This window comes from Rhineura floridana, chromosome 9, assembly GCF_030035675.1.
Source record: "Rhineura floridana isolate rRhiFlo1 chromosome 9, rRhiFlo1.hap2, whole genome shotgun sequence".
NCBI classification, from domain to species: domain Eukaryota; kingdom Metazoa; phylum Chordata; class Lepidosauria; order Squamata; family Rhineuridae; genus Rhineura; species Rhineura floridana.
In genome coordinates, this window is record NC_084488.1 from 46,237,452 (window position 1) to 46,309,540 (window position 72,089).

Below are 72,089 nucleotides of genomic sequence, written 5' to 3' on the forward strand. Positions count from 1 at the left end.
TGCATCTAAAAGCATTTTATTTATTTATTGCACTTGCATACCGCCCCATAGCCGAAGCTCTCTGGGCGGTTTACAGCAATCAAAAGCAATGGGCTTACGTATGCCTAGTTCTGCACAGGATCAGGCTGATTGCAGGTTGTATTTTATATGTTGTGACTCGCCCTAGGATGAAGTGAAGGGTGGGTAATAAATGTAATCATCATCCAAGGTAAATCTGGCAACCCTGTTCCATTTCAAATGAATATTTTTTCTTAGCACAGGTTCTAATATGGAGAAATACAAGAAGATGAAGTGAAAGCCATGCAAGAAGCATTGCTGTTAAAGTCACCTACAGATCTGTCACAGACAATAAAGCATGTCTGTTAAGTACATGTAAACTGTTTCCCTTCTGCTCTGACAACAGATTCATTCAGAACAATCCTGACGAACAAACAACGGCTCGTCATTACTAGAAACATTTTATTGAATATATTAATCTTTCATAACTGATTACAAAGCACTAACATCTATTCATCTTAAATGCATTGGAATAAAAATGTTTATGGAAGCATAACTTAAGAATGTGAAAAAAAGTGTTGAAGGACAAATGACGTGTGCAAACCCCAAGTAAAACCATCTACTTTGTTGACAGTTTTTAGCCCATGGTGGGAGACTACTAAATCAGGATAATTCCTAAAGACAGTATTTTATTCATTTTTGCAGTCAGAAACCAAGACAACAAAAGGTATGACTGCACACTGTTCAGATACATCAACCCTGCCATATGTGAGTTTCTAATGTTAGATAAAACAAATCACAGAAGCGGTTAGAAGGAGAGACAATAGAAGGCATGATCAAGGCCCTCCTAAAATATCTCCCAGAGAAGAGCAGTATAGTACACACAGTTTGAGAAGATTAACGTCAGACGGTGTACTGGAGATGAATAGCTCAGCATCCTGGGATAATCTTCATTCCTGGACCATTTTCTGCCCACTGAAAGAAGTCACACTGTTCGTTCTTCCCAAGGTGGCACACAAAGAAATTCTTTCCATTATTAGGGCCAATCTTCAACACCGTCCTCATAATGCTGTGCTTCCCATGATTGCAGAAGGGAAAATGCAGGTCTGCCCACTGTAGAGAAAAATCATTTTTTCCCTTTTAACACCAGATGTTGTAGCCAGATTCCTCTTTTAGACTGGTAGCAAGAAACTTGCCTTTAATTCTGCCAGGTAGGTGGCAACCACTTATAATCAAGCTGAATGGCTTTCTTTAAAACACACCATGCTTCACTGCCTGAACTTCATTGGTTTGATTTTGTGGGAGGACAGTTTCTAAGAGTCTTTTCTGACTCTGAAAGCAACATAGGTTTAATTTATCCAAGTAAAGTTCCAATAGCTCATGGTTCCAAAGCAATCTGAAGGTCAACATGACTTTACTGCATTCGTTACCATCCTGCATAGCAGAGACCATTGTCAAGGTCGAGTTGAGAGAGAAGAAAATCCATACGGAAACAATCAATTATATAGGGAGCTCTGCCCAGGCTTGGTAAGATGCAAGGGCCATTTAAGCCCCTTTCAGAGGTTTCCATGTGTACATTGCTCCCAGTTTCTCCATCCTCTGCTGGTCCTGACCCAGATCTCAGTGCATTAGCTGGAAGGGTTGAAAAGGATGCCAGTGTGCATACAGCAGTATGTGCACAGAAGTGCCAGATACTCTGGAATTCCAGGCACATAGGGGTCTTCAGATTACATAAAGCACCTACCACTAATTTGCATAGCGGTCCCTTTTCAGACCCTTCCACAAGGTGCAGTGACATCAAGGGCAAGTCCAGCAGAGGCAGTCTTGCTCAATCTGCCATACGTTTACTCTACATATGGAAGGAACTCCCCTCCCCCCCCCGCAATCTATCTCCATCCAGGCAATCAAAAGGCACAGTCATCACAGTTCAAGAACACCTTCCAATGAGACAAAAGGACTCCAGGAGGATGTGGAGCAGAGCCAGTGAGGGGTGTGGCCTGCAAAGAGTCCTAAAGACCTCACAGGGAGGCCTGCATCACTGCCATAGATACTTGGTTGAAGAGCTAAAGTGGAAGGAGAACCCTCTCCAAAACTCCCCATCCTTCAGCTTTTCAAATAAGCGCAAAGGTATCAATGGCTACTTGACCAAAGAGTGGTCTCTACTCCCAATTCCCTACCAGTTCTGCTCTTTAGAGAAATTCCTTCTTGTTCCCTCCCCATGAGGAGGGGCCTGGCACAACTAGTCATGCAGTACCCTAACCAGACAGGGATCTCTTTCTTGGCTGACAGGAGCATCACCCTGCTTCTGCTTTAAGAACAAGTGGGGAAGGGGGTGTCAATAAGCCTATTATTATAGTGAATAAATGAAAACTTATTTGTGTAAACCCTGAATTCAGAGTCCATGACTCAATCTACTTCATGTAGGAAGCCATTCTACAGTAGCCAGAGCAGTCCCACTTATTCATTCTAAACTGTACTAAGATCTGATTTAGACAAAGCTATCGTCAGCCACATTCCAGCATGCTACCACCAAAAGAATGAGTGAAACCTATGAGCAATCACATAAAGATTTGATGAGAAACAGAGTTGTGCCCTTCAAGGGTGTTTGGCAAGGCTCTACAATCTCACATACTTCAAAATAGTCACACCGGGCGTCTCTAGGTAAAGGACAAACATAAAACTGCCTGCCCTTGTTTTCTCCGTCCTTCCTCACAACGCGAAGAACACAGAAGCGGTTGTGTTTACTGCAGCGAGGACTGCCAGCATTTAATGTGCAGGAGCCATCTATCATATTAACTGGAGAGGCTCTATAATGACAGGTTACAAAATAAAAAAACTGCATAAAGTTAAAAGGGATTAGTTACAGCAGCAACACTCCTCCTTTCCCTCCCCCAAACCACATCCAAACTCTTGCCTTTCATACAACTGTCAATAATGCATTGCTGTATGCACATTGTGATCAAAACACAGAAGCCAGCTTTTTTACCTGCCCTATTTGTTTTCTCTTTAAATAAAATGGAAAGATTCAGCTCTGAACATCTAGGCTATTAAAATTAAATGCAAGTAGCAAATTTAAAGTCCCCAAATTGCTTTGCCCCTTATTTTACTTTTTTTTTAAAGTAAACAATGCCATTCCAGCAACACTGGCATACGTTTTGTACTTTCATGTAGTTTAAAAGACATTCTGAATTGGCAGCAGCATGATGCACTAGAAGTCCAATTCCCCTCAATTATAGTCTTCCCCCTCTGGAAAGCTATTATGAATGTCTTAGACCAGGCCATGGGGATCTCTACCTGCCTGTTCACTTCAGAGACAATTTCCCATGCTCTCTGATCAAAGCTACTTTAATGACCCCAATCATATTCCACTGAGGAAGTCTGTCTCGCAGAGTAGAAAAGTTCATGAAGGTGACGGGGAAACTTTAGTCTCTTCTGATATTAATGTCACCAGAAGAGTTGGAGGACATCTCTGTTTACAAGGCAGAAGGGCATCTTCCTTGACGGTTAACGTTTAAACAAGGTTAGTTTGTTTTTAGTTACTTTGATTTAGCAAGACCAACCTGTTTTTGAGAGTATTCTACAAGGCCAAATCCGTCTCATCATAGTGCTCCCGTATATATATTTTAGTGCTGTCTTGGAACTCCGTCATCTTCCTCCAACCCCTTCACAATCTTCGCCACCACCCTTGGGCAGATCCTCCTTTTGGTTACATAGAGGCTTAATTGGCTCCTTACTTAAATAGATTACACATGCTCCATGCCTTCCTACAGTTTGGTTTCTAGTCTACCAACCAGGGGAGCAGGCAGCATAAGAGAAGTTGGCATGAATACAGGCTTGACTATGCCATAGAGAGGCCCACGGGCCCTTTTGTGCCTGCTGTCAAGTTCTGAAAAGCACCAGTGCCATGCTTCAGTTCTAAGGCACCCAGCAGGTACTCTCTTTTTCCTACTTTCCCATATGACCGTCTTCTGAAGAACACATAAAGAAGTGTATATTTACAGTGAATCCCCCCCCACACACACACAGAGAGAGCTCTTTTATGTTTCTCCATTCTTAGGGCATGGTAACTCACGTTGTGGTGCTGACTTTGGCATTCTCCTATCTCTCTGTCTCTGTGCTATAGCGAGATGCCATCGAGGACTGATTCATCTGCACATTTTCAAATGTAATTTATGCCCCCTGGCAACTATCACCCTTCTGCCATTTATGTAGGCCAAACAGAGCACAAGAAAATAGACGGATGCAATTCAGACATTAGCAATGGTTAACACCCCGAAATCCAGTTACAATCTTCCCAGATATTTTTTGTAGATGACTGGAAGATTCCTGTATTTAAACAAGAAAAGTTCCAAAAAGAAGATTCCCATGTGTAGCTACTGAGTTGGAATGCCATGAGAAGTTTTTGACCCAGTAAAAATTGTGATTCACTGGATTCTGGGAGTACCTAGCTTCCTACAAAAAGCAGTGCATGCTGGTCTATTAAGAGAAATGCCCCACCAACTTTAATCTGCCCTCGGCTAGCCCCCACCTGCCTGCCTTCTGACTTACAACCAGTCCAGGCGATGGCTCTGCCTGTCAGCTTCTTCTTCCTTAGTCTCAGTGTTGCTGTTGGATCCTCAGCAAGGAGGAAGATTAGAGCAATTTGAATTAGGGTAGAGACACACTTACTGTTGTGCTGGTTCCAGTGCGTTTCCACTGCTTTGAAAACAAGGGCACACAACGCCATTCAAACTCTGCATCTTTTCCTCTAAAACCTGGTTTCATCAGTTTGAATGCGGGGTGTATTTTTTAAATCAGCTTCAGGCAGATTTCGCAACTGATTGATAGATCAACCCATTTCCCTTCTAGGTGTGGCCAGGGGAAACACTTTGCTGCAGACTCAGGCAGAGACAGTGACTGGCCCAACACTTTGCTGTGGGTGGTCCTGAAAAACCTGAAATTGTGGAGAAGGGAGGTGAGGCCAGCAGAGGGCAGAGTTGCTTCAAAACGCAGCCAGAGAAACCATTCTTGCTGCTTTTGAAGTGACTAGTGCAGCCTTTCCCAACCAGTGTGCCTCCAGATGTTGTTGGACCACAACTCCCATCAGCCTCAGCCAGCATTGCCAATGGTCAGGAAAGATGGGAGTTGTGGTCCAACATCTGGAGGCACACTGTTTGGGAAAGGCTGGACTAGTGTGTTCACACAACCTTAGTTGGCTCTACTTGTTAGTGATTTTGACTCCATCTGTCATTGGCTCTGATTCCACCTACTATTTGATCGCCTTGCTTTCTGCCCTATCAGTCCCAAGGGGCACCAACCACAACTGACAAGAAGGATTGCTTATTCAGTGTTGTTTCTATTGCTGACCTTGCTGTGTCTATTCATCATAACTGGCTGCCAGTCAACAGCAGGTCACATTCATGCTGCTGCTAATAATAATGATAATGATAATAATTTGTTATTATCATCGTTATTATCATTATCATCATCATTATTATTACTAGATGTATTAGTCGCTTGTTACCCAAAGGTCTCCTGCACCTGCTGTCTAGACCTTGTATTTATTTGTGCACAATCACGTTGCTATCTCTTGTGCCGAGTTGCTTTTTAGCTTTACTACCCCACCCCACCCCCTTCTATTCCTCCTTCCTTCTCTTTGAAGTTAGGGAATACCTACTACTTAATGCACTTGGCACATTGGGCCCTTGGCCCACAAAGACTTGTGGAAGAATGAACTGGGCAGTTTTTTAACAATTGCTGCAAGGATCTTGGTGGCTTTGGCTGCAACAGACTAGCATAGCTACCACTCCAAAATTCTGTACTAGAGATCCAACTCCACACTGATTGCATCTGGGCAAGAGGCAGTTCAGTGCATCAAGAATTTAGACAAGCCAAAGGCATATTTCCAGACTGAGCAGCCGCTACTGGAACTCATTCCATGTCTTTAAGTAATATGATTGTAAGACGCTCCAGGCATGTAAAACCTGGAAAAACGATTAAGGATGTGATAATGACCTTCAAATCTCCAAAGGGCTGTCATGCAGAAGAAAGAGCAAATTTTGTTGCTCCATACAGTATTCGAACCAATTGGTGGTAATTGCAGGGAAGCAGATTTTTAGGAGAAAGTGCCTAAAGGCAAGAGCATGTTTGACAATGGAATAGACAGTCTCAGGAGGTGGTCAGCAATCCTTCACTGGAGGTATTTAAGTGGAGGCTGGATGGACATCTGTTGCATCCTGAACTAAACCTTCTCCCTGCACTCAGTGCAGGATCTGGACTACATGACTCTCAAATTCTCTTCCGGGGTGCAGTCATCCAGGGTCTCAGGGGTCTTAGACCCCTTACTTCTTTGACAGCAGGATCTCAGCAGGGTCCCTATGTCTTCAGTATCCTACGAGCCAATCAGCATGAAAGGGTGAAACAGTGTTAGCCTCTGAAAAGTCTTCTAACATGCTTCCTTGTCCTTTCCTGCTGATTGGAGCCAATCAGAGTGAAAGGAGGTGAGTCAGCCACTGAGAAGACTCTTCTCAGTAGCTAACACTCTTTCCTTTATGTTTATTGGCTCCTAGGGATGTCTGTTGTTGTGGGAGAAGGCATTAACGAGGATCTCACTCTCAATTCCACAACCAAAAAGGGGGGGAGGGGCTGTGGTTGTGACTAACATGAAGGCACCCTGCACTTCCAAATTCGCCACTACACAATTGTTCCCTTCCAACTCATTGATTCCAACTCATGCCACGTGGGTGGTGGTGGTTGTCCTCTGGTTCACAGCAGGCATCAACCTGTGGTAAATGTTGGGGGTCCTATGGAAAGAGTCATCTTTTGAGGGAGGACTTGTCTTTATCTGCTACTAAACCTTTGGTGGGGGAAAGGAGTATTCTAATTCATGTCTGCGGAAGTAGGAAAGGACAAGACTGGAGTTTGTAGCCCCCACCCCACCCCAGGATACAAACTGGTGTGGAAGGTACTTTTCATGTAATTAGGGAGACAGAGAGAAGATGGAAATAGCATCCTGGCCAGCTTTAGCCCACATTGCTTCCAGGTTCATCATATGTTCTCCTTATATCCTGTTCTACTGGAATGTTGCTTCCTTGCTGAGTGTTTTTGCCCCCCAGGGGAATAATAGTCACTGCTGGGCAAAGAATTCAGGGTTCTCTAAGCATGAGACATTCAGTATTATTAACGCATCCTTCTGGGAGAATAGGATGTCAAGCATCTGCATTCAGTTCTATCACTGTCTTCAAGATTGGCAGTGCATGTTCTTGATTATATCATCCATGCTGCAAGTTGACACAACAAAGATGAACAGAAATATATTTTGGAGGGACTCTCTGTGGGACTCTCTTCATTTAGAGACTCGGAAGTCAGAGTCTTCTCTGGAAGCACTAAAGATCTCTTTTGTTTGAACTAGCTCTTAACAGCTGGGGTTAAGCAGGCATGGGGTGAGCTAAATGTATTCTACCTTCTTTAATTGGATTTTTTATTCCGCTGGTTTTAATGGTTTTTCTAATTTTTTTGTGCAACCTGGTCCACATCCAAAGAGTGTGGAGGGATAGAAATGCAAAAATCAAAACACACAATATCCTAATCTAAGAAAACACTGAATGCCCTTTACCCTATTATCATGGGTTGGCACAGCCTCTCAGTTCTCTTACAAAGGGTGCCATTCAAATCCCCTTTCTGCCGGAGGTGGGGAGTTAGCAGAGGTATCCCTTCACCTATGGAGTAATGCCAGCAGAGCTTCCCATTCCATCTGCCAAATATTTGGGTGGACAGAAGTGTTGCCAGCAGGAAGTCCCAAAGTGAAGCATTCTGGGAGGGGGAAAGGGCTGAGCCAGCCCTACTGCCATCATGTGACAGCATCAGGTCCAATTTGGACCCAGCTGCTGTGCCAGCTCCAGGCTGCTGTATCAATTCACCTCCTTCCTCGTGCACATGCGAAGCAGGGCTGTGGATGCAGCCATGGCTCCACCTTTCCATTAAGCCTTACCGGGCAGCAACCAGCATTTGGATTATGCCCTAAATTATCTGTCCCAAATAATGCTAAGCAAATACATACAAATGTGACATTATTCAGGCATGTGCAGGTCTGGGTTCTAACATCTGAGACCGGCAACTACAGAGTTGAAATATTTTTCAAGCCCTACTAAGTTGTAAGGGTTTATATATAAATACATACTGTACATGCCATTCCACCTCCTTTCCGCCTTTTCTTGTACCACCTTGCAGTTAGTCACTAGAGCTTGGCAAATACAGTCTCTTCTGATCTAATAAATTGCCTGAGCCACAAGCCACTCTGTAGCACATAAGGGACAGAACAGCAAGTAAAATGGTTTTATGGGCCACTACATGTTATACTTACTGGATAAAGTGTATTTCATATTGAACCACTTCAAAGCAAACACACATTAAACCAAAAACGTGCTTTCCTATAAGCACAGTCTTGCCCATCAATTTCTAGCTTTCAAGTCCATGTTCAATGAAATATACTTTAGGGGAACCTTGTTTAGATCTGGAATTAACAAACCTGCTTGTTAAATTCTCAATGATGGTCCCGACAGACTAAGATGAGTAATCAATCTTCTGTTTCTTCTGCACTGGCTTTAAAGAATTATATTGATGGGGGAAGGATACTGGTATATTTACTGCATAGTGGTTGGTACTATTATATTCATTACTTGAAGAATCACACAGAGGGATTCCATCTGGAGTTAGACTTCCACTTCCATTATGTTTTGGCAGAGCTAATTTACTAGCAAAATCCGTCAGCACTAACGTCGTAGTCCCAAACACAGTTTTCCTGTTGATCTTAATTTCTGTCCTCTGTTGATCTTAATTTCTGTCCTTGGCTTTCCAAAGTTATTACATGGGTACTTGACTAAGCTGCTGTTAAAGGTGGTTGAAGCATCATTCTTCTGTATTTCTTGAACTGAAAAGAGGTGGCAAGAAAGGGAAGACATTGCGGTTAGGATGTTCTTTGAACCACCTCCTTATTTCTTCCCCCAAAGTTTCCCCTGTGCTTTTGCACTATACCTAAACTGCTCAACACATTACTATAATCACAGTTGTTAGTGCTTCCAAACCAGCTGTAGTTGTGAACATAGGAAGCTACCTTATACCAAGTTAGACCACTGGTCCATCTCACTCAGTACTGTCTACCCGGACTGGCAGCAGCTTTCCAAGGTTGCAGACAGGAGGACATTACCTAGAGATGCCAGATATTGAATCTTGGACCTTCTAGGTGCAGAGCTGATACTCTATCACTGAGCTACAGCTCTTCCCTTAAAAAATACTGACCCATAACACATAACAGAACTACTAGCTCTGGATGTCGATGCACATTCCTGTTTCCATCCATGGGGCTCAATTCAGTTCAGTGGAACCTAGATTAGCATTGCACTGTGACAGTGATATTGATACAAATGCACAGCAGCAACATGTGTAGAAGGAGTGGGGAGTGCAGGATAACTTTTGGAGGGGTATGTCTCCCACAGACAAAAGTTTATTCTTACATCCATTAAACTAATTAAGTGGAGGGAAAGCTAGAGCAAGGATAAGGACAAAAGTATATTAATTATAAGCATTGAGGAAATCATTTTACTTACAACATCTTAAAAAAACTCTGAATTTTGTTTTTTTATGTTGATTTTTTGAGATGAAGTTACTTTATTTAAACATATTTCAAAGAAGTCTTCAGATGCCAGCATTGGATTTTGATAACAGCTCAAAAGCTTCACAACTGGAATGAAAGATGCAGAGGGAAAAAAGAGAGCAATATTGTGATTTTGTTCTAAGGCCTTAAGCTATGCTGCCTTTGTTGTATAGGGTCTGCTTCAGCTTCTAGGTAACCAGCTGGGTGCATAAATTCCAGGGGAGAAGTTAATTGGCAAATCTGACTTTCTGAACAGACTAAATCTTTAGGTTCCTGGGGCTGACATTTTAGTGGAAGACAATCAGCCAAGAGCAACTTTGGCAGACAACAGAAATCCTTCCCGATTGCAGATAACAGTTGCTTGCTAACCTCCCTTGCCCAGCACTCTACTGGCTCCAGAAGGCCCAGGGCAGCACGTCTTTCCTCAACCTGCCCTTATAGTCAATCATGGTTCAGATTATGAAAGGCTTCTGGTACCTTTGACTGGAAGGTTTTACCACCTATAGCTTTTAGCTACCCTGACAGCCAGACTCACTCCCAGCAGAATTCACTAGTCTCTGTCAACCTTAAAGGTAAAGGTACCTTTTCAGGGACTGGAACAGGCTGCCCAAGTGCAAACAAATAATCTCAAAATGGGAACAGTGAAAAGATTTACAGCAGGGTCAGTGAACTTTTTTTCAGCCTAAGGGCTACCTTTTGGGCCACCTTCTGAGGGCCACATGCCAGTGCTGGCCAAGCCAGAGGCAAAAGTGGGCAGAGCAATTACTGAAAATTTTCTTTCAGGAGTCTCTGGAAAAGTGAACTTTTTAAACAGGCCTTTTAATATGAATCTTGTTTTCCAACCAATGCAGTACTTACGGATGCTTTTATTATTGTTTTTAATGATGTTTTCATTGGTTTTTAATTCCATCATGTTTTGTGTTTCGTAATGCCGTCTTGATATACTTTTATGAAAAGTGTGGCTTATAAATATTTCAATAAATAAAATAAATAAATCTTAGCTCTGTACAGTAAGCTAGATTCTATACGCACTCACATATCCCTCTCTGCCTTCCATCTAGGGAAGAGGCATTATCAGAGTTCAAGGATACATTTCAGCCAGACAAAAACACTCAAAGAGGATGTGAAGCACGGCCAGTGAGGGGCGTGGCCTAAGAAGAGTCCCAAGGGTCAGAGAGCCACATTTGCCATACACACACCCTGAGTCGGCAGTTCCCCTATCCTGGTTTGCAGTTAGTAGGGATAGCCTAAGAGGGAGCCAGGTGAGACTGGATGCAGAGGAAAGATTATCTTAACATGCCCTTGAGGAGCATCTTAAAAGTGCCTTGTCAATTGGAGAGGGGAGCCTGATGAAATCAGAGAACAGCACAGCAGAAACCCCCAAAATAAGAGAAAGGAAAGAGACAGCAAGAAGGACAGTGTTATGGAAGAGAAGGGAGGAAACACAAGAAGGGCAGGGCAGGGCTGCAGAGATTGGAAGCTCAACAACACTGCAGCTGAAGACAGCTCTTTTGTGGAATAAATGAAAGACACCATTGCCAAGTGAGTGACTGGGGTTTGTTTCAACCAGCTAAGAGCTTTCAAAAATACCCATGTGAAGCCTCAACACGTAGTTCTAAAATCACAATTTTTATTACAAGTTTAAGTCTCAGGGATGTGTACACACACACACACACACACACTCCATTGTCTTTGACAACAGGGGTAGAGGACAGCATTTGTCTCTTCCAGCTATAAAATATTCTTTCTTTCTTTCTTTCTTACAAATACATTCCCTTTCAATTTATGGAACGTTTGGTCTGACAATTCAGGGAAGATGCTGAAATCTGCAAAAAATATAAAAGGTTTAACTGAATAATTCATGCACCATAGGATAGGATAACAGCTGTGAAAGTATATATTTGAGTTACAAAAGGAACATGCTATTATTGCCAACAGTTGTTCCTTAAGATGGCAAGTTTCTGAGTTTATAAAATAGATTCTAAGAACACGGGCATCTGCTGAAGGCTGCTTCATAACCTTTCCCTATCTCGATTTGCTTGGGAGAGAATTTCCTTGGAATTTTCCTTCCTAGTCTTTGGAAAGAAGACCCGGTCACATCCATTCCTCTACCCCATATAGCTATCTCTTGAAAACTGCTATGACCCCTATGGATCTTCTCATTCTTTAATTGTTGATCTGGACCGGACAGCATTTATTGGCCTGAAAGTTGCATTCACCCTCCAAGGACCACATCATGCCAGTGTGGATGTAGCCATGCCACATGCTTTCACACATGTTCCCTTGTGCACATACAGGGCACACAGGCAGACAGCCCACACTCCACAGCTGATCCATGCAGATCACCTGAAGGTGGGGACTATCAGTCTCTCTCTGGTCATCAAATGATCGATCTAATGAATGCGGAAGGGAAGATTTGCATCCCCAATCAGGATGGTGGTCTCTGCTAACAACAATGCTGTGTTAATTTTTCTTCTTTTTAATATTATTTTTAATTGAATTCTCAATAATATACAACCAAAAACAAAAATAACAAAACCAACAGAGTACATGAAATCAATGTATATGATAAAGACATTAAGAACAATCAAATGAGAGTATGAATAGTTATTTATGGGTCTCCAATATCAATTAGATGAGAAGCAGTGCCCCGAACATAACCCCTCCACATAGAGATTTGCTTTAACAAAGGGTGTATCAGATTTCCATCTTTCCATTTATAAACGACAAAAATAGGAACCAAATCATGTCAAATGTATCTCATTTTGCTTCTCCTTTACTTAGAATGATACGCCAACCTCTCAGATACAGCCACATCCTAAACTATATCAAACCAACTCTTTAGAGAATCCTGCTGTTTTCCAATGGCCCATCAGTTCCAAGTGTGCTACTGCAAGTAGCAAGGCAACAAACTTCTGGTGAATAATCTGGTGGCCCTCTGTCTGACTTATAATTAACAATGCAAGCTGCCACCAAAATTATTTCAGTCAGGGGAAGGGTCCCAGAAAAATCAGCTTGGGACCTTCAAACTGGGGGCTAGACACCCCTGCTGTACATTAATAATGCATTGTACACTGATGGTGCCACATAGCCACCACTATTTGACTAATGTAGTAAAGCATGCAAAGTGAAGACAGAACCAACAAGTAGTAAACATGTGTCAGGGAGCCACAGCCAATAGAGGCTTCCTACCCACATGCCCATCATATAGCCCTAAATGTTTGGGGACATGTCTAGTCTTATGTGAGAGACATTTGCTAGGAAAAAAAGTGTATCCACCATACCATAATGTATGAAGCAGTTCTGAATGGCATTAAAAAAAAAATCAATGACATAGGCTTCTTCTTCATAGTATGTTTCACATTTGAAGCATTAAGAACATTTGAAGCATTAAGAACATAAGTGGCCATCCAGTCCAGCATCCTGTTTTCACAGAGGCCAACCAGATGACCATGGGAAGCCCGCAATCAGGACCTGGGTGCAAGAGCAAGCAATATTCAAATCAATGGAACTCAAAGCACTTTGTACTGGTGTGTATTAATGCACATATTGCCTGTAAGTTGTGCACAAGAGCAGAAACAAACAAACAAAGATTCCAGACTACTTGCATAGTTGTACTACATTACGATGACAGACAGACAATCATAGAGACGCCATTGTTACTTACGTTCAGGCCTTGGAGTCAGGCACGCATCACAGAGTTTGATAGAAGGCTTGTTTATTAGAGTGCAGAGTGTACAGGCCCACTCTCCTTCCCATTTCTGAGCAACTAGTTCTTTGCAACATGACCTCCTGCTGCATGCCCAGCCAATTAAACTATTTCTTCTTGGCAGTCTGCTGTACAATGAAGGAAAGGGGAAATTGATGTTAACAATTTGAGAGGTTTGTTCTGAATGTTGTGCTCTACCAGGGGCTTTATAGGAGATACAAGATTGGACTCTGATACCTTGGCCACTGATGGGGGGGAAAGTGTGCTGCTGCGTCTGCTAGCTTGGAGGTTCCTGTTTTGCCTTATGGGTTTATCCACCTAAACTCTATTAACTTAGCTCCTGAGTCATGGGATGGGAAGTGAACTACTCCTCAAAAGTGTATTTCCCAATAACAATTAAAATAACTAATTAATAATGATTTCACAACATCTGGTGATCAAATATTCACAGTGCCATATCAACCATCTATACCAGGGATGGCTAACTTTTGGTCCTCCAAAGGTGGCTGAACTATATAATTCCAATAATTCCTGACTACTGGCCATGCTGGCTGGGACTGATAGAGTCCAACAACATCTGGAGGGCCACAGGTTGTCCGTCTCTGATCTATACAACCTGATATTCAGCCTTTCTCAGACTTCCACGCATGTTAGGACAGGAAAGGGAAGGAGAGCAGGTTCCTTCCCTGATGTATACACATTCATTACAGCTGCAACACAGAGACGGCTCTTTACACATAACAAAAGGAGCATCTGTTGATCAGAGGAAAAGCCCGCCACCTCCCTCCCCTTAAACCTCCCTATCCTTGTAATTGAAGCTATTGTTTTCTGCTTCTGCGTATCTTGCACTGAGACCACTTGATACAAGATGGGTTATAAATATTTAAATAACTGAAGGAAGCCTTTTTCAATCATATGCTTCTTTCTACTTGCCCATCTCATAGTTTGGTTATCCTGACAAAAACATCATTTTTATCTGCCCTGCTATCACTGTACTCTACTCAAAAATTACACCAGATGGAAAAAAAAATCATGCAACATTATAAGGAAAAGGCAGCAGCTGGAGCATCAGGCTGGGGGCTTGCATGCATGGATTCCTCATCCAGCTAGAGAAGCATGCACAAATGGACCTTAACAAGATTGGGCATCTTGCAACTCAGTTCATGCTCATCACATTACTGGTCATCCTGTATTCACAGCCGGAGAAGCGTGGGTTGTGATGAAAGCTGGATACACCACATAGCATGGATCCACTCAACCCACATGCGTCAGTTTTCTCATGTAAATGACAGTTCTGTTTCAGTATGCTTCTGAATACCAAGCTGCTGGGAACAAGAGCGACAGAGGGCTATTGCCCTCTTAGCCTCCTTGTGGGTTTCCAAGGGGCATCTGGTTGACCACTGTGAGAAACGGAATGCTGAACTAGACAAGCCTTTGGTCTAACCTAGCAGGGTTCTTCTTATGTTCTTAAAAAGATCCTTTGTGAAAATCCCTTCCAATTTGGCTAGAAGATAGCAGATTCTTTTATTATTTCTGAAGCATGGAGAAAATACTCTCACTAAAAGCTTGCTCCCTGGTGCTGTCAGTAGATATCCTCCATCCACAGCTTAACAAGCTGAAACCCTGCTGCCTGCATCATTTTGCATGAGAGAAATAAGAAGAATAAAATTCACTAACAGGCACACACACAAAAAACCCTTGCAGTTTAAGAACATACTGATAGCCAACAGATATTTCTATCAAACTTTAAAAAACAGGGAAGTTGGGCAGCTATAGTGAATACACCAGGGGAGCAGGAGACCTGACTCCTCTCTGAGATATCTTTTTATTCTACAGCAGGCACTTGTAGCCTCCCACCCAAAGTTAAACCAAAGCTGTCCCTGGCCACATCCACACCAGACCTTTATTTCATTTTAGACATTTATGGCTTCTCCCAAAGAATCCTGGGAAGTGTAGTTTGTGAAGGGTGCTGAGAGTTGCTAGGAGACGCCCTATTCCCCTCACAGAGCTACAATCACCAGAAGAGGGGCTGACTCTTAAACCACTCTGGCCACTGGAGCTCTGTCAGGGGAACAGGAGTCTCCTAACAACTTTCAGCACCTTTCACAAACTATACTTCCCAGGATTCTTTGGGGGAAGCCATGACTGTTAAAAGTGAATAAATGTCTGGTATGGGTGTGGCTACCTGATTAACCAAGCCAAACAGCTATGAGGCTGACTTTTAGAACACTGACAGTTGGTTCATACTGAGCATGCCGTGGCTTATCATTGACTCCAATGTTAAATTTCTTAAATTAAAGATCAGCTAGACCTTTTTTAACTTTTAAACTGCAGAAGATGAAGGTCAGAGTATTGGGAAAGGTCAGTGATAGGATTACAGGTACTCTGTGAACATGGGTGATTTTTATTTATTTATTATTATTTTATTTATTGCATTTTTATACTGCCCCATAGCCGAGGCTCTCTGGGTGGTTTACAACTATTAAAAACATTAAAAACAAATATACAATTAAAAAAAAAATTAAAAAGCAATTCTAAAATGCCTGGGAGAAGAGGAAAGTCTTGACCTGGCGCCAAAAAGATAACAGTGTTGGCGCCAGGTGCACCTCGTTAATAGTATCATTCCATAATTGGGGGGCCACCACTGAGAAGGCCCTCTCCCCTGTTGCCAGACTTCCAGCTTTCCTTGGGGGAGGCACCTAGAGGATAGCCTTGGATGTTGACCATAGTGTAGGGGTGGGTTCATGGCGGGAAAGGCGTTCCATCAAGTATTGTGGTCCTAAGCCATGTAAGACTTTATAGGTTAAAACCAGCACTTTGAATTGAGCTCGGAAACATACAGGCAGCCAATGCAAGCAGGCCAGAATCAGTTTTATATGTTCAAACTGTCTGGTCCCTGTTACCAATCTGGCCGCTGCATTTTGCACAAGCTGCAGTTTCTGAACCGTCTTCAAAGGCAGCCCCACATAGAGTGCATTGCAGTAATCTAACATGGAGGTTACCAAAGCATGGACAACTGAAGCCAGGTTATCCCTGTCCAGATAGGGACGTAGTTGGGCCACCAACCGAAGTTGGTAGAAGGCACTCCGTGCCACCGAGGCTATCTGAGCCTCAAGTGACAGAGATGGTTCTAGGAGAACCCCCAAGCTATGAATCTGCTCCTTCAGGGGGAGTGCAACCCCATCCGGGACAAGTTGGACATCCACCATCCGGTCAGAAGAACCACCCACTAGCAGCATCTCAGTCTTGTCTGGATTGAGCCTCAGTTTATTAGCCCTCATCCAGTCCATTGTCACAGCCAGGCACTGGTTCAGCACATTGACAGCCTCACCTGAAGAAGATGAAAAGGAGAAATAGAGCTGCGTGTCATCAGCATACTGATGGCAATGCACTTCAAAGCTCTAGATGACCGCACCCAAAGGTTTCATCTAGATGTTGAACAGCATGGGGGACAGAAATGACCCCTGCAGAACCCCATACTGAAGAATCCAGGGTGCTGAGCAATGTTCCCCAAGCACCACCTTCTGGAGCCGACCCGCCAAGTAGGAGTGGAACCACCGCCATGCAGTACCTCCCACTCCCAACTCAGCCAGTCTTCCCAGAAGGATACCATGGTCGATGGTATTGAAAGCTGCTGAGAGATCAAGGAGAATCAACAGAGTTACACTCCCCCTGTCTCTCCCCCAACAGAGGCTATCATACAGGGCGACCAAGGCTGTTTCTGTGCCAAAACCAGGCCTGCAACCCGACTGAAATTGATCCAGATAATTGGTCTCATCCAAGAGTGTCTGGAGCTGGCCTGCTACCACTCGTTCAAGGACCTTGCCCAGTAATGGAACATTTGCTACCGGCCTATAGTTGTTAAGATTTTCTGGCTCCAGGAAGGGTCTCATCAGGAGTGGTCTCACTATCGCCTCTTTCAGGTGGCCAGGGACCACCCACTATCGCAGAGAGGCATTAATCACTTCCCTGCCCCAGCCGGCTGTTCCATCCCTGCTAGCTTTAATTAGCCAAGAAGGGCAAGGATCCAGCACAGAAATGGTTGCACGAACCTGTCCAAGCACCTTGTCAATGTCCTCAAGCTGCACCAACTGAAACTCATCCAAGAAATCGGGACAAGGCTGTGCTCTGGATATCCCGCTTGATTCACCTGCTATAACACTGGAGTCTAAGTCCTGGCAAATGCTAAATATTTTATCCTGGAAGTGCCTAGCAAATTCATTACAGTGGGCCTCAGATGGTTCTACCATGTCCTTGGGGCCAGAGTGTAATAGCCCCCGGACAATTTTGAAGAGCTCCACTGTGATGATTTGATAGTGGCAGCAAAATATTGGTTTTTTGCTGCCCTCACTGCCCCTAAGTACAGCTTACCATAGGCACTTACCAGTGTGTAATTGCATCCACCAGGAGTTCGTCTCTATCTGCACTCAAGCCATCTCCTATGTTGTTTCATCGCTCTCAGCTCTGGGGTATACCATGGAGCCGTACGAGCTCTACACAAGAGAAGGTGCTCAGGAGCAATCATGTCAACCACCTGGGTCATTTCTGTATTCCACAGTTCAACCAGGGTTTCGACAGGAGCGCCAGCCTTATCAGCCGGAAAACTCCCCAGAGCCCTTTGGAAACCATCCGGATCCATTAGTCTCTGGGGGCGGACCAACTTAATAGGTCCCCCACCCTCGCAGAGGGGAAAGGCCACTGTAAGTCTAAACTTCAGCAAGCAGTGATCTGTCCATGACAGAGGGACTGATGTAAGGCCTCCCCACATTCAGATCACCATCTCCATGTCCAGTTGCAAAAAACAAGTCTACCCTGCCACATGTGTTGGGCCAATGGCATATTGGGACAGTCACATGGTTATCATGGAAACCATGAAATCCAGAGCCACCCCGGATAAGGTGGCCTCGGCATGGATGTTGACATCCCCCATTAAGTTCAACAAATTGTGAGACCACTGAAAGAAAAAAATCCAACAGGGGTCTGCATTTTCTCTCTCTTGTTTTACACTTTGAACTCTCGATTCTCTCTGAGTGTTCTGTGTATCACCATGAAACCATAGAGGGTTGTTAAACAAGCGTTTCTGAGTACAGGACTAAATGTTTTGTAAGGTTTTGTTTTGAAATGAGCTTATGGGAAGCAGCAGAATGGCATGGGGGTATTTTCAGTTTAACATTGTGGAATGCAAAATATCCATGCTGGCCATAGCATACAGCCACTCTTGTGGATGTATAATAAGATATCTGTGTGACTCCAGTAGCAAATGTGTTCCTCAACCCTACTATTTTAGCATCAGGGAATACTACCCTAATAATAACCACTATCCAAATGAGAGAAAGATGAGATAAAAATGTTTAAAGCAAGACAAATAAAAGTAGGTGGCGTATTTAGAGCATATTCCTATGCATGTTTACTTCAAAGTAGTCCTGCTGTGTTCACTGGGACCTGGTTACTAGTAAGTGTGTTTAGAATTGCAGCCTTACATTGCAATCCCATGCATGCTTACTAAGAAATAAGTCCCCCTCCCTGGGAAGTGGCTTTAGAATTGCAGCCTTACAGTCGTATTCAACTAAGTCCTACTCAGACTGAAATTAACAAACCTACATTAGTCATGTGCACATACTTCAATGTGTCTACTACTCTTCAGTGGGGCTACTGAACTAGCATTGAATACCACCCTTTATCATTAAATGCAGGAAATGTTCATAGTAACAGTAAGTTCTGCTGCTGCATTGGAAAGGTACAAAACTCCCTTACTGTGCAATCCTATGAATATCTACTCAGCCCCATTGAGTTCAATAGGATTTACTCCCAGGATAAGCATATAGAACTGCAGGCTTAATTCAGCTGGCTGGGCTTTGGGCAGGGGTAGCCTGGAGAGAGGAGGAAAGAAAGCAGAAAAATACAGAATGTCTTTTAAAAAAAAAAAAGTTGGATTTTGACAATGTGCAAGTAGAAGGACTATTGTCACTTCTAAAATAATCCCTTCTCAGAATATTAAGATAATGTGGGAGATGTTTTATAAAAGTAAACAACCTACCCAGGATCCACAAGCTGAGGTTTGTCCTTTTGACACAGAGGGCAGAAGTATGTCATTCTGTTATTCTCTCCTAAGTGGCACACAGTGATCTTTGTTCTGCATTGACCACAGTGCTTGCACACTCTGTAATGTTTATATAATGCTGATCCCATTTTACGACACTAGAACAAAGAATTATTCATGTGATTCAGAAAGCCAGAGCACCAGCCCATTGTCAAACATTTTTATCCTTGTTTTTTTGGGAGCGGGGATAAAAAAAAGAAAAATTAAATACTACATATGTTCATGCTTTTGGCAGTTAAAGTCCCATGAACATGAGAAATTCCTGCTTCTCTAGAAATTACTTCTCTGCAGCCATCTCCCATTTATTGAATGGTCTCCCCAGGGAGGCCCACCTGGCACCAACCTTGTCATCATTTCGGCACCAGGCAAAGAATTGTTTTGTTTTCCCAGGCATTTGGACAGCACCAGTGATATTACTTTATATTGTTAAATCTGCTAATATGTTTTGTCATTTTATTATTGTTTTTGCTTGCTTGTAAATCACTTTGGGACTTTTTAGTTGGAAGCTATATACACATTTTATAAACCTATAAGCCTATATTCCTTATTTGCAGCAAAACAAAGATCATCAGCATTTTCCTAGTTTTCTGACATAGGTAAGCAAAACATCTAGCAGTGCACTCATCTTTTCAAAGCACTGTGCAATGGATAATGGGGTAGTTAGCAGTTCTCCAGTACACTGAAATCAATGTTGCTTAAGCACTTAATCTACTTAAAAGCCAATGAACCTGGACAGAAAAAATACATGATGTAGCACTCCAGGACTGAACCAGTTTATGTGATTGTGGTGGGGTAATCACACAGGAATACTCACATATCTTTAAAAAATAAAAATATTTCAAACAGAAAACTAGCATAGTAAAGACTAGAACTCTTCCTCTAGGAGTGCTAGTTTTCTATATCCAGATAATTTCTGACAGCTGGGACCATTAAATCATGTAATTGTCTATCTTGGCTCTCTAGTGGAGTGGCACAGTTCTTTCCTATTTTTTTCTGAATTGGCCCCAAGTCCTTTGGATTCTACAGATGATTTCCAATCAACCAGAGAGAAAAAGCCTCTTCAATCAATTGGTTGGGTGAAGCAATTTTATACTAATAATGTCAAAACATTTTTACTAACCGGAAACATGTTCAGCATTTACATTTTAATGCAGTTTTTGCAGATCTATTGAGAAAGTGCTTTCTTCCCTACCTCATAAAAGAGTAGTGTGAAATCCCGAGTCATTTTCACCAAGTGATGTACTTGCTCATCTGTTAACTGGCAAGCCTGGAATTCGGAGCATAGGTTTAAAAACGACAGGAATAATTATCCAAACAACAATGGATCATTGCTTTCTTACAGTGTACTTCAGACAAGGAAATGCTTATGACAAATAGCCCTATCTTAAAAATCCTATGCACACGAACCTGAGAGTAAGTCATATATAGGTAGACATATATAGGATTCCACTGTAAACATGACAGTCAGGCAGCACCATTAACCTTTGTCCCACTTGCCCAAAGCTTGGCAAAGTTACTTTTTTGAACTACAACTCCCATCAGCCCAATCCAGTGGCCATGCTGGCTGGGGCTGATGGGAGTTGTAGTTCAAAAAAATAACTTTGCCAAGCTCTGCGCTTGCCAACCAGTTAAAGGGCATCAGTGCCGAAATTTAAATCATCTTGGTTACAGTTGAACTGTGGCTGCTCCAGTGTCCCCTTTCCCACTTTTCTCTTCATATCAAATGCAAGGGGTGTTAAACGAAACTGATGGAACCCCCAGGCTGTTTAGAATTAAAATGTTCAACAAGAAATTCACACATAATTTATAATTTAATTTAAGCAAGACACTATGGTCAGGTTGTTACAAACTCGCCATCAGAAAAACTAGAAACCCACAAAACATGCAAGATTTATGTCATATGGCAATGAGAAGAATTTCACGTTACTTTTAAGGCACCAAAAGATATTCACCATGGAATAGTTTTATTGCCATACAGCATTTTAAAAAAAGAAGACTCTTGAACACTTTGTGAGTTTCCAGTACTTTTAAATTGTCCGTTTTAACTTATTGACTACAACACAGAAAAATCAGCCTGAATGGATTACTTACCGAGACCTCTAATTTACTTTATGAAGAAGGAAGTGGACTGCCTTCAAGTTGATTCCAACCTACGGCGACCCTTTGAATAGGGTTTTCATGGTAAGAGGCATTCAGAGAGGGTTTACCATTGCCTCCCTCTGAGGCAGAGAGGCAGTGACTGGCCCAAGGTCACCCAGTGAGCTTCATGGCTGTGTGGAGATTCGAACCCTGGTCTCCCAGGTCATAGTCCAACACCTTAACCACTACACCAGACTGGCTCTCTAGTTTACTTTATACAGGAATGCAATTTTGGTCACTGCATACCAAATAATTTTTGTTAGACAATTATTTTGAGGATCTATTTTTTGAAACTATTATGGCCAGGTTCTTAAAATTCCATTACCATTATGAAAATGGGACAGATTTACATGCATTTTCTTAAACACTAGTTTTGCAATTCAAACATTCGGGTGGGAAGAAGCTAGAAATATTTCATATATTTTAACAGCAGGATGGAGACTACTGTCAAAAAGTACTTCATTCTTTATTATATTTCCCACTCCAGGTAGGACTGCCTGATCGAGCAAAACATCACATAACATATGGCCCTTTTGCTTTTTAATTTCACTTTCTGCTCTTAAAAAGCTAAATTTTGGACAGCAAACATCCAAGTCTTCTAACATTCTAATTTTCTGTTCACTTTCAGCAATGTTCCTGCAAGGTGAAGGAAAAAAGAACTATTGTAACCTAAGAATAGGTTAGTAATGCATCATGCAATGAAGACATTTAAGTAGTATTTGTTTTGGTAAGTAGTATCAAAAAGAACAAACCCCCCAAAGCCAGATTGGGCTTAGCAGAAAACAACCCACAGCCCTAAACAAGTAACCCTTGTTTTAGTGGCTCAGTTTTGATTTAAAAAATGTAAATGTACTGCCTTCAAGTCGATTCCGACATATGGCGACCTATAGGGTTTTCATGAGGCTGAGAGGCAGTGACTGGCCCAAGGTCACCCAGTGAGCTTCATGGCTATGTGGGGATTTGAACCATAGTCCAACACCTTAACCACTACACCATAGCCACAATTTAAATTATGTCGGAACCCTAAACTGGCTAAAGTTAACTATGGTCTATTGAACAAAACCAGCTTAGTTTGCCAAAGGTTAAAATTGGCTTGCTTAAGTAAACTTGGGGGTGGGGAACCTTTTCCAATCAGTAGATCGGATCCTGACTTCCCGCACCCCTTACAGACCACTTGGACAAATAAAAACAATGTCTGGGGGACCAAAGGATCCCTATTCCTATACTTAAAGTGGAGGGATCTGCTGCCTGATTGATAAGGGCACATTTTCAGTCAACTTTTTTTAAATGAATGAATTGATTCAACACTGCAGTCCTAGTATACACATACTTTTATTTATGAGTGAAGACTGCAAGTATGGAACAAGGGAGCAACTACTCTCCATTAAATACGAGGTACAAGTTTATGATTTTATGTACATAACACTGGGATTTTGCAAACCTCTTTCCATCCCCCACACCACCCCGTGGTTTTTAAAGTAAATAAACTGAACTACTTGAATTTAAGCATGCTTCCGCTTGATTTAAGCCACCTTACATTGTTTCTGGATTGGAGCCAGAATATTTTCCCCTTCTGGAATACTGGTAAAAACATCTCACAGGGAAACATATGTTACTTTACCTAAGCTCTACAGGTGCATCATAGAAACAAATCAAATCAGCAGTAAGTTGTATTTCCAGGACTGCCAATGCTCCACTTCTGTTTTGCATCTAAATTTATACGCAAAGAACCATTCATGCCAAAGTGGATCCTAAAAGAGAAAGACATTTCTGGAAACATATATTAAAAAAAGCACAGTTCAGAACATCACTATTTCTGACTTAGCAGCTACTCTGCCTCAGGGTAGGTATATAAAGATGTCTGTCATTGGCAATAGCAGCATAATGTTACTTTTACATCTAAATAAATGTTGTTTTTTAGAGTTTCTCATTCCTTTTATTTATTACATTTACGTCTAACCTTTCCTCCAAGGAGTGTAACATTGCATACACGGTTATTCCTCTCCCTACTTCATCCTTACAACAATCCTGTGGGGTAGGTTAGGCTGAGAGGCAGTGACTAATTCATGGTTACCCAGTGAGCTTCACGGCTGAGAGGAGATTTGAACCCTAATCCAATATTCTAGCTACTACACAGCACTGGCTACCTTAGGCTACATCTGCCCCATAAATTTAAAACACTATTATACCACATTAACAGTCATGGCTTCCCCCCAAGAAACTTGGAAACTGTAGTTTGTTAAGGGTGCTGACAGTTGTTAGGAGACTCCTATTTCCCTCACAGAGCTACAATTCCCTGGGTTGCCTGGGAATAAGGATTGATAGTTAAACTACTGCAGAATGGTTAAATAATAATAAATCAGCAGAACAATGGATGAATCCTAATCAATGAGATCTCAAAAGTTCGAAAATGTGTCCTGCAACTGCAATAATATTTAGATCAAGCAATATTTTAAGCCACTTCTACCCTCTTGGTAATGTTTTGTCTGACTCCCTCAAGGGCTATGCTCGTGTCTGAGGTCATGTCTGTGTCCCCCTGCTGAGGTCATCAGCGGATAAGTTATATATTTTTGCCTCATCACATTCATCTTCATGTAAGCCCTGATCTGGTGATGAAAGCTTTTTGCCTCACTGTGTGCACAAGCAGCTTTTGTTACGCAGTGTACTCCCTTACAAGCAAGCCCTTGTCAACTAGACTCCCCTCTTCTCTGGAGGCCTAGACATAAATGCGACTGTCTGTATCCAATCAATTATCTTTATTCTAACTTTTCTTAACATAATCCTTATGTGTCTATATCACCGACTGCTGAATTGTCCAATAAAATCCTAGGCAAGATTTCAAAGGGAAAAACTTCTACCCACATTGTCTTAAACCCTGAGGTCCTTCTGGGAGGAAGGGCAGGATATAAATCAAATAATAAATAAAATAAAATAAAATAGTTCATGCCAACTCATGTCAAGTGATGGTCACCAACTTGGATGACTTTAAAAGAGCATTAGACAAATTCATGGAAAATAAGACTATCAATGGATGCTAGCCACAACGGCTATGTTCTACCTCCACTATCAGAGACAGAATGCCTCTGAATACCAGCTGCTGGGATTGCAAGTGGGGAGAGCGCTCTTATACTCAGGCCCCATTTGTGAGCTTCCCATATGCATCTGGTTGGCCTGGTGAGAACAGAATACTGGACTAGATGGGCCTTTGGTTTGATCCAGCAAGACTTTCCTTATGTTCTCCTATCAATGGTCATCAAGTTTGCAGCTGGTATAAGAACATTTTCAATGGCCTGGTGACACATCACATTAAGCCAAACCATGATTCAGTATTGTGACACTGAATTCTACTTGTCTGAATTAATAACATATTTTGTTTAATTAGCTTTCTTTGCATGGTTAAAGTAAAAAGAAAATTAGGCCTGTTTTGAATTCATAGTAGAAATGAACTGGGAATCACCTTGTTTGTGTTAAAATGCTGACAGCTAATTTACTTGTGTGTGTGGAAAGAGAAATGCTAATTTGCTGAATTGAAGAATCATTGTTTGTTTAAAGCTGTGTCTGCAAAATAGATAACTGTGTTGTTCTCACAGGCTTTTAGTTGCAAATGCACCTGTGCCCAGACTATGTTGCAAACTATGTTGCAGAGATACAAGGTCAATGTGAACATAACAAGTGTGAAAAACAATCTCCTAATATGGTTACCAGGAGGAAATGGCCATGGATTAATGATGTAGTTATGATGTAGATATGATGAGATTGATGCATGCATAATTAGTAGAATAAAGCTTATAAAAAGGCCAACCCAGCAGAGTCTGTCAGAACTGGCTTGGCCCTTCTCCACGTGCACGTGTTAGAAATAAATATACTCTATCCTCCATCTTGTTTCGTTCGTTCTTGAACTCTATTGGGTGAGTATTGGGAGCGGATCCAAGCTACCAGGATCCCTAAAAGGGACTGGGGCGTATTGTTTATAACAGTATGACCACATGAGCATGTGGATACTGGGACAGGAGACTGCTGCTGCTTTGATTCTTCTCAGTGATTCTGTTGCAGTGCTGAGCTGAGCTAAGCCATGTCATGTCATTTGAATGCAGGATCATGGTGGTTAGTAATGGCTTTCTCCAGACTAACCACCAGCTGTAACCAAGTTTTGTCCTCTAGTTTATGACTCACAGTTTGTCTGGGAGAGCTAATGACACGCTGAGATGAAACATGGCTTAGCTAGCTCAGCAGCAGAATGACCAGGGTATGGAGGAACAAAGCAGCCAGGCCCAGATCTCCTCTCCCAGAGCCACACACCCAAGTGATCACACATGACTTAGTGTGCCATGATTTGGCACAGTGTGACATGCAAACCAGGCTAGTCTGTAAGGGTGGAGGGAACAAGAAACACCTTTTTTTATAACAGCTTTTCAACAAACTTAATAAATAATCCCTCAAAATTATACAAAATTATGTATCTATTACTTACCTCAAGGCTTTCTGTCCAAAATACATGAAAAGGTCCTTCCCCAGAGTTTCCACACCACTGAATACACACCCATTAAGCATACTCAAGAAGTCTTGACAAGGGACCTTATTCCCAGTCATCTGAGTGGTGTGAAAACAACAGAGTAAAAATAAGTAAAGGGAATTGCATGCCAAATGTAAATCTAAGAAGATATTACTAAACTCCTTCTAGAGAGATTTTAAAACATGGAAACAAAATAGGTACTCCAAAAAGAATCTGAGATACAATTTTGATTTGAAAAATACAAATGGCCGCTGGGGGTAAATCTTCCAATGTCTGCACAAAAGAAACAAACAAATTGCACTCTCTCTCTGCTCTGCTTTAGTCCTTGCCAGTTTGCCCTGGATTCTCCAGCTGAAAGACTCACGAAACCAAATGCCCAAATATTCATATGTGCCAACCTGACCAAGTCTATGGTCATCCAGGACCCTTCTATCAGTACAACGGAATTTAGGAAATTACTCAGGCAAAAAAGCTTGGAAGCCTACATGCTAAACACTCAACACAAATTCAATGACACTTAGCTATTTATCTGCCAAACTACTATAATATGCTGATGCTGTTTATGAAATATCTTCCCCTCTACATGTGCAATAGTAAATAATTTAAAAGGCCTAAGATTGCTGTTTTCTCAATTACTAATTTGTTTTTGAATTTTTAAATGTCTTTGTGAAATAAACATGTTGTGAACCGAAGGTCATGGTAAGGTCATTATTTCAGATATGGTGACAATTTGCTGCCGGATGCACGAAATCAGATGGTGAATGGGAGCAATTTTTGGCATCTTTGGATGCCATTTTCTATCAACACAACCAATGCAAATATCAGTTTTGAATAGTTTGATGTAGATCAATATAATATTTCAGGACTGGCTTACTATGAGTGCATCCAACAAGCCATGGGCCATCCTGGTCTCGTACTGGGAGGAAGGGCGGGATATAAATCAAATAATAAATTAATAAATAAATAAGACATCTTATTGATAATGGCATTATATTTTTCAGGATGTTTCTCTATACCAGCCCTGCATAACTGGTCAAGCCTAAGCTAGGCCACCAGCTACACATTGTGGCCTGCCAGATGTTTGGCAGTCACTTCATTTTTGCTGTCCCAGGCACACCACAACAGCAAGATGTTTATCCATCCCTTGGTGGACTGCAATACAAGAAACTCCTGCTTACAAGTAAAAACAGGATCATGGGAAGAGGGAGGATTGAAGCTTATTCTGCTAAACATGCGAACTAAGGAGCTCCTTAGTTTGGGGTGCACTATGCTGGCTGTAGCCTTGCACATGCCATGCCCTGCTGTGGTTGCAACATGACCATGGGGCTTGTTCTTCAAAGGAAGCGAGACTACGCCATCACTTGCAATCATTTGAGCGCAAATCTACCCACGGCATGGTGACTCATTCTACCATCTCCTAACTAGCGAAGATCATGTACAAGCAGGTGGTGCCTTTTCCAAGTCGACTATGTGCAAGCTGTTTGAAAAGTGCTTTCAAGAAATGACATTACTTTTGAAAGTATATTCTCTGGGGGGAAAGGTGCTACATCTGGTAAGAATCTGGTAAGCATTTGAAAATAGGAATTGTACTTGCAAGGCCAATTGCATTGTTTCTTATCATTTGGAAAGAAATCACAGGACATAAGAAGAGCCTACTGGATCAAGCCAATGGCCCCTCTAGTCCAGCATCCTGATCTCACAGTGGCCAACCAGATGCCTATGGGAAGCTCACTAGTAGGTGAGCACAAGAGCACTCTCCCCTCTGGTTTTCAGCAACTGGTATTCAGAAGCATACTGCCTCCAACCATGGAGGCAGAGCATAGCCATCATGGCTAGTAGCCACTAATAGCCTTATCCTCCATATCTTTGTCCAATCCTGTTTTAAAGCCATGTCTTGCATTCAAACACTAAAGTGGCACATTTAGCATGAATGAGGACCAAGTCTACACAAACAGCAAATCACATGATAAAAGTGTTCCTGGAATGTACAACTTCAGGCAGCAGACAGGTAAGAAGAACCTCCCTGCATGTAGAAAGTTAGAAAGATTATAACCCAGCCTTCCTCCAAACATGCTCATTTCCTATATGCACAGACTTGGGAGGAGCATTAAGTCATGTGATTCCACACACACACACACTGCAGTATGAAATAGCACAATTAAGTAATTTTGACGATTTTAGATTGTTGTATTTATTGTGAGCCACCTTGAGTGGGCTATGCCCAAAAAGGCAGCATATAAATAATTTTATTAATCAATCAAATCCAGGAAAAATTTTACTCCATGTTTTGCTGTTTGTGCAGATCAAACTGAAATTAAACCCAACACCAAGGCTCAGTGCAGCAGGGTTATTCTGCAGAATAAGAAAAACAACAACATTATAAGGAAAGGCAAAACAAGTTACATTGCACCAGCAAAATACAAGTTAACATCACTTGTAATTTTTTTAAAAAAAAACCTCTATGAATGTAGCAGCGCTGTCAAGATTTACTATTTTTGCCAAACATGACTTTGCATACAAACTGACAAGCCAAAACAGTGATCCCTCTGTGCATTTTCAAATTGGAATATTTAGTATATTTCCAATGAAAGACTACATAATCCAGTACTAGAGGACTTTTGAGGATGATGTTGCTTCTAATAAAATTTCCTTGCCTGCGCTTGAACAAAGACAGGGGGAAACTCCTCCATGCACCCACCCAACCAATCAGGAATAGAGCCGTGGATCTTCACAGCTCATTAACCGAAGCTGCTCATTTATATTCCAGCATCTTTTCCTCTATAAAGTTCCACAAGCCCCAACAGAGTAATTTTATGCTGGCAACACAAGTGATCAAAACTTGCAGAGAAATTGCATGCTGTGTACATGGAAAGCAAACAGGGGAGGCAGAAAGCTCTATTCCCTTGTCCTGGTTATTCATACCAACAGCATGCCTCATTAGTACATTTTTAAGCAAACAAACAAGCCCATCCACCCAGTAAAAATTTTTTTCCCTGTGAGCCAGTTTCAGTATGCAATCTTTCCCTGTACTATATTTTTTTTCCTAATGACAGTTACTCCATGGCAGATATTGTATAACAGGCTTCTTTATAATAATTAAAAAAAAAATTTTTTTTGCCATCTTTCTAATTAGGCAAAGTGACTTGAGGACACTTTCCTCATTATTTCTTACATGTGTTAGATGTTTGCCCGAGCTCTACCAACTCTTCAAATTAATCAGACTCGTTATGGTTGATTTATTATGTTAATGGCAAGAATATATTACAGATTGCTGGTTATTTCTTTTTAAGTGTTTTGTGCAAGAGAGAGAAAAAACACAAACAGCTGCCCGAAATCGCTGAAACAGTCAAAACTGATGATGACTGCGAATGAGACGATTGTGTTAGCTATACCAACCTCATGTCCATCAGTTGTGTCTTTTGCAATACTGAGATGGACCAAAGGAATGTTTACTGGGCAACTTTGCATATGCTTAAAGCGTTAGAAATAGGACCAATAGCCCTATTGGTGTAAATCTTTGCAGCAGCCTAAACAACATTTGAAGTGACCTGCCCAATACTGTATCACAATATCACAATATAGACTAACAAAACAGAATTAAGGCCCCACTGGGAGCATATGTGCCATGTATATGTCATTAGAAAAAACTCAATGGGAATTTGTAAAGATTTATACAGATATTCGTGTGCCACTTTTCTGCTTTACGGCTTGCAAAGCTGCTCACAACAATAACATTCGTAAACACATTACAGACAAAAATAGCCCTAAACTCCTATTAACGCAATCGTAAAGCAAACATTAAAGCCTTTTCTATAGTTTAAATGGGCTGTCTATAGAGGATGCTTTTGCAGGAGTAACTGAAGAAGTAACCCTAGCAGATCTCCTTAATCATGGGACACTGTGGCTTAAACATGAGGCAGTGTTTGTTGTTGCAATGACACGCACCCTAATTGCATGGAAGCTTGCATGAGAACAACCTCCTCTCTGCAGACATCTGTGCCAATGTGTGGATGTTCATGGGCCCGGCTAGTAGCTTTCCCAATATCAGAGGGCAGGACTAGCAGTCTGGCACCATCCATTACATGGAGCCCCCTTTGCACAGCTGACACATGAAAGGGACTTAAAGCAGCCTGGGCTGCAGATCCTGCTCATCACTAGCAGCTTCTTGTTGAAAAAATCAGTGTTGAAAAGGTAGAAAAGATTCACATTTCAGATGGTACGCTGCTTTGCCATTCTTCCCAACCATCTTTAAAAAGCTAAGTTTTAGTCAGGATTCAGCCACAAAGCCTATATTCGGTGCAGGGCCAGCATTAGGATAGACACTGTGGGACAATTACCAATGGCCCAGTGCCTCAGGAGGGGCCACTGGCACTGACCAGGTCCCTGAAAAGTATGGGCTGTTGGCCTGTTCCTTCCCATGCACTTCCATGCCACACAACTTCCCTTCCTACATGGTTATAATGAACAGTAACCTCTGACACCCCTCACTACCTGCCATCGAAATTTGGGAGTGCAACAGTAAGGAGCAGGTCTGCCACACTGGACACAGAATGCAAGTGAACAAGAAGTGGTGGCGGCTGTGGTGACTTCTGCCTACTCCTTTCTCTTTCTCATAGCATGGTAGAGCCAGCAGGACTCACTAAAGCAGCTGCTACCACTTCTAGCTTGCTTGCCTGTTCTCTCTGGGTAGCACACAGGCCAGAAGAGAAAAAGCTCCACCCGACTACTCACCCTCTCACACTGGGTAGACCCTGGGCCCAATCCCACACCACCGAAAGGGAGAGCAGAAGCCAGCCAGCCTATTGTTCATGTAGGGCAGCCACGTCACCTCAGTTTCTCCCCTGTGCTCTCTGGCTTTCAGCAGGTAGCACAACAGTGGGGCTTGTACTATCCAGAGACACCTCCAGAGAGGGAGGACAAGCAAGCAGAGACAAAGGCTGATCCTGGAACATGTACCCACAGCTTCCACTTCCACACTCACTCTGGAACATTTTGCTGGGCCCAATCCTCTGTACCGTGCAGCCCTAAGAAAGAGGATGAGCCAACAGACAGAGCATCACAGAGAGAGAGAGCGCAGGTGAGTGATCAGAAGCAGTATCAGTAACAGTTGCCTAATCCTTCCTGTCTTCCCCCCTAAAACATAGACTTTTTGCAGCAAGAAAATGACAGGAAAATGCACTAGAACCTGTGGGACAACATTTGCTCTCCGCAAACAAATCAGAATGAATGCTCGGTAAATATCTGACATCATCTAACCCATAAAATTCCAGCAAACCTTGTGGAAACAAATCAGGATGAATAAATAGGTGATCTGGAAACAGCCTAGCACTCCATTCAGTGGTGCTATTAGGGCAGGATTTTGGGACAGAGATCCAGGGCTCCACTCTCAGGCGAATGAGCAGGAGGGCTCCTCCCCCAATGCAACAGGGCTGGCTTGTAGTAAGTAAAGTAGCGCACAACACAATCTAAAGCAGGGGTGGGGAACCTGTGGACCTCCAGATTGATTATTATAAAATTTACATCCCACCCTTCCTCCTAGAAGGTGCCCAGGGTGGCACTAAAAACATCTCTAAAACAGTAAAAGCAAATCATCTTTAAAAAAAAAAAAACTTCACAAAATCATCTTAAAAACAATTCCAACACAGATGCAAACTGGAATAAGGTCTCAATTTAAAAGGCCTGCGGAAAGAGGAAGGTCTTCAACAGGTGCTGAAAAACTCTTTTGGCCTCCAATTCCCATCTGCCCTAGCCATGAGGGATGATGAGAGTTGTAGTCCAAAGCCATCTGGAGGGCCACAGTGCCCCATCCCTGTTCTAAAGAAAGGCCCCGCTTAGTGGCCTTACTCAGAGGCATCTGGCTGGCTGCTCTGAGCACAGGATGCTGGACTAGATGGGTCTTTGGCAGGATTCAGCAGGGCTCTTTTTTATGGCCCGATGGACCCTGTAAGATCACTGGTAACACTGCACCTCATCGGTTTTCCCTTTCCCTGTTGTCACCCCGGTGTGGTCACCATGGAGATGGTTTCTGTCCAAACTGCCTGCAGCCGCTACTAACCGCATCAGAAGAAGAGGTGGTGGCGACAGCGGCAGCAGCAGCAGCAGCAGCAGCAGAACCGCCTCCCGTCGTTGCAGGCCAGAATGGTGGTGACAGCAATGCGGTTTCCTGCATGCGTGTCACCACCTGCCCCCGGGCCACTCGGGCACGGATCATTTCCTTGTTCCGAGTGCAGCCGGGACCTTCGACCATCTTCGTCTACAGAAGAGCCCCACAGGCTCCAGACGACTGCAAGGGTTAGGGCACCGCATAGAATCCAAGACTTTGTTCAAATTTCCCGCCTGTATTGCTTTGCTTTGTGGCCTCCCTTCCAGCACTTCCACCTCCGTGATTTTCAGAGCTTGGAAAAGTTACTTTTTTGAACTACAACTCCCATCAGCCCAATCCAGTGGCCATGCTGGCTGGGGCTGATGGGAGTTGTAGTTCAAAAAAGTAACTTTTCCAAGCTCTGGATTTTTGCGTTTATGAGCTCGTCAGGTCAGGACTGGAAAGCTCTAGATCACTGGTTCGGCCGTCAATGCTGCGGTTGAGCGGAATCTAGCCCTAACAATGCAGTGTGCCTTCCCTACATCTCTGAAACCCAGATGCTCCTCCACATGCGGGATTAACGGCTGGGATTTTGGGGTTGTAGTCGTGAGTTTTGCAGTTCTGAGCTCCTTTTCCTCTCCCCGTGTTTTTCTTTCATCCTTACAAAAAAAAATGCCTATCTAGCTGGTAACATAGGAGTTGATACAAGGCTGGCATATCCCGCTTAAAGTAGCTTCACTTAAAGTAGCCTCGCTATAAAGTACATGCTCCATACTCCACCATACCCCGCTTAAAGTATGCGCGCTTCTCAATAACGGACACTTTATTGGCATGACGCCGCTGCCATCTAGTGGTGATTGCGTGCAGGACAAGTGAACATAATTGCTTCACTTTAAGTACATTTTCACTTAAAGTACACTCTCCGGTCCCATTGCATACGTTAAAGCGGGGTATGCCTGTACTGTATGCATAGGATCACGGTGTCTATTCCGAAAGCAGTGAGGCCTAGCCATTCAAGAATCAGAGGCAATGATGCACTAAGTACAGGGCCACACAGAAATAATATTAAGTCTGAAACTAAATGCCATTGTTGCAAGGCTTGTCTGCCATAACCTGACAGAAATAAATTTTTCCTATGCACGTGCTACAGCATAATACTATACACATATCTTGATAAGTAACTCCCACTAAGTTCAAGGGGACTAGTAATAATAATAAGATACACATATTTTAGAACGCACTCAATTTTTCTGACTAAATTGTTTTAACTGATTTTAATATTGTATTTTTATATTGTTGTAACTTGCCCAGGGGCCTTACAGTGGGATGGGTAAGAAATTCAATAAATAAATAATGTCCATAGAATATATCCTGCAAATGCATAGGTCTGTATCAATGAATCAATTGATTTGCATGCAGTTATGTTCAAATACACTTTATCAGACTGATTATGCAATCACTACCAGATTTAACAGTAACAACATTGGTTGATGGATTAACATAGGGCAGAGGCAAAGGACCAGTTATCTCCCATCTCTGTTGCTCCTTTACACTTATAGCTGTAATGTTGCTCTTTGTAGATGGGAAGAGTAAGAGTGGACATTTATGCCTTTGTGGTTCTTCCCTGAAATCTTTTTTTATTTTTAAACTATATTGGTGAGTAGTGGGCTAAACAAGCTAGATTTTGTTTCCTGGATGCCAGTTACCTACTACTGGTGAAAACAAAAGGATTCCATCCTCTCTAGTTTTCTGTGGCCATTCCAGCCGCCCTGTCTTGTCTTGTTTTAAATTTCACACTGCCATGAAAATCTATGGCCTTATTTGGCTGTCACTTCAATGTCCCATGAGTCAAAGAAAGAGTATTCTAAATTGGTGCAATTTCTGTATGGTATACAAGTCTTTTTTAATTGTTTTTGATCTGAACAGCAGTGTTGAAGAAGAAAAGATTGATTCCCCAGGGCAATGCAAAATGGAGGAGAGAATATAAGGAACCCTGGGCTCCTACTGAGAGAAAGGGCAGGCTATAAATCTAATAAATAAATAAATTAATAATATAAGCCTTTCCCAAGCTGATGTTCTCAAGATTTTTGGTCAACAACTCTCATCAGTCCTAGCCAGCATACCCTATGATCAGGGATGATGGGAACTGTAGTCCCAAATTTTTAGAAGGCACCATGTTGTAGAAGACTGGAATACAGGAAGATGAAGAGAAGGTGATGATAGCAAATATAGTGTGATTCATGGCTTAGGCTGAGGGACTGCTGGGAAGGTAATATGACAACAGCAGTGTCCCATTTGAGTAGTTATTATGTTGTGGCAAAGAAAATCAAAATGGTTTAGAATATATCCTTTTATTGGACCACTTATGTTTGGGAATGGCAGCGAGCCCCAAACTTCAGCCCTCTAGCACTATGTAGCATGATAGAAAGGTCTCAGAGGGAGGAAAAGAAAAAAAAGGCTGTCCTTTTTTGTTCCAGTCCCTGAAAATGAACCCCACAAAAACGTTAACAGAACTACAAGTTGTTTCTGGCCAGTTGGAGTCCTAAACGGGCACACCTCTTCCATTTTGTGGAATACACTCTCCAGTGAGATCCATCTGGTGCTTTCATTGACGTCTTTTCAGGGGGCTGGTTTTTTATTGTTTTGTTTTATAACATGATAGATGTTTTTGTTTTAAAATTGTTGTAAGTTGCTTGGAGGCTTTTAGGTAACATGTGACTAATAAATCTAATAAATAATAATAATAATAATAATAATTGTCAGTGCCATTGCACTCATGTACTGCTTATGGGCTTCCCATAGGCATCTGGTTGGCCAGAATGTTGGACTAGATAGGCCTTTCATCCAGCAGGGCCTTTCTTACATTCTTATGCAAGCCCCACTTGTTATCACTGTAATTCTGTAAACTAGCCAGTATTGGTGCTCTCAAGTGCGGAGTTAAGAGTGAGTGACAGTGGCTTTCATAAGGTCACCTGTTGAATTCATGGGTGAGACAGGATGTAGTCCATCCACCTCTCACACTGCAGCTCATTTTCTCAGCCACCGCATTTTAGCAATTCTGTCTTCTTTCTATGAAACTCACAAACGTGCTAGCCCAGTCTGCAAACACTGTATTTTTAACGCCAAACATAATTAAGCATGTGTACCATAAACTGTCAACAGTTTGAGCAATCCAAATCATTCTTCTCCATCTCTCTCTAGCCTTATTCATGTGTTACTCACTTGTAAAGCACTCACAGTTTCAAAACGAAGTGGGGCTGTGCTGCTCACTTCACTGCTGTGCTAGCTCCACCCTCCAATGATTGTACTGAGCGTGGTTTTCTGCCAGGGAATGCCTATGCACAAGCAGCAGCTTATGCATAGGGCTTCTCTTGCAGACAACCACACATCGGAGGGCAAAGCTAATGCATTGGGGCAGGGTGAGAAGTATGGCCCCACTTTGGTGTAAAACTCTGAGTTCCCCACAGACAGGTAACATATGAACAGGGCTTTCCATTCAACTGACCATATTCAGCAGTACATCCGAAGCTCACAGGTTCATGTCAAGCGATTGTTGGATTTTCAGTTTTTTTCAATTTGTTTATAACTTTTAATTTACAAATTTACATACTTCATTGTATCTAGTGACACCCTTGAGTATATGGAGCCACTATCTTTTGGGGGGAAGGCCCTATTTTGCTTCTAAATTGATAAGCAAGCATTAAACCACCTGGATTTGCTATTAACATATGGTGATGGATACGAGAATAGGGATGGGTGGTTTGCTGGCTGAGCTGGGATGTGGGACAACACCGGCTCAGCCAGAGATCCACCATATTCCAACTTCCCTCAGCCCAGCATCAATACCTATAGGATTGCACCCTGAGATGGAAAGCATTCTGGAAGCACCAGGTAAGTGCAATTACTGCTATTACAAAGAATTCCAGTCCATAGCCATGCATTTGTCTGAAAACCAGTTCACACAGTGCCCTGGTGTGTAGGCTGAATATATGTGATAGGGTTGTAGACGTGTTTTTAGATTATATTTCTGCATGTGCAATTGTGTATGCATGCATTCCACCTGATTATGTGGAATCCCTCTGCCCCAGACAAGGTGGAAGAACTGCCCAAGCAGACTAAACAAGCCCATCTTTCTTAACATGTTTATTTTTTAGAGTGCATTTCTATCCTTTCCTCCAAGGTATATGGATGGTTTTCCACCTCTGTTTTATACTCACAAAAGCTCTGTGACATAGGTCAGGCTGGGAAGGTATGACTGGCGAGTGAGCCTTGTGGCTGAGTGAGCATTTGAACCGGAGTCAACCAAATCTTAATCCAACACTAGAACCCCCCTCCTCCGAAAAATATGCTGTAATGAAGAGAGTCCCAAAATACAGAAAACTCTTGTTTGAGCTCTGCTATAGGTTAGCCAATCAGCATATTGGAGAATATTAACATGGGAGCCCTCAGCAAGTGAAGGATTCTCTGCCTTTTCTCTTAGTTATTCTGCTGCTAAGAGATGCCTTTTCTTTGCCATTTTGCAGCTATCCAAATGCCAGGATTCCAGGTGCCTTGTTGCAAGCCTTTATCAGCTGCTTGCATATGTGCAGCACTTCATTTTAATTAGCCTCGAGATCCAAGTCTCTGATGGAATAGCAGGGGTCCCTAATTATCTTCCAAACTAGTGATCTGCCCAGAAAATGAGGAATGAATAAGGCATTAGGCAGTCAGAGGCCAGTAGTACAATCAAGGAGAAAAGCTGAAAAAGTGGAAGATAAGGAAATTGGTTTTTCAATAACTTGTCAGATAACAAATTAGTTTTAACAATATTTGAGTTATTCAAAATCTGGCTGATTTTAAACATATGTTTGTGTTCTAAACATTTATCTGGCGGCACTGATATTCATAACAACTATTTCAATAATTGTATTCATTTAGCCATCAATATTCTCTGAAAAACATATATACATATCAGCCTTGTATTTAGCAGCTCACCTAGTGCCACAGGAAATAATTCCATGTAGACAAGTGAACAGGATGGCAGAGGATACTAATACATATTGAAAAAAGCTGTTTTGGTGAAACAGTGTTACTAAAAAATTTTTTTAATAAAAAAAGAAACCCTTCATTGTCATCTCACCAAATTTGGTGTCTCTCTTACACACAATAATCAACTTGAATAAATTTGCTGATTATACTGTTTTTGTAATAAAATTAGTGATGTCTGGCAGACATTCCACTTCTCTGGTTGAGTTGTAGCCTCTTTTGTTGATACTGGGAGATCATAGAGCATTGTGTAAGTCAGATGGCCAATAAATGCGACTGGAGATCTGGTATCAATTGTTATCAGAAACTATTAATACTTCCTCCTGGAAGACTGTGGAGCCAGGCCTTGTGAAGAATACATCCACTACCCTGTGCACGCTTCCCTGTTTCAGTAAGCCCCACTGAATACATTGGAACTTGCTTCTGAGTAATCAGGCATAGGATTGCAATATAAATATCTTCACAGGTTCTGTAAATAATAAACATCTTTGACATTCATACTTACATAAATATTCCTTCATACTATGTCTATGTATCTGATTTCACACTATGGTTGTACATTACTATTTCCTCTACATTTTAAGTGTGCCCTTTTTCCTTGGGTGGTCATGGTCTCCCTCTTGTTTTCACCCTCATTGAAAGATGATGAGTAGTCCATGGTCACCCAGTATACTTTGTAGCTTATTTCCATTTTAAAATTTAATTAAAATGATTTATATGCAGGCAAAGTTTATGAAGTAAAGTAGGTCCACATAATACATTTGAAGCACACCCAGCTTGCATTTAAAGCCCATGACATCCCCCAGAGGATACTGGGAAATGTAGTTTCCCCCTCACAGTTATAGTTCCCTCTACCCTTAACAAGCTACAGTTCTCACAATTCCAGCTCCTGTGGTGGGATTCATGTGCTTCATATGTATGTTGAATGTGCAACAACAGCGGTTCCATGCGTTTCTTGCTCAATAGTGGTAAAAGAGAATTTACATACTAGAAAGTGTGGCTTCAATTGCTATTGTTCCCAAGCTGCTGCCTGTGAAGGTAGACCAAACGATGTGTGTTTTCTCTGTCAGTTATTACTCACTGGAATTGTGTTGGCTGTCAAAGTAAATTTATAGCAGCCCACAGAACAGACAGGAAAGGGGACAGAATTCTTCTTAACTCATACTCATTTCTCAAACCTCTCTCTGCAGTGAAGGGTCAAGTCTGGAAAGAAGTGTGGAGCAGCCATGTTAAAAGACGGGCGGGGCATTCCATGCAGGGGGTTGCCCACCCTGCTTTGAAATTGTTATCTTTGCAGAGGATCCCTAGTCAAGCACAATCTTAACCATATCTACTCAGAAGTAAGTCCTGTTGAGTTCTGTAGGGCTTAGGCCCTTAGTAAATGTGTCTAGAATTGCAGCCTTCAGAGGCATCCATTTTTACCCCTGAGTGCTCCCATCTAATATCTCCATAATACTAGGCTCCCTTCTTCCTACAATGGCTTTCTGGTGACTTGTCTGGCCTCAGGGCACTTAAACCCTTCTTGCCAGAAGCAAGTATGCTAGATTAAATGTTCCCTACCCAGGCTCCCTAAGCAGGTGAGAAGGAATGAATCTGTCACTTCAGCTGGACCTGGAAATACCCTCATAGCTAAGATTTCTATCCTAATTTCCAATCAGAAAATTTTTTGGTTGTTTGAGTGGCATGCTCCAAACAACTGTGGTTGATGCTTGATGTATCATGCTCAATGAGATCACTAGGACCCACCCCCTGAAATCTCAGGGTTTGGAATGCTTCTGACCTGGCAACCCTAGTACACACACACACAATATGCACAGACACAGATATTGCTGTCTCACATTTACAGATTGTGAGAATTTACAGATTATAATACAGATTATTATTATATGATTGCAGTACACAGACGTTAACTGATAGCTAAAATGGGACATCTGGCCACCCAGTGGTTTAGAAATTATTCACTAATAGGCAAAAAACATTGCAGTTTAAGTACTTACCAATGGCCACATATATTTCTATCAAACATTAAAAAGCAGGGAAATTGGGCAGCTATAGCGAATGCACCAGGGGAGCAGGAGACCTGACCTCCTCTCTGAGATACTGTACTGTCCTACAAATTTGTCAAAATGCAAACACCATTTCAGTTGGTCTTTCACAGTCCAATCCACTTCCTGTGTAGCTTGGAAGAATTTAGTAACATGTGCCTCTGAGCATATGGTGAGTTGTGGCAACACCTGGCATCTCCAAAGATGGAAAATTACAGTTTGGTATGTTTGTTGGTGTTCTTACTTTGATACTTTTCTGTGTTACTACTGTTTCTACAGAGAATCTAACCTAGAAAATGATATTTCTCTCATTATTCATCCTAGAAATCTTTGTCAAATTTATTTTTATTAATTTCAAAGCCTTTTTATTGGTCAATGTCATATGGTGAAGACAGCCTTTTGTATTTCAAACTGGAGGTTATGCTCTATTTCTATTTTGGGCAGAGCTTGGAAGATTACTTTTAAAAAGTAATAAATTACAGTTACAATTACTTGGCCCAAAAAGTAGTAATTACAGTTACAATTGCAATTGCTCTGAAAGTAACTGATTACTTTACTTTTTCTCAAAAGTAATCACTACAATTACATTTCAGTTACTTTTTAAAAAAAACTCCTACAAGGTGCTGGCCTTGGCTGTTGCACATCTAAGAAGCCTAAAACAATATTAAAAATAAACACACACACACAGGGGGTAGTAGAATAAAAAAAATTATCCATAAGATTAACATAACGGCATAACAGAATCTCACATCCCCCCAAGCAATGAAGATACCCCAACTCTTGAAATCAAATTTTAAACTTGAAATGTTTTTATAATATGTTTCTGTCTCAAAAGAACAAGATGCTCAAAGAGCATGTCAGACAAGGAATGTCTTTTTACAGTCATTACGTTGCCACCAGTACTGAACAGGCGTTCTACTGTGGCGCTTGAAGGCATGCCTGTGTTATGCTGCAAAAAAACCGCAGCACACGTGGAAAGCCATGGAGTGATGACACTTCCCTGCTGGGTGACCTCAGGTACCTCACCAGTTCCTCCTCAGCAGTGTCCACTGCTGACTTCTTGCCCTGGGGCAGAAAGTTAAAGAAGTCATCTTCTAAGTCATCTCCTTCCTGGTCTTTATCTGAAGACTGATCACTGTCCTCATTAAGTACACCCATCTTTATTTCAGCTTTCAACAAAGCTTCCATTGTGTATCTAAGAAAGAGAGAGGATATGTTAACACATATATGTTAGGAAACCATCATCTGCTCTTCATTTCCTGATGCTTGTCATGTCCCCTGGTTCAGGGTCCAGCCTGAGCCTGTGGATAATGACATGGAAGGTAGGAAGTTGACCAAGTCACCACACTCATGGGGCAGCACAGCAGACCCTTAAGGATTACCTGCAGCAACACAAGGTTGTGATGAGGAGCCCCAGGAAGAAAAGGCCCAGCCCCTGCCTACCACCTTAAGCCCTCTGATGCCTCCCTTGAGACAACATTTCCCTTGGAGTAATCCACCCAAAAGGCTTCCCTAATGTTCTTACTTGTTGGTATGGGTGGTGGCCTGACACGATTCCAGCCAATCTAGTTTGAAGCGAGGGTGTAGGCAGGCTGCCAGAAGAAGCCTCTTGTCCTCCCAGATAGCTGCAAACCGCTTTCTTAGGGCTTCGCACACACCTCTCAGCAGCTGAAAACAGTATGTGTACCTCTCAGGTTTGTTTTCCAGCCCTTCTAACTTGCGGTCCAGATTGCAGAGCGTTGGTAGCAAATACCCTATGAACATGCCGTTCTCCCGTTGCAGGATATCTAGGGACTGGGCTAGTGGCTCCATAATCTCTGTGTATTCCTGTACCACTTCAATCTCAGCAGCTGTGATCCTGGACAAGGAGCAGCGGTCCATTATGGCATGCATTTTTAGTGGCACAGTTGACAGGAGCTCATGTAGTTGCTTCAACGCATCAAAGGTGGAATTCCACCTGGTCTTATTTGGTACCTTCAGATACACACCACATTGCGCACGGATATACTCAGCAATCGGTGCTGACTGGTTCTGCTTGGACCACAACTTGCTGCACTTTCCCATCAAGGAACGAAACTGTTTCTTGAAAGGACCAAGAAGACTACTTTTGGAGGAGTCAGAAAGCATGGCCTCTATGTCTTGTGTTGCCACAAGGTTGAGGGTGTGGCTAGCACATCTCTGGTGTGGTGGTAAAACAAAATCCTCTCCTGAGTCTGCAGCTTCTTCCTCTGCCTCAGGTCCTGTGTCCAGGATCTCACAGATAGGCACAAACTCCACCTCAGCCTCCTCCTCCTCCTGGTTATCACCATCATCGTCACTGGTACCTGCAGCTTCCACTGGTTCTCTGGCCATGAAAACTCTGAACGCTTTCACAAAGTTGGAGCCATTGTCTGTAGTAGTGCACATAACTTTGTTGTGGATCCTGAACTGCACATGTACATCATGCAGTGCTTTTGAAAGGACATCGTATGTATGGCGCCCCTTCAGACGCTTACAAGCCAAGGCCCCGACCTCATGTTTCAGGGTAGTTGGGTTGATCCAGTGGGCTGTTACCCCAAAGTAACTCTTCTTGCCATTGGTCCAACAATCTGCAGTGGTTGCTATATATGCCACAGCACCCATTTGGTTTGCAAGAGTTTCTCTCATGTGGCATGCTCTCTTCTCTCAAGGGTTGTCTGCTGCTGCTTCAGCATTTTGGGAGGAGGGGTGTCATGCATTGGTTCAGGAAGGCCACGTCTCCTTGCCTTTATTGCTTCTTCAAATGCTCTCAGCTTCTCAGGGTGTGCCCTCTGAGGAAGAAGTACAAAGCATGAATCCAAGAAAAAATGGAAGAGGAACTTCACAATTTAAACATAAATAGACAATGGACACTCTTTGAGGACCAGCATGACAAAGGCTTACCTCAAAATGTTTCTTCACATTGGATGAGGAGGAAACAGCTGATCTCAGATTTTTGATCCCTGGAAGGCAGTAATTGCATCGTACAACATTTTTTCCACTCTGGCTCACAAATGTACAAGCTTTCTCAAAGCCAAACCATGGTACTTGCTGTTCTGCAGATGTGGCTGTGGGCAACTGGCACTGCTTCATGCCCTCCTCCTCCTCATGCACAGGGCCTCCTTTCTGAACCTCACTTTCTAGTTTTGCCTCCTCAGGATCAACAAGCTGTGACTCAAGTGGCCGCACTAACTAACTGCTGCTCTCAGCAGCAAAACCTGCAACAGGCGTCTCTGTAATAAACAAGAGATAATGCTCCTATATGGGTGAACTTCAGCTGTGATGTGTCCCCATCTCTTCCCCATGCTGCAAGATGCCCCAGTCAGAGTGGAAGTAAGCAGGTCGATAGCACAATTAAAAGAGATCCTATTTGCATCATTTTTGCTCACTGAATAACCCTGCCTGGCCCAGTCTAACCTACTATCTCACAGGGTTGTTGTGAGAACAAAATGAGACTAGGGTTCAAATCCCCACATAGCCATGAAGCTCACTGGGTGACCTTGGGCCAGTCACTGTCTCTCAGCCTCATGAAAACCCTATTCATAGGGTCACCATAAGTTAGAATCAACTTGAAGGGGGTACATATATTTTTTTATTTTGAATATGATGATTATGATAATAAATATGCAGCATTTCAAATTAATTCTGTATGAGAAGCATTCCATGCCAAGCTTGGAAAACCAAGGATGAGGTATAAAATGTAGACAAAAATACTTTTGACAAAATGCCGTTTATCTTTGATATCTATATCTATAATTAGCAATACAGCTGAATGATGTATGTAAAGTATTTTTTCTTTCCCTTTTCTTTTTTATTAATATTTTAGTACTACTGCTAAAGTTCTGATGAAAGAATAAAGCATTCATTAGCCAAATTCAAATGATTAGAACACATCACATAAATTCCACTGAAGTTGGAGTTTTTGCCATAGAAAATGAAAAAAAACATATAACCTATGATAGCCCAATAGACAATCAGAACTAATATAAAACCCTATTGCTTCTCATTTGCAAATCTTGCAAGATCTAAGGTAACTCTAGATCATGTGAGTTCAGGTGATGCATGTTATGTACATTTGTATAGATATTAGCAGAGATTGTCAACAGTCTATCTCTCTCTGGGACTGGGAATCTCTCTCTTTCTCACAGAACATGAGTTTGAGAGCTGGGGGACTGAGAGGAGGAGCTGCAAGGACCCTACTTCTCACCTCATCTCTGCCAAGAACAAAAAAATCAGCCTTAAGCCATTTATTATACACCTAATGATTTTTTATTTTTATTTTTATTATTATTATTATTACTGAGACAGTTTTTGTCCCACATACAATTCAGTCTTGTGATTAAACAGGACAAAAATACAAATAAAAAGAAAGATGGAGTTCAAATAAATATACAATAAAAAGCTAGCCGGCATTTTAAAAGGCAGGAGTGCTCTGTCTGGATAAATACAGCACACAGCTATGCATGGGAACAAGGGGGAGAGTTCAAAAAGGGGGGGAAGGAAGAGAAGTAGGGTGGCCAAAGTTTCAGAAGTGCCTTGTGATTGATGGAGGGGGCAGCAACGAGGCAAGGAGAGGCAGTGGGGGGGGCAGAAGGGGCTGTGGGGGGGTGGGGGGGAAATGCCACAGGGGGGCAGAAGGGGCCACGGGGGGCACACACACACACACACACACACACAAATCATCATCACTCACCTCCACAGCTCTTCACCATTCTGCTGCTGCCTTCTCCTCCGTTGTCCTTGCCCTGGCTTTTTCCTCCGGCGTCCATTTTTTCCTCTCAGACGCTAGCAGGCCCTGCCTGTTCACCTCTTCCCTCGTGCCTCCTAACACAGATCACGAGGGAAGAGACAGTCTGCGCAGAGGTCCAATCAGTGTGAGGCACATGTCTTGTGTTAACCAATCACAACCAGGAGCTGACTTCCCCTTGTTCCCGCCCCCAAGTAACGTGCAACCTAACGTGGAAACGTTAAAGTTGCAGCTGAAAAGTAGGGAAATTACTAGTCGTTCTGTTACTTGCCAAATGTAATGGAATTACCCACTCGTTATTTAAAATTGTAACGAATTACAAGTAACTCATTAAAAATAACGAGTTACTTCCAAGCTCTGATTTTGGGCACATTAACAGTTGAATCTGAAACTGCATTTGATGTAAAATCAGATGGATTACAATATGTTTCTACTTAAGCAACAACTCTAACTGTTGAGGGGGGGGCAAAAGAGAATGATTTCCTATAGGAAACTTCACTAAAATTGCAAAGTAAATCAAACATATTTAAAGTGACTATCTGAACTATATCAACTGTTTTAATATTGTTGCTTCCTGCATGCTAAACAAGATCAGCACAGTACATGTCCACTGGAGAGTATTCTGCAGAATAGTCAGTGCTATTATTCCACAATTGTTTTTGGAGTTTTTAGGGAATATTTCTCAAAGTGTTGCTGTGCTTCACATATTGACAGAAACAGAAGCAAAAGAAAATTATTTACGATAGGAAACTTCACTAAAATTGCAAAGTAAATCAAACATACTTAAAGTGACTATCTGAACTATATCAACTGTATCTTAATATTGTTGCTTCCTCCCTGCTAAAACAAGATCAGCATAGCACATGTCTTGTTTCTATTATTTGGGCTGATTGTAGGTGTTGCCACCACTCACCATATGCTCAGAGGCACATGTTACCAAATTCTTCCAAGCTGCACTGGAAGTGGATTGGACTGTGAAACACCAACCCAAATTGTGTTTGCAGTTTGACAAATTTGTAGGGCAGTATAATATCTCAGAGAGGGGGTCAGGTCTCCTGCTCCCCTGTTGCATTCACTACAGCAGCCCAATTTCCCTGCTTTTTAACGTTTGATAGAATACCTGTTGGCTATAGGTATGTTCTTAAATGGCAAGGGTTTTTGCCTATTAGTGAATTTCTCTGCTTTTTAAACTGGGAGGTAAGAAATGGGATCCTGTGCATGTTTGCTGAGAATGGATTGAACATTTGCATGCTTATTGAGTTCAATGGGATTTACTCCCCTGCAATGCTTAGGATAGGTGAAACTGACCATGGGGGATGGGGATGGGGAGGAACAGGAAGGGCAGGAGGAGGAGGAAAGCAGGCAGGAGAGGGAGGGGAGCAGGCAGGAGCGGGAGGGGAGGAGAAGGGCAGGTTTGATCATTTGCAAGTTTATTGAGTTCAGTGGGATTTACTCCCATGCAGTCATGCTTAGGATAGGTAAAACTGACCATGGGGAGGGAGGAAAGGCTGGAGTGGGCAAGGGAGGAGGAAGAAGGAAGAGGAGAGAGGAGAAGGAAGGAAGGGGAGGGTAAGGAGGGGAAAGGCAGGTCTGATTATTTGCATGCTTATTGAGCTCAATGGAATTTACTCCCATGCAATCATGTTAGGATATATAAAACTGACAATGGGGGAGGAGAAGGGGGAGGAGGGAGGGGAGCGGAAGGATGGGAATGGAAGGGCAGGGGCAAAGGAAGGGGGAGGGAAGGAGCAAAAAGGAGGTCATGGGAGGAAGGAGGGGGGAGGGGAGATTTGACCATTTGCATGCTGATTGAGTTCAGTGGGATCTACTCCCATGCAATCATGCTTAAGATAGGTAAAACTGATCATGGGGGGAGGAGGAGGGGAAGGGGGAGAGGAAAGGAGGAGATTGGAAGGAGGGAGGGAGGGGCAAAGAAAGGGGAGGGACAGGGCAAGAGGGAGGGGAAAGGAGGAGGATGGTGGGTTTGATCATTTGCATGCTTTTTTAGTTCAATGGGATTTATCTCTGTGCAATCATGCTTAGGATACATGAAACTGACCTGGGGGAGGGGAAGGAAGGGGGGAGGGGAGGGGAGGAGATTGGATGGGTGGGCACTGGGCAGAGGGGAAGCCCCTTTCCTTTCCAAAAGGAAGTCATTGTGAACAGTATCATTGCTTTTCAGCATTTCCCCCATCTTTTTATTTTACAGCAGGCACATGTAACCTTCCACCCAAATTTAAACCAAAGCTGTCCCTGGCCACATCCACATCATACCTTCATTTCCCTTTAGACAGTCATGGCTTCTCTCAAAGAATCCTGGGAAGTGTAGTTAGTGAAGGGTGCTGAGAGTTGCTAGGAGATGCCCTGTTCCCGTAACAGAGCTTCAATCAGAGTGGCTGACTGTTAAACCACTCTGGTCACTGGAGCTTTGTCAGGGGAATAAAAGTCTCCTGTCAGCACCCTTCATGACAGCTGGTTCTTACTGAGCATGCCTGCCATTATCATTGAGTTCCATATAAAATTTCTTTAATTAAAAATCAGCCAGGCATTTTTTAAACTTTTAAACTGCAGAAGATGAAAGTCAGAGTATGGGGCAAGGGCTGTAATAGGATTACAGGTACTCTGTGAACATGGCTCATTTTTAATTAATTTCAACAAATTTTGAGAACTCTGACAGAAAAAAGTCCAAAAGGAGTTTGGGTTTCCCCCCCCTCTTTTTACCCTTTGAATTCTCAATTCTCTCTGACTGTTTTGGCTGTATACTCTAGTCAGCATGGATTTTTTCGCATTCCGCAATGTTAAATGGAAAATAACCCCATGCCATTCTGATGCTTCCCATAAGCTCATTTCAAAACAAAACCTTACAAACCTTATAGTTCTGAATTCAGAAACACTTGCTTATCAACCCTCTAAATTTTCATGGTGATACACAAAACAGTCAGAGAGAAATTAAAAATCAGCCATGTTCACAGAATACCCCTTCCTCCTTCCCTCTACTCCCTCCTCCCCCATGATCACTTTTACCTATCCTAGCCATGATTGCACGGATTAAATCCCATTGAACTCAGACCTGTCTTTCCCCTCCTTCCTCTCTCCTCTCCTTTCCTCCTCCCTTCTTCCTCCCCTCCCCTCTTCCTTCTTCCCTGCCCACTCCAGGCCTCCCTCCTCATGGTGAGTTTTACCTATCCTATGCATGATTGTATGGGAGTAAATCCCACCGAACTCAGTTAGCATGCCAATAATCAATCCATTCTCACCAAACTTGCCCTGGATCCCATTTCTTACCTCCCAGGTTAAAAAGCAGAGAAATTCACTAATAGGCAAAAAACTTTGAGGTTTAAAAATGTACCTACAGCCAACAGATATTTCTATCAAACTTTAAAAAGCAGGGAAATTGGCTGCTATAGTGAATGCACTAGGGGAACAGGAGACCTGACCTCCTCTCTGAGGTATTGTGGTGCCCTACAAATTTGTCAAAATGCAAACACAATTTGGGTTGGTATTTCACAGTCCAATCCACTTCCTGTGTAGCTTGGAAGAATTTGGTACCATGTTCCTCTGAGCATATGGTGAGTGGTGGCAACACCTGTAATCAGCCCAAATAATAGAAACAAGACATGTTAGTGAAGTTTCCTATAGGAAATCATTCTCTTTTGAATATGTGAAGTACAACAAAACTTTGCAATACTAAAGAAAAGCTCCAAAAACAATTGTGGAATAATGGCACTGACTGTTCTGCAGAATAGTTTCCAATGGACATGAGGAGTGTCTCAGTTTGCACAAGATAAAACAGTGGGAGGTGAAATATATTCTAGCAAAATTCTAGGTGTGCTCAATGTTTTTAATTGGCCATGCCCACCTTTCCTTAAGTGGAGTGGTTTAAGCATAGCAGGCTGAAAACATGCATCTTGGGCAGGCCAAGTCTGTTTTTTCCAACAGAGAGGTTGCTCAAGTAGAAACATATTGTAATCTGTCTGATTTTACATCAAACTGCAGTTTCAGATTCAACTGTTAATGTGCCCAAAATAGAAATAGAGTATAACCTCCAATTTGAAACACAAAAGGCTGTCTTCACCATCATATGACATTGACCAATAAAAAGGCTTTGAAATTAATAAAAATAAATTTGACAAAGATTTCTAGGATGAATAATGAGAGAAATATCATTTTCTAGGTTAGATTTTTTGTAGAAACAGTAGTAACACAGAAAAGTATCAAAGTAAGAAGAACACCAACAAACATACCAAAGTGTAATTTTCCATCTTTGGAGATGCCAGGTGTTGCCACCACTCACCATACGCTCACAGGCACATGTTACCAAATTCTTCCAAGCTACACAGGAAGTGGATTGGATTGTGAAAGACCAACCGAAATGGTGTTTGCATTTTGACAAATCTGTAGGACAGTACAGTATTCCAGAGAGGAGGTCAGGTCTCCTGTTCCCCTGGTGCATTCACTATAGCTGCCCAATTTCCCTGCTTTTTAACGTTTGATAGAAATATCTGTTGGCTATAGGTACGTTCCTAAACCACAAGGTTTTTTGCCTATTAGTGAATATAATTTCACACCAAACTTCATAGTCTAATGAGCTGAGGATGCAGGGGGCTCTTCAGGTAGCCATGTGAAATACTTCATTCACTTCAAACACAGGATGTAATGTTTTTATGCCCTTTGGCCTTGAGATGGTAATTTTCCTTATATCACTTCAAAATATTGTAAGCCAGTCCCTTGTATTTAGGGGTCCTCCTGCCCATCTTGCTGAATGGAGTTCTGGATTTCTGCTTTGAAGTCCTGACCTGATGGTACCACTGCAGACATCAGTTTCTCTCTGTACTGGTAGTGGGGAGCAAATAACCTATCCATGCTTCTAATAAGCTGCCACGATAAGAGAAATTTGTCTAAATTAAGCAGCACAGTGTTAATCATTTTTAAAGGCTTTGGGAAACTGATCATTTTTAACCATCTTCCCATATTAAAAATAGAATTCATTTTAAATGAATGAAGATTCTGTAGTTTTAATTATTCTTATTCACAAGTTGGACTTGACAAAGGGCCTAAATGCTCTCAGAAGCAACTAAGAAACAAAGCCGTGTTATTGATAATGAAGCTTAAAAGGCTTAGCCATTCTTTATGTAATCAAAAGTAACTGTTATAGACATATCCCAGAGCAGCGGCTGCACACTTAAAAAACTCTGAACTCTGCTCTATCAGTAATCCCTTTACAAAGTCTGACATGCAATTGGAAGAGGAGCTGGGAAGGTGGATAATTTCCACAGGTAATTTTCAATTACCTTCATTTTATCAGCAGACCAATTATGTAAGCATACACTTCCTCAGTGTTGTTCAATTGCTGTTTCTTCCCAGGGTGTGGTGATGCTACGTATTGATCTATCCTTAGTAGGGAAGCTTTGAAGTTTCACAAAACTGATGATGTATCCAGATGACAACAAAATTGGAGCAATATCCAACTCATTCATACTCAGAAAAATCAATGGGTCTATTCTAAGTATGACTAATGTGGATATTTTTGTCCTTGGTGTTTTGGGTTTCTTGTTTTTGCTAATGCTATAGTAAATGCACCCAACACATAGGCTCCCACATAATGGCTCTAAACAACTTTATTCCCATCAATCAAAGAGTTTCCAATGTGAGCTAGACCTTTCATGTCAAAACCCAACTGAGCAGAGATCTGTTTCACACCACTCCCCCTTCTCAAAAAGGGGGCAGGTGGACAGAATCACATAAACCAGACCAATCAAGGGCAGAAAGTGACAACAAAAGCAGGAAAGCACCACCGTCAGGAAGAAGAGAGGAAAGAAGCTCTCAGTGAAAATTTATTCAGAGCGACCCAACACAGTTCAGAACAATCCATCCTCAGGTGTATGTTTTGAACACCAATTTTCAAATACAAACTGTGAAGGAAATGCATTGTTTGGAATTATTATGATACTGTTTTGTATTAGCTAGAAATATAAATCTGGTGTATAGGTTTGTTTGGGAATTGCGTGGTTAACTTGTTACACCTGACCTGTCGGGCACAGATGGGAAGGTGGGACATTCATTAAAGATGTGAAGGTTGGCATATAGCCATGTCTGCTGTTGGGGAAAAGACCCCAGAACTTCCTCAGGGCCAGCACAGGCCCACCATGGGCTCTGGGGCACCAGACAACTGTGGACTCCCACCTCTTCCCTGTGTACACATGCATGCACACTTAAATATGCCCAGTCAGGCCATCTCTTGCATTGCCACATTAGCGTGCATGCCTGCCATCACTCAAAATGGCAGTGGTGGTGTGTTGACGCCCCTATTTCCACCTTGGGTGATGGCAAGCATGTCCATGTAGTGCACTGATATGATGTACAAAGTGGTGCAACGGGGCATATTTCAGCATGTGCCAGCTGCATGTGCATTTGAGGATGATGTCACCTAGGAGAGTGGTGCTCCTGCTCTGTGATCCATGCCACTGTCCCATCATGGCCTGTGGCCCGATGCTTGTGGCTTGTACTTCCTGGAAGTTTTGTGGATTGGGAAGCATGAGGAGTCAGGTAATCCCAGGCTTTGTCTGTCAAGGACTGGGTTTACAAGTTAGATTCAGGACAGAATCTCAGATATAAAGATTCATACACCAGGCAAGTGGAGGTCAGAAAATCTGCAAGTGTTGTAAGTTGGTAGTGACTCTAAGTTTGAGGGAAAACAAGATCTGTGTTTAATCCTTTGTTTATTTGTTCTTTTTACTCTGTTGGTCTGCTGGATTTCGGTAACTTTTCCTTTGTAAAGCCTTTTTCGTTAAAATTACCGTTTTGAATCTTTACAAAAAGTTTAACTATGCCTCTTTAGCCCACTTCCCTCGGCCCTCTGACTCCTCCATTCCCATTCCTTATTTCTTACTTTCCATTCAGTTCTTAAGCTACCTAGCTTTCTCTGCCCGTAACCTAGATGTGGGAAACCTTTGGCCCTCCAGATGTTGCTAAACTAAACTCCTATCAGCCCCAACAAGCATGGCCAATTGCCAGGGATTATGGGACCTGTAGCCCAGCAACATCTGGAGGACCCAAGGTTCCTCACAGGTGCCTTAACCCTTGATTCATTTACTTTTTCTTTCCAGCACAGCAGCCTCTGCCTTCTGCCTCTTCTGTTCCCTACCTTTGGTCCCTCCCTGACTAATTCCTGTCCTTCTTTCCTGGGGCTTCTTTCATCAGAAACTTTTCTTCCGTGAACTTCCTTAACTTCTTTTAGCATCTGAGCCTAAGCGATTTTTTTTTTTTTGGTATAATTGTTCATTACGTGAAGATTTATCTCAGTTGAGGAGGGTGTTCATTTTTGGGTTTGATATTGTGCATTCTTGTCTTTGGATTTATGTTTTTAGTTTGCTTCATTTAGTTTATTTCTTTGAAAAAAAATACAATAAAATGTCATTTTAAAAAATGAATCTTTTTGGAAGACACTTAACATTTGTGTCCAGGGATTACATAGAGCATGTGTCCACTCAATAGATTGCTTCATACGACTGGCACTCTGCCTAAAAAGCCGAGCTTAGCCTTTCAAGTGAATAAGACGTAAAACCTTGAGGTGACCCATCACTCAATGTCAGCAGTCTCAAGTATCCTGCATTGTAGCTAGAGTCAAATAAGAACTTAGTGAAGTTTTTAAATAATTGGTGTAATATGCTCCCTGTAGTTAATACAACTAAGCAGGTGGGTTGGCTTGTTGTGTATCAGCTGTATCTTCCAAGTAATTTTCAGGCAAAGAGTGGTGATAAATTGAGCTGCAAAGAGATGTCTAGTGAAGTTCCAGGGGGAGCAGTGTTAGTGATGCTCTTATTTAACATCTTCATTAATGATCTAGAAGAGGGATTAGGCAGCACATTCATTAAATTGGCATATGCTTCAGAGAAATAAGATCAAGGTAAAGTTCCCAAATTTAAAAGCATGAACATATAAAAGTGAACTAGCCAATTTATAATCTCATTTTGAGTGCATATTAAACTCGTTTGACCTTTTATCATTAAATTTGTTTAAATACTGCCAGTGTCATCTTATTTAAAAACAGCAGATATGTTTGCCATCAACACAAAGAATAATACATGTACCTCAGTCCGGAGTTGCATATTCATGTCTGTACCATGTATCGGAGTTTTACTAGAGTTGAATATGCACTCCTGTGTGTACATGGAGCTCCAGAGTGTTTGGGTTTACCAATTTACTCCACTAGAAAGAACTGTTCCATATATGCATAGAGAAGTGCTCTTCTGCTTGACCTAAAGGGACAAAGCCTTGTGGACAAGGAAGATCTCTAGGTATCCACAGAAGCCAAGGAGAAGCTCTACATCAGAGCACAAGAGATTGCATGAGCTGCTGCATCCCTTTCCCAGCCCAACTCCAAGCATTCTTGCATTTGGACTAAAAATACAGTGCAATATCATGTTCTCTTTTTTTATTATTGAATTGTTTTATGCCTTCAAATCCTTTAACAGAGAAAACAAGATCAGTAAGAATTTTCCCCCTTTTATCTCTCCCCCCCCCCCGTCTTTTGCATGCTTACTTGGAATTAAGTCCAAACAAGCTCACTGGTATGTGTGGGATTCGCTCCTAGTTAGGTGCACATAGGATTACAAGCTTAATAATAAATTGCCACAAAAGCAGGGCAGGAAAGTTTGTTTGTTTATTAAGCATAAACTGCGTTGGGATGTTTGCATTAGAAATAAGTCCAGCCTGCCCCTGAAGAGTGTTGGGAGTTTTTATTTCATTTCATTCACTCCCACCATTCTCATTTGTCTCAACTGGAGTTGTACATATTTGGCAGCTCTGAAATTTAGTCTCATGCCGTCTTTAAGATGGGAAACAAAGCTTCCTGACGGCTTCCGGCTCATGAATATATGGAAGATGCGACTCTCATCATGTACACTCTGACTGATAACGTGAGGGGCTTAATACTGAAAAGAAGAACATTCTCAGCAGGGGGAGACAAATTTATCACCTAGAGACGGAGTTCTCTCCTATATTGCCGTTTTAATGTGCAATGTCTATATTTTGCTCAGAGTAACAAATGGTCTCTGCGAATAAAAGTATAAAATCCACATCCTCCAGAGTGAGCTAACGTTCAAGAGTGTATGCGTAGCGAACAATATTACAGTCCTTATGCCTGCTGTGGCTTTTGTTATGCAGGCAAGCTCAAGACGATGCAGCAGCGCTCTCGGGCGGAAGTTAGCAGTATAGCACAGGCTGCGAGGAAAGCGCGAGTGCAAGGCAAGCAGGGAGAAGGGACGGAGAATATGCGGTCCAGGTTTCGTAGCGAGTGTTTCTGTCAAAAACGGGGAGGCCAGAAAATGCAAGGGAGGCTGGGCAGCAAGAAGAACGGCATAATATAAAGTGGGTTAATGATGCCAGCAATCTGAGCAGGTAAGACGTGCGGAGACAAGATGGCATCTAGTGATTTATAGGAAGCGTGGAGGCAAAGCAACCTTTATAATGTATAGGTTTGAGGCTATCGGGAGAAACCCAGACATTATGGGATTCCCCCCCCCGGCTACTTCCCGTCGTAATATTCCCAAAATACTGAGCTAATTTGCTTGGGGTTTTTTATGTTTGAATGCCATACACATAAACAGTCTCTAATACACGCACTCACAGAGTGATACAATTATCAGTGCACTTCAATCAGCGTAAATCATGTTTAAAGCGCATGGCTTCCCCCCAAAAGAATTATGGGAACTGTAGTTTGTTACGGGTGCTATGAGAGGGCAAACTACAGCTCCCAGGATTCTTTGAGGAAAGTCATGTGCTTTAAATGTATGGCATGTATGCAGCCAATATGCCTTTAGCTAAGGCATTTTAAACTCGAACAAGAGTAGGAAAAGTAAAACAGATCCCTGAGTTTCTATTGCTTCAGTTATTTATTAATATTAGTGGTTTGTTTTCTACCAATCAGACTAATCAGCATGATTTTCCACAAGACACATGCCTTAGTGGGGCTGGCTCTGAAGACTGTTTGGAAACTTCAGTTGGTGCAACATGCTGCAGCCAGAATGTTAACTGGGGCTGGTTACAGGGACCATACGACTCCCCTGTTACAAAAGCTCCACTGGTTGCCACTCTGTTTCCAGACACAATTCAAAGTGCTGGTGATGACCTATAAAGCCCTATATGGCTTAGGTCCAGGCTATCTGTCAGACCTTATCTCCCTATATGAGCCTGCCCAGGCCCTGAGATCCTCAGGAGAGGCCCTTCTCTCAATACCTACATCCTCACAAGCACGACTAGTGGGGACGCGAGATAGGGCCTTTTCGGTGGCTGTCCCGAGGCTTTGGAACTCCCTTCCTAGGGAAGCAAGAATGGCCCCCTCCTTGCAGTCCTTCCGTCGGCAAGCAAAGACTTTTTTATTTCAACAAGCCTCTGGAACTGAAAGCTGTTAAGGACAGGTCTTGAAGGGTGCTGAATTGTTGTTGCCTAATTGTATTATTTTAAACTGAGTTTGAATTATTTTAACTGTATGTATGAATGGTTTTAATACTGTAAATTGTTTAATTGGATTTTAATCTAGACTTTTGTATGTTTTTAATTATATGTGTGCTTTTATCTGGAAGCCGCCATGAGTTCCAGTTTTGGGAAAAGGGCGGGGTAAAAATAATGATAATAAATAAAATAAATAAAAAACTGTCTGACAGCTGTTAGGGGGCAATCCTAACCCCTGTTGAGGCTCAAACACCGCATGCACAGCCCTGGAGCTTGTGATGGTCAGTGTACAAAGGTGGGTGGGTGGAAGATAGGGCAATATACCCCTTTACTCCACCAATTCCCACGCTGGTGCAGAGAAAAGGCTGAGATCAGGCCCATTGCTGTCACATGATGGCAGCAAGATCTACACGAGTTCGCCCTGCAATGGTATAGCCCCCCCATCTTATTTCCAGGGAGGGGGTCTACTGGCTGCTGCTGGTAGGTATGCCGCTAACAGTAGCTTCTGCCCACCCTTGGGACAAGTGCATTGGAGTACTTCTTGCCACCAAGGCTCCCTTGCCCATGGCAAATTTTCCCCATTGGCAGAGACTAGGATTGCTGGGCAGGACTGGGTGGAAGAGTGACACCTCCACTCTATTTAAACCCCATTCAGCTTGGTACCGTATATCTGGGTTTGGATTCCTATAAAACTTACCACTTCCTTAATTATCAAGTACACTGATTTCCCATATGAGTAGGTTTTATTGCCATTAAAAGATCCATGCTAAAAGAAATACCAATTCTGCAAACCTGAATACCTGACATCTGCTGAAGGTTTATCTTATTTTTTATGAAGTCTTTCAAAGCCCTTTATAGGGCTTTTAAGCTTTTTTATTCTTTAAAAAAATCACTTTAACATATGCATCTGTTGTAAGAATTCAAACCGAGAAACCCATCAGAGGAATGTATAAGTCTTCAGGGAAAGGGGAAATGAAACAGTTTATAGATTAAAACGAATACATTTTATTTGTCAAAACTTGTGTATAATTTTCAGAGTGTGTATATTTCACTACCCTGCACTTCTTAGTGTTAGGCTAATGATGGGCAGCTTGAATGAATGAATGAATAGTTTATTACGGTCGATGACCAGAAAGATATATCATACAAGCACAGACAGTACAAAACAGGGTTAACAATGCAGTATCCCCTAAAAGTATGTCTATACAAACTATTTAGACAGATGTTACAAAGTGCAGCAGTCCCTGGGTTATAAGCACTTCACGTAAATCAATCACTGCAGCAAAAAAGTTTGCAACCTTATATGTAATACAGGGGTCTGTGTCTGCAAAGAAGTAATGCATATAAAAAGTTACATCCCTGCCTGGCAAATTCTGGAGAAAAGGGGTGATAAACCTTCTGCGGAGATCATTATAAAATATACATTCTAATAGGACATGATTTGCGGTCTCAATAGCACCAATATCACATGGGCAATATCATTCAGCAAAGGGAATTTTGCGGAACCTTCCCTCTAAAAGAGCAGATGGCAGAACGTTATATTTGGCCATGATGGGCAGCTTGCAACCTGCTCTTTGCATGCTAATAATAAATAACATCCGTTCATAATAGAATCTTGAGCATCCCAGTTGTTAAAAAAATGCCCAGCATAAAGTTCTCTAGCTTTCATAATTGAAAACGAACCTTTAATATGTGTTGGGAGCGGGGAGATACCAATGTGCTGAATCATCTGCCCACACTTACCACTTGATTACTGTCATTTTCCCAGATTCATACATTACAAGAGGAGTTGTATGAGAGTCTACCTTAGGCCTGCAGTCCTAAGGGGTGTATGTGGGAATTATCAAGGCATTTTAACCACCTTATTCAATGTCTTTCAGAGCAGAAGAGATAGCAGACAAACACCGTTTTTCTTTTCATGTTTCGGGCCTCCCTCTGCTTTCCCAGTGGTTTGGGGACATGCCAGGGGACTTGGAGGGATTTTGGTCCTTCAGATAGCAGCTGCTTCCCAGCACATCCTAGGCATGCCTGTGGACCCTTCTGGCTCTTCCATGTCAGGGTTCTAACACTTGTTGGGCCAGGACTTCAGAGGAGCTGGCAGTGTCAGAGAGGTAGGCTCCAACTTTGGAACTGTAATGTTGGAGCTCTGTCTCTCCAACGTAGCTGATCTTTCCTATAGCCTCTGCAATACTCTCCCAGGGACCACAGGACTGCAGTCTAAAGGATGTGTGGAATACCTGAATGGTATAATTTTAAGCCTATCTAAAGTATTCAGAATGTGCTTTCTGGGATTTTCATACTCTTACCAGCAAGAACTGCAAGACATCTGAAAGATTCATATATGTTATTGGTGTGAGTACTGCAAGATTGACCATGCTGGTTTGGATATTGTAGTCCTGGTCCAAAATACAGAGAATGAGCCATGTGCATCCCCTCCTCTTCCTTCTAGTATCTTAACCCAATACTTCCTGGTTTGTTAAACCACAGTTTGCCATGATGTCTGAACTGAGAAACCATGGTTTTATATCCTAGTTTATAGAGATCACTCAAACTGTAGTTTCATAGCTTGAACATCCTATGAAACTGTGGCTTAACAAACCAAGAATTTAAATATATTATGTTAGAGGGGTTGGGAGGGAGCACAGGGACAGATGGCTTGTTCCTGATCCAACTAATCAGTGTTTGTTGGACCAGGATCCTTATGGCTGAACTTGGCCTATGTATATGTTTTTTTCCCACACAGAGATTATGATGTGCGAAAAATGGCATATATAAAATGGACTGCCTTATAAAGCTTTGTGGGTGGGTGAAGGAAGGAGGTGTTTTTCCTCCTGCTAGAAAGAATCTTATTGCAAAATCTAAGGATCTCCTATTCTAGATAATGTCCATCAGCACTGTTTCATTGTTATAGAGATATCCGTCTGGCAAGAAAAATGTCTCATTTTTAAGTATTCAACAATAGTAATGAATGGTAAGCAAACCTCTTTTCAGGTGAGAACTGCAAAAAAACATTTATCATACAGCACTGCAAGTGAGAATGTGAAAAATGATTCATGGTGGTCACCAGCAGAAGTGACAAATTCAAAAGTACAGCGTCCCTTCATTATCAAGGCTGGCACCAGCCCACTGCAGGACCCTGTCTCCCCCATGTGTGTGTCCGTGCCTGCATTCACATGCACTTAAATACACTCAGTTGCCTCACCTCGCATGTCAGCAAACATGCCTGCTGTCACCCAAGATGGTAGTGGGGGCATCTTGATGCCCTCGCCACCATCTTAGGTGATGGCAGGTATGCACACTGACATGTGAGGTGAAACAATCGGCCATATTTAAGCGCCTGCTGGCTGCATGCATGTGCCAGGGTAATGCTGGCTGGGAAAGTGGTGCTTCCACATTGCAATCCACACGACCCGATGCTGGCAAGGATTGTGGAGCAGAAGCTCACCCTCCCAGCCGCAGCGGCCCTCAGCTAGCCACAGGGACCCTTGGGTACCTTCGGGCCACTCTAGGGGCTCTCTATCAGTGCCCAACCTGGCCACCTGCACCAGGCCTGTTCATTATAGTTACACAATGCCCCTTCACTGACTTGCTTGCTCTCTGTCATCTCCACACTCTTCCCACATGCATCTTCTCCCACAACAACAGACATCCCAAGGAGCCAATCAGCACAAAGGGGAGTGTGTCAGAATGTGTTAGCTACTGAGAAGAGTCTCAGTGGCTGACTTAGCTCCTTCCATTCTGATTGGCTCCAGTCAGCAGGAAAGGACAAGAAACAATGTTAGAAGATTCCTCTCAGTGGCTAACACACTCCCCTTTCATGCTGATTGGCTTGTAGGATGCTGGAGACATAGGGACCCAGCTGGGACCTGCTCCCCAGAAACTAAAGGGTCTGAGACCCCAGACCACTGCACCCCTGGTAACCAGTAACTTCAGAGAAGGTAGATTTCACAATGATAAAAAATGTGGCTTGCATCCACCAGGCAGTTACGTAGATGCTAGCATCTTCTTTAATTATAGTTCAGTTCTGTGAACATAAGGATAAAGCTTCATCATGAGGAAATATGGGCTTACCTCAACTGCTTGTAAGGAAAAATTCAACGCTCATATTTTCTAGGAGTTTTTTAAATTAGACTGTTGAAGAATTAAGTGTCAAGTCAAATCAAGAATTCTCAAGATCAGTGTAATCATCAGACGAGGCAAAGTATATATTTGTTCAGGGAAACATCTGTTGAAGAATCCCTCCTGAGTGTCATCAGCAAGATGGCAAGCTTTATTACTCTAATGGTGTCTCCTTTGCTGATAGGTCTTTAAAAGTATACAACATTTTACATTGCTTCACTTTGATTTTCAGTTTCCAAAATGTGTAACTGCATGTTTATATGAAAATGATGGCACACACTTAAGTACCATTTATATATATATATACATATTCAGATATAGATATATTCATGTATAAGAGATTCTAATAACTTTGTCCTCTTTTTTTTAACCTACAGCGATACTCACCTTCCCTGGATATCCCATTCCCCCCCTCCCATGATGCAAGTTTGCAAATGGCCCCAGTGTATGATGTCAGACTCATGATGAATCTAAGCAGGTTTGGGTCCGGTCAGTGCCAGATGGGAACCCTTCGATTTGTGAACCTGTGTGCATCACCTTACGTTCTATGAGTTAAGTAAGGCAGGATATAAATATACAATAAATAAACAAATACAGGAAAGGAGGGAGGAAGAAGTGAAGGAAACCTGAGGCAAGCCACTAGAGCAGGGATGAGGAACCATCCCTGGCCCTCCAGATGTTGTTGGACAGCAACTCTCATCAGCACCAGGCAGCAGGGTCAATGGTCATGGATGGATGGAGATGGAGTCCAACAACATCTGGAGGCCCACAAGTTCTCCACCCCTGCATTAAATATACCCAGTAATTGGAAAACAATCAGGGTTAAGAGTGCTATTAAGAATTCAGACCAGATGAAAATGGAAATGGACCGCCTTCAAGTCGATCCTGAGTTATGGTGACCCTATGACTAGGGTTTTCATGGTGAGCTGTATTCAGAGGTGGTTTCACCATTGCCTTCCTCTGAGGCTCAGAGGCAGTGACTGGCCCAAGGTCACCCAGTGAGCTTCATGGCTGTGTGGGGATTTGAATCCTGGTCTCCCAGGTCGTAGTCCACCACCGTTCTAGCATAAGAGGAGTGCTATCTAGAGGTAGTAGTGCATCTTCTGGGAGCCCATTGCTACTGTCTTTCTCAACAGGGTGTATACTTGCACACAAATTGGAGTGACCTTCCTCTGGTGGAACTGCTAGCAGATGGCTGGAGACAAAATACGATATAAAGTTTTTATCAGAAGCCAGGGTGAGCGACAAGTGAATTCCTGCAGTATGAGAACCTGTAGGTTTCCAGTCTGCAGACATAGTTTCCTCAGTTCTTCCTCCACTGAAAGAGTCTTTGTGTCACTTTAGGTGCAGGAGTTGCCAGTGTGTCTAGGACTGGACTCCCACCCTATCATCTGTTCTGAACAGAGGAGAGATAGCACAGTAATGGCTGATGTAGTTGCCTTTTCTTCTATTGATAGGGCAGCTGGTGTGTGTCTGGGAAATATCTACACTATTTTGTGGTTCTCTTTTTCTGCTCTTTTAAAATAGCAACCACAATTCTGTGGCAACCATTTTGTGTTATGCCACACTCCCACTGTAGCCATTTTGTGACTGGCACACACGGCACTTTCTCAACATTCCAAATGTGCCCACTTACCCAAAAAGTTTGGCAACCCCTTGGGGTTTTCTTTGTGTACATACAAAAGATCCCCAGTCTGTTTTTTCCGCCTCAAAACAATGCAGAATTATGTGATACAACTGTGCTGTCTTCTGTCAAGTCCTCTTTTGGATAGCCATATGGTAGGTTCCAGGCACTAGTGGTGGAACACTTTATCTTTGTCCACACAGTCTCCCCTCCTTAGAAAATTTGTAGGCTTCAGCTGCGCTCCTTCTTACCAGGGCTGTAGTTTTTGATGCTGGGTATTTGAGCCAGTTTTAAAAGTGTATGGCTGGGCTTTTAACATGCTACAAATGTTTTTGTGGTTGCTTTTGGTAAGTGCATTTTTATTCAGTGCTATGTTGAGAAAACCACATAAGACCCAGTCATGAAAATGTGTGTGTGTTATTCATTCTTGAGCTTGTCATCAACACATGCAGGTCTGTCCTGCAAGTTATATTTAGAGAACCATAGGGCCAGTAACACTGGAAAGTAGGTAACTGAGCCTAAAACCTGGGTGTGGAAGAAGTTCTTCTCCCAAGTCCCTCCACTACCCCACTATTAACGTTGAGGCCCCTTAGCATGGACATATTAACACAAACACCTTTCTTTAACTTTGAAATTATTGCTTTAATGAGAAGGAAAGCAGGTAGATACAACATGTGCCTTTACAGCTGACAAATACAAGCTTTGAACATTTGCAGTCCAACTCCAAAAACACTTCCCAAATGTATAAAGTCTTTGACTGCATGGATTTTCCTTTGCCAGTAATTATCAAAAGAGTACACTACCCCAGGGAAGATAGGGTGGTTTGATACCTGAGAAAAGGTAAACATTACTTTTCTGAAGTTGTTTTTCCTTGAATAATTCTTTGGCTGGATGGTATGTGTTGCTAGTTTTCATTATTTAGACAAGAGAAAGTACTTCTTCACACAGTGCATAGTTAAATTATGAAATTCTCTCCCGCAAGAGGCAGTGATGGCCACCCACTTGGATGCCTTTAAAAGAGACAAATTCATGGAACATAAGTCTATCAACGGCTACCAGCCACAATGGCTATGTTCTGCCTCCACTATTGAAGCCAGTATGCTTCTGAATACCAGGTGCTGGAAAATGCAAAAGAGGAGAGTGCTGTTGCACTTAGGTCCTGCTTGCAGATTTCTCACAGGCATCTGATTGGCTACTGTGAGAACAGGATGCTGCACTTGATGGGCCTTAGCCTGATCCAACAGGGCTCTTCTGTTCATAATTTATTTGACATAAATATTATTGTAACTGTACTGCATTTTATTGTGTAAGCTGCCATGGGAGATTTTTTTTTGCCTTTAAAGGCAGCCTAAAATATATATTTTTATATATTTGGGTAGGATCTCTAAATTTGATGTAAGCCATATGCCTAAAAAATTTACTGGTTTGTCTTTCCACGGGATTTCTTTTACTTCTTTGTAATATCATTTTTAACAGAGATATTGTTATTATTATACCCTGACACTTGACTGTATTGTTGTGTCAGATCTTTCAAATTGACCAAAGAGCTTGCAGGGTTATGCCATATAATTGCAACATCATCCACATATAAATCAAGCTTAATTTTTTCTCTGCCTACTTGAAAACAGTTTATAAAATTATTTGACCTTATAGCTTCAGCTAAATGGTTTGATTGACAAAGCAAATAATAATGAAAGCTGACTTGGGGGGGTTGCCTTTAAAGGTACCCTAAAAATATTTTTAATAAAATAAGTAAATTGCTCATACTTCACTCTCCTTATTTAAAAGTCTCTATAGACAATTCCAAGCAGCTCTCCAGCAGTTTTAAGACCGAGGTCTTTCCCAGCCCTATCTGGAGATAGTCTGAGTTGTGATAAGGCAGTTTCCTGCATTCATAGATTCCCAGCACAGATCTTTCAGCTGCTTCTCAACTGAATAGGCTCTTGGAATGAACAACACTCAGGGTAGTATAGAAATGGAGAAATCTCAGTATTGCCTCTTGGCTTATTTCCAGGGATTCTTTGAGGTGGTTAAAAAAAAAGACTTTAACGTTTTCAGATTCCCTGCACCCCACCTTCTTTTTCTTTGATATTCAAAAATATTTGTATTTATCTTATTTATGATCACATTTACATCTCACCTTTACTCTAAAGAGCTCAAGGTGGCATACAAACATGGTTCTCCCCCACCCCATTTTATCCTCACAACAACCCTGTGAGGTAGGCTGAGGCAGTGACTGGCCCAAGGTCACCCAGTGAGCTTCATGGATTTGATTCTGCAGCATTTCTAGGTATTTTTTTCAAGGTTCCATTCAGCAGGGCGAGGATAAATAAAAGTAGGGTTGCCAGGTCAGACCTGAGATTTCAGGGGTGGACCCTAGTGATTTCATGGGGGCGGTGATGTCATTAAGCATCAGCCACAGTTGCTTTGGGTATACTGCTCAAATAAAAAAAAAGTATCTGATTGGAAATTAAGTTAGAAATCTTAGCTAAATGAGGGTGTTTCCTGGTCCAGCTGAAGTGATGGGATCATTCCTCCTCACCTGCTTAGGGAGCCTGGTAGGGAACATTTAATCTAGCTTACTTGCTTCTGGCAAGAAGGGTTTAAGTGCCCTCAGGCCAGGCCAGTCACCAGAAGGCCATTGTATGAAAAAGGGAGCCTAGTGCTGTGGAGATGTTAGATGGGAGCACTCAGGAGTAAAGATGGATGCCTCTGAAGACTTCAATTCTAAACACACTTAGTAAGGGCCTAAGCCCCATAGAACTCAACAGGACTTACTTCTGAGTAGATATGGTTAGGACTGTGCTGTCAGAAAGGCTTGACTAGGGATACTCTGCAAAAATATCGATATCAAAGCAGGATCGGCAACCCCCTGCCTGTAATGGCCTGCCTGCCTTTTAACTTGGCTCTTCCACACTTCTTTCTAGACTTGACCCTTCACTGCAGAGAGAGATGTGAGAAATGAGTATGAGTTAAGAAGATTCTGTCCCCTTTTCTGCCTGCCCTGTGGGCTTCTATAAACTCACTTTGACAACCAACCCAATTCTAGTAAGTAATAATTAATAGAGAGAAAACATGCATGGTTTGGTCTACTATTGGGCAAGAAACAAACCATCATGTAAACAACAAGGTGCATCATCAGTGGGTTTAAGGGGTTTGAGCTGAGCACATGGAACCACTGTTGTTGCTTCTATGGATGTAAGCAATGTGAGCAAGTAAGGTCAGAGGTAAATGAAATGCAAATAGAAAAAGAAAAAAGACAGTGATGACTTCTTAAATGCAACATCATACCAACCACAACAATATTCCTATGAGTAAGGTAGAAAACTCAGCATCCCACAACCAGTCAGGGTTCCTAACCAAAACAAAAACTTCTGGCAGCCAGTCAGCCAAGATCACAGAAATCCCCATGCAGCAGAACCTGACTCAGGGGCTGCACTTAGTGCAGAATGCTGTGGCACAATTGCTGACATGAATGAGACCCTATCAGCTCATAATACCTCTGCTCTGAAATCTGTACTGATTGCTGATTTGCTACCAGCCAACTTCAAGGTGTGCTTTCCATGTTACAGGTGCCACATAGCACTTGTTCTGCTCTTTGAAGAAATCGATCCTTTAGTGCAGCAGCACCTACACTTTAGAACTCCCTGCCTATTAGCGTTAGGCAGATGCCTCCATTGTGCTCCTTTCGGCACCTGCTGAAAACATTTTTGTTTAGGCAAGCCTACCCAGACACATAGAAGCTACTATGTTTTTGTCTGTTTTTAACTCACTGTTGGTTTTATTATTTTGAATATTTTTAAATACCCATCTTTAACTGTTTTTACCAATAATTTTATGTTTTAATTTCTTTTGTAAACTGCATTGAGGTTTTGTACAATAAAGTGGTATATAAATGTTGTAAATAAAATACAGAAATAAATTTTGGAGTGACTGTGGCTCTTGGGCCTCTTTCCTCTTTTATGAACAAAGGAATCTGCTCTGTACCAACACAGGCCATTTGGTGGCATCTAGATCAGTACTGATGACATGGACTAGCATTGCTGTCTAGGATTCTAGGCAATAGCCTTTTCCAGAGATTGGATTTTGGACCTTTGCATGCAAAGCCTGTGCCCTACCACTGAGCTAAAAAACCTTCCCCTGTTTTAAAAAAGTATCTTTTAAAATTGTTCTTTTCAGTTCACTAATGAATGCACAGCATAAGGGCAGATCCACACCATGCATTTAAAGCACATTCAACACACATTTGAAGCACATGAATCCCACCACAGTATCATGGGAACTGTAGTTTGTTAAGGGTGGTTGGAACTATATAAGTGTAGGGGAAAACAACACTTCCCAGGATTCTTAGGGGGAAGTCATGCACTTTAAATGAGAGTTGAATGTGCTTTAAATGTGTTGTCAAGATCTAATTAAACTTTGCCTGCATGTTAAACATTTTAATTATTTTTTTAAAGTGGAAATGAGCTACAAATTCTACTGGGTGACCATGGGCTACTCACCATCTCTCAGCCTAATCTGCCCCTCAGAGTGATAACAAAAGAGGGGGACCATGACCACCCCAAGGAAGAAAGACACTGTTAAAATGTAGAGGAAAGAATAATGTACAACCATAGTGTGAAATCAGATACTTATCGGGACATAGTACAAAGAAATATTTATATAAGCAAGACTGTCAAAGATGTTTATTATTTCACAACCTGTCAATACATTTATAGTGCAATCCTCTGTTTACTCAGAAGCAAGTCCCAATGTATTCAATGGGGCTTATTCGAACAGGGAAGCATGCACAAGACTGCAACCTCAAATGTTAAGGAATTTCATTCACCCAACCCAAAATTCAGAATCATGCCACTTAAAGCTCTTTTGCAACTGTTTTATATTTGTTTTATGGCTATTGGATTTTAAATGGATTTATTTCTTGTTGTGAGCTGCCTTGGTTTCCAACCCTACCGCACAAAGTTGTTGGAAAGATTCCATATACACACATACTGGAGATGTAAAAATGCATACACCCCATTCAATAGTTTATTGTCAAAATCAGTTGGTCATTGCAGAATATATATATATTTTAAATCAGTGTTAGTTTCCTACAAAATAAAAGCAGTGACACCTAAGTAAGCCCTTCCTGATTGCTTTAAAAATAGGATTGGAGGGGGAGAGAAAGATTTACAACACAAATACAATCCTTTGCTCTGTTCACTCAAAAGTCTCATCAATTTACAGCACAATTCTAACCATGTCTACTCAAAAGTAAATCCTATTGAATTCAATGGGATTTACTTCCAGGTATGTGGGATTAGCATTGCAGGTATACTCCCAGAAAAGCAAGTATAAGATTAAAGCTTCATATTGGGAAGTTTTCAAAACTGTTCATACTGTTTTCAAAACAGGCTATGAATTAGACAAATAAACTGCCCTCTTCAACAGCCCAGAAAAATTTAAACTTGTTTGACTCCTCATAATTAGGAAAGTATAACACATTGTAATCATAAGCTGCATGTACACGTCTTTTAAATTTCTGTTCAAAATATTATTTCAAAGATAAAATGTATAATATGCTATTTTGCAAGTAATTTAAAAATCCCTGCATGTACACCTTTATTATAATCATAACTGAAATTGTTTAGAGTAAACAATTGCTTATCAAGATCCTGCTGTGATTTTTTTGTTCTACATCTCCTGACCTTCACACAGATAGAGACATTTGCTACTGCTGAAAGCTATAACCTTTCTCAATTTATGAGATTTTCAGACAAGCAGGAAAAGACAACCGTTTTCTAGACTTCTGTTGTGTTCTAGCTAATGCCTGGATGTCAATACATCTCTTGTTAATCACAACCCTGCCTTCACTTATTGGCTACAAACCTGAAGGGCAGGATTAGAGTAGCCAGCTAGAAGCTCATTTAACAGAAATTGGGGTGGGGGGCTGGCATTTTGGTGTATATTTCTTCAGACTAGCTAGAAACCAGGGCCGATTCTAAAGGGCGGCCAGGTTGGGCACTAGCCCGACGGCCCCTGGAGCTACAGGGGGGCCCTCAGCTGCCCCTCCGCTCCCCTTCCGTGATCTGTGCCCCCACATCCCCCCACATTTCCCCACTTACCTGTCTGCTATCTTTTACCATTGCCCTTAACAAAGATGGCGGCCGCGGTTTCCCTAAGGTACTGAAGCCCCTGCCACCATCTTAGTTGATGGCAGAGATGTGCACACATAGCACACATGCATGCCATCAACAAAGATGGCATCGGAGGCTTCATCCCCTTAGGGAAACCGCGGCCACCATCTTCATTAAGGGCAACAGTAAAAGACAGCAGACAGGCGGGGGGGGCTGCACGCACAAATGCAAACATGAATGCGCACATATGCTGGGGCCCAGGGCAAGCTGATGCCCAAGGGCCCCGGCATTCCTGGAGCTGGCTGTGCTAGAAACTTATTTTTTAAAAATGAAAGCTGAGAGTTTGTAGATTGGGGTGACTCACCTGGAGACCCAGAGAGGACCCCAAAAATCTGGAGTCTCTGGATGAAAACTGGAGACCTGGCAACCCCTGGGTTTGCCAAATGCCTTTTTTAATCGTACTGAAATGCAACTTGTATATCCATCTAATTTTGCCCTCTTCCCTGCAAAATACTATTTATTGCAGTCAACTGTACCCCAAAAAGAGTATGAGATAAGAACAAGAAAAGCATCTAATTGATCCTCCTCTACAGATGCAAATAGACAGATTCCCACATGCAACTCTTCTAATTTCATTGGGCTTGCAGCACGAGGGATCGCTTTGGCCTATATTTCCAGTACTCGGTGCCAGCCTACACTTGCTGATTCCTTTATTACTTTAATTGTTTGGGTCATCAGTCAGTGTCAAGGAAGCTTTAAGAGTGCTAGATGAGATTTCAGGCATCAAGCTGGGAGGCATTAAAAAATGATAAATTTACATCCGGGTAAAACTACGCCCTTCAGCTTTAATAATGAATCACCATTTTGTTTACAAATGAGAATTCCACTTGAGATGTGGCAGACAGAGACAGTTTTACAGGGGAAACAGCATTACTGTTGTAAATGATCTTAGAACTCATGCAAAGATTGCAGCAGGAGGAGAGGGCGAGATTGGATACAATTACGTTTTGCAGGGAATTATGGATGCACATTTGAATTGAAACTGCCTGACCCATATTTAAACATTAATAATGAGGAAACATGCACATAAAATGCCTTCAGTGGAAATACTTTATCTGTGCTATGTTCCTTTTATAAGTGCTCATTATTACTTAGGACTTAATGAAAAGAACCTTTACAACCTGTAGTTAAGTACTTCTTCTGTTCTTTATGACTGCCTTCAGTGGTCCAACAAAGATAGTTCCCTCATTGTAATAATGTCTTGCTCCAAGATAGGATTGCAAGTCTAAAAGTTTTTAAACTAAATAAGCTGTTCTGAACTTTTCCTTTGCTGTTATATCATTGCTGCTATTAACGCCTGTTAAGGTATAGCACAGTGGGAAGGAGAGCCTGGCTGGGAGTCCAGAGTCTGTGAGTTCAAATCCCTGCTCGTGTCTCCTAGGTGTAAAGGGCCAGCTAAAGATCACCCACAGTGACTGGCTCAGGGGTTATGCATCCTGCCACCTGTGCAGCTGTGGGCAAGCTGCATAGTCCCAAGGACCCCAGTTGCCCCCCAGCTGACAGTTGCGTACAAGGAAGGGGCTGGCTTGTGCAGCTGTGGCAAGCTGAGCAGGCCCTAGCCAGATAGGGAGGACTAGCCTCAGAGGGTAACCCCCCTCTGAAAACCCTATTCATAGGGTAGCCATAAGTCAGGATCGACTTGAAGGCAGTCCCATACAAAAAAGGGAGCATATCCTCAGCCCATGTCTCTGTATATCACTAGCAGCAGACCAATAGGGCCAATTTGGTGTGCCAGATCTGTACTTCTTTGGAGGTGTATATGTGACCTAGTTTTTTTGGGGGGGGGACTGGTGCTACTCTTTATATAACTACTCATTTATACTGTATATGCTATATTGAACATCCATATGAGACTTAAAAAGAACTGTTGGCATCAGGATCCGTGTTTGTAACCAAGGACCACTTGCTCCCACGTTTCTTGCAAGGTAGAACAGACTGAGAGGTGTTTCCTCCTTTAATAATCAATAGGTGCTGCCACCACATTAAGTCTGGCTAAACTCTGGCCTTGGATGGGAGATCGCCTGGGAATACCGGGTGCCATAGGCTTAGAGGAAGGCAATGGTAAACCACCTCTGAATACTTCTTACCATGAAAACCCTATGAATATATCCAAAAAACATTCATAAGGTCGCCATAAGTCATAATCGATTTGAAGGCATATAATGACACAAAACTCTGGACATGTGGAATATTAACTGTTATTCTTGAAAGGGGGGGCAGACTTTCCAACACCATCAAAATAATCGCGGGCAAGCAGAATTCCATGGGCAGAAGGGGTCCTCACAGAATGGAACTTTTGATCCAAACTATAGTAAACGCAATGGGAGGGGGGAACACAACAAATTGAATATGGGCATATCTTAATATTAAAAACAGTTATTAATCCCACTTTTAAGCGAGAATTCAGTGCTATCAAATGAGAGGGGGGAAAGGGCATAGGGGCTGCTGTGTTATTTGTCATTATTCCTGAACATTTCAAACATAGCTCATTTCTGAAGAATTTATTTTGTTAAGTACTCTCTTCATGGACCAGTACATCACGTGCAATGTTTTTAGCAATATTCTATAGCCTATAAAACCATGCTAAAATCAGAGGCAAAAAAGGTTGCTTCTGATAGTGGACAATTGCCATTTTAATATCTGAAGACAGGTTTAACACCCCTTTCAAATAACTTTCCTCTATCACTTGATTAAGAAAATGTAAAAAGGTAGTAATATGTTAACTGTATCATTTGGGATTTCTTAACAAATATTTGGATGAATATACCATAAGACAACCTCCCAAAATCTGTATACATTTCCAAAATCAGTGTAAGAAACCTTCATTTTACGGTTGAAGGGATCACAGAGATCAGGCACACATATATCTCATGTTATGCAGTGTGTATAGAATTTCCATAGAGATGCATTTGTGAAACAGCCAAAAGGTTCACTGGAATTTAGCAAGCATGTGATCTTCCTAATTTTACAGACCTCTTATTTGCCTTGCTTCATATTTTTAATATGCTACAGAAGGTTAAACTGAAAAATAGATGCAGCTTAGCAATATGTGGTAATTGTAATTCTTGCTGCTGTTTTTGTATGGAGGAAGAGCATTAAATGTATGTGTTTCTATGGATATACAGTAAATGAGCTTCCATACAACAGCTGCAGCTCCCTTTGAAATGTGCCATCTTTGCTTTATTGTATTTCCTTCAAAGTCTTTTTTTGGGGGGGGGGTTAGAATATTTGAAGTACTTCCTGTAATATCAAACAAAATATTTAAATAGGTGATTAAGCAAAAAAAGAAAATAAAATCCTACTGTGAAGAAGCCTTAATCAGTCATTACAAGTCTAGAGGTCCATTGAAGCAATAAATGGTACAATATATAATGACATTTATTGGATGAGAGAAACTGAGTAAAGGCATTTACTGTTGCATTGTCAAGAATTCTTTAATTTAGCAAACACTGTTGACAGAAAATCCTGGTAGAGATGTGCGTGGGAAGATTCTGCACACACGAATGCATGCACACATACACCCCCACATTTTATTAAAATACCACAATACAGGCTTTGATGTATTCTACATAATTTCCACATTATATAGCACTACATCACAAAAAATACTCGGACAGTACCAATACATAAATTAGCCACCCAGTCACAAAACAGTTCTTTTAATTCATTTGCTTGCAGTGGTTTGCTGCAATTGACCCGTACTTGGTGAAACAGAATATTGCTGTGGTGTCCAACTTCTGTCCTTAGCTTATTCGTTGTGATGTGGCTATAAATACTATGAAAGAACCATTGCTAGAGAACATACACAGAGAGAGCAGGTTACTGGAACACTAAATTTCTGGCTGGTTTTACTCCTATGATTTCTGCTTGGCTTGATCATTTGGGAATTTTCTGGCTTGTGGAGATGTGGCTCTGCTCAAGATTGGCATTTGTGATATGCAGGGGATTATCTACACTATACAGTTATATCAGTTTTATACTACTTTTAACAGCCATGGTTTTACCCAAAGAATTCTGGCATCTGTAGTTTGTTAAGGGTGCTGAGAATTGTTAAAAGACTCTTATCCCCTTCACAAAACTACATTAAGCCTAGATTATTTCTTTGTAATATTGAATTTGTTTTTGTATTTTAATTTCTTGTTGTAACAAAGGCCCCACCTGTACTATACATTTAAAGCAGTATTATACCACTTTAAACAGTCAAGGCTTCCCCCAAAGACTTCTTCAAATGTTTGTTAAGGGTGCTGAGGGTTCTTAGGAGACCCTTATTCCCCTTACAGAGCTACCGTTCTCAGAATGTTTCACAACCAATCCTTCCTAGGGAACTTTGGAACTGTAGCTCTGTGAAGGGATTTTGGGTCTCCTAACAACCCTCAGCACCCTTAACAAACAACAGTTCCCAAGATGAGGGAAGCCATGACTGTTTAAAGTGGAACTTCCTGTTGAGATCAGACAGGCGCACTCCCCTTTTATCCCACCAGGCATTTAAAACTGAATTATGAGTTTATAGCTTTAATTGACAGTATTCTGATAAGCGAATGTTTATTGTGAGTACACAGTTTGGACACAGTTTACTGAAGGCAACAGTGCATAGCAGTGGAGCAGCTGTGGTGTTCTCTTGGCGGCAGCGGCACTGCATTTACCAAGGTGGGGATAGGGCAGGGTGAGGCAGTGGTGAGGTCAGAGGAGTCCTAATTGGCAGAGGCCCTGTCCATCCCCATCCCAGTGAGTGCCGTGCCACCAGGAGGGCACCACCGTCTCACCACCCTATTTCACACACTGCTGCTGCCAACTGAAAGTACAGGGTGTGAAAACTAGGGCTGTGCATGGACCGCCCCCCATCCATCCCATGGCTCCAATCCAGAGGGGGTGGATAGGCCAACACATCCTGGGTCAACCCAGGAACCACCCACTCTGGCTTGGACCCACTCCTGAATAAGTTCAGGTGACAAATTTCATGTTTAATTTGTTTAAACATACAGTGTGGAGGGTATGAGGAAAGGAGACATTGTGCCTCCTCCTCCCTGACTGAGTGTGGGGTCAATTTATCCTTCATAATGCTGTCCCTACAGGAAAGTCCTTTGCAAAATAGCATTGAGCAGGAAGGAGTGATCCGGGTGCATTCCAGGGAGGCAAGTCCTGCAAAGTCTCCAAACTTGGCACAGTTCCTCACACAAGGCTTGAAAATACAAACCATTTGTTCTACCATTCAGCTATGGTCCCTCCCCAATCCATGATGAACATATGAAGATACCTTGTACTGAATCAAGTCATTGGTCCATTTAGCCTGGAACTGGCTGCTCCAAGTGGTAGTGATTCCTCAAGGTCTCAGGCAGCTGTTTTGGTAATGTGTTGACCTTAGAACTTAGTGGGCAAGACTAATGGAATGAGTCCTGTAAGGTGAGAGGGCTTAACTCTTATGGAAAATTTACTAGAACCTGCAGACTTTTACAGTTAATACTAAAGACTATACAAATACAAGAAAAAATCCATGCATGCCTCCTGACATCAGGAGCTCTACCCAATGCAAACCAGCCCAGTGACCAAGTTGTTACTTATTATGGTTGGATTGTCAGGAAATCTATTATTTTTAGACTCATATTAATCAAACATATATAGTGAATTTCTAAAGTAAGGTGTGAGGTAGGGACTAAAATAACTGGAGTGAGGAGAAGCAATGGGATGGGGAGCTTAATGAACTTTATTTGAACTGTAGGTGGCACTGTGTTTGAA

At 42.1% G+C, this 72,089-nt stretch overlaps 1 protein-coding gene across 1 annotated transcript; it reads right to left on the minus strand.

Annotated features, from left to right (window-relative positions):
- Nucleotides 1-761: 761 nt before the first annotated feature.
- Nucleotides 762-32,336, minus strand: NEIL3 (nei like DNA glycosylase 3). The gene is given in 13 exon segments (XM_061584165.1): nucleotides 762-1,110; nucleotides 2,618-2,804; nucleotides 8,504-8,802; nucleotides 8,805-8,905; nucleotides 13,296-13,465; nucleotides 19,375-19,535; nucleotides 20,630-20,704; nucleotides 20,839-20,844; nucleotides 22,005-22,212; nucleotides 23,198-23,284; nucleotides 23,286-23,327; nucleotides 26,048-26,166; nucleotides 32,172-32,336. Coding segments are annotated over 13 exon segments (1,803 nt in total). The 3' UTR covers nucleotides 762-927.
- Nucleotides 32,337-72,089: the final 39,753 nt, after the last annotated feature.